We start from the raw sequence: 72,089 nt of genomic DNA on the forward strand, positions 1-72,089 counted from the left end.
AAAATTCAACGATTAAAAAAAAAACCATGAGAGAAAAAGAGATAAGAGGAAATGATGTGATAAATTATATAAGTCGATGATGTGATAAAAAGAAAGAAAGAAATAGAGAGAAAATGAGGTTTTAAATGAGCTTACACACTTGAAACATTAATATGACTACTTAGGGCACGGTATTTTTTTTTTTTTACCTTAAGAAATTTTTTCCACGTTTTTAAAAATTTAAACTTACGTACATGACATGGCAATTCATTCCAGTTGTCTCTGCATTTAAGAGAAGGAAGTAAGAACGAGGGAGGCATGTAATATATATGGAGTCTTCTATCTATATATACAATCCATAAAGTAGATTCACATATCGACTCTTCACTAAGAACAGATCAATTCATATTGGTTCTTCTTAGAGCAAAACAACTACTAAGAAAGAGAGAAAATATATTATCATATATTGATGATGGGAAGGCCACCATGTTGTGAGAAACTAGGGATTAAAAAAGGACCTTGGACTCCTGAAGAAGATATCATCTTAGTTTCTTACATCCAACAACATGGACCTGGTAATTGGAGATCTGTTCCCACCAATACCGGTATAATTGCTCTATTTTATTTGGTCTAATTATTAGTCTTCATTTCTGTGCTTATTTTCAAGATCTATATATATATATATATATATATATATATATATATATATATATATATATATATATATCCACTTACAATAATACATGTAAACCTAATTCATTTGATTTAATTTGTTTTTATACTATATAGGTTTGATGAGATGTAGTAAGAGCTGCAGACTTAGATGGACAAACTATCTTCGACCAGGTATCAAAAGAGGTAACTTCACAGACCATGAAGAGAAAATGATTGTTCACCTCCAAGCTCTTTTGGGCAACAGGTTATACCTAATTCATTCCTCTCACACCTTCCTACATCTTACTTTCCATTAACTAATTAATTTGGATATAATCATATATATATGTAGTCTATTATCTAACTATAATTAACATTTTCAAATCAAAATATATACTATAATGTATCATGATGAAATAATAACCTACAAAACAATAAAGATCAGGTGTGCTGCAAATAATAGTACGAAACTATATATTTATATGTGATGATTGCATCAGATGGGCTGCTATAGCTTCATATCTTCCACAAAGGACAGACAATGACATAAAAAATTATTGGAATACACATTTAAAGAGGAAGATGAACAAAGATCAAAGTAGTAACGATGAAGGTGTTGATCAAGAATCTCGTTCGCAGCTGCCGTATAAAGGTCAATGGGAAAGAAGGCTACAAACAGATATTCATATGGCCAAACAAGCCTTATCTGAGGCTTTGTCCCTTCAACATAACCCTACAACCCTTGGTACTTTGCCTGATCAGATGAAACCCTCATCAAGTTTTTCTCATTCTCATGAACATCCACCAAACCTGAATATTCCATCTCCATATGCATCAAGCTATGAAAACATTTCTAGATTGATGGAAACTTGGATGAAATCACCTAACTCATCAGCTGAAACAAATTCCTCATCGATATTCAGCAACATGCAGGGATCAAGTTGTAGTGAAGGAGCACAAAGCACAACACAAGATCATCATGGCCTTAACTCAACCAAATCTGATTATGCATCTCGATTTAGGTCAACTCATGAAGGAAACAACAGCTTCAACTTGAACACAAAAGAGGGCCTCTTCTTCCACCAAGAGGAAAGGATTAATATTAAAGCAAATATGGAAACGGATGTTCCTCTTACTTTGCTTGAAAAATGGCTTTTTGAAGATGGGGGAGCAAGTCATGAGTGCCATGAAGAGCTTATAAACATGTCATTAGAGGGAACTACTTCAGATTTCTTTTAGAAATTCTAGCTCAACTCGATCAACCTCTAGTTCTGAATTTCAGGTTCGTTGTTGAGTCTGTTTTAATGTGTGAAGACCTCTAATTTAAAGACTAGAGAACTCTAGCAAATGGAATCGATCATAACATCCTCTTAATTACACTTACAAGCAAGAAAGATGTGTACATTATGAGTACTTTTATCTTATTAATTAGTCATGCTATGTAGTACCAATTAATAATTAATAGTTCAATGTATGTGTGTTTTGGATATTAATTACTTTACCGCTTTGTGTTTAATTACTATTACAGTTCATCTAGAATTACCAATAATTACACTTATATATCAATGCAAACCAGTACATAACTAAAATCTATCCAAATTGTCGGGTTCAAATGAAAGTGGTTAGTCCCACATCATCGATTATTAATAGACTCAATATTAAATATATATGAGAAGTGACTCATTATATTCAATCAATATCTTAAGATTTTAGATGGAGGATTTAAAGGAAGATGTCGATGGATGAAACTATAAAGTTTATCTAATTCTACAATATCAATTATCTAATTCTACAATATCAATAAAATCTCAATAAAATCATACCAAAACTTGACATTAACTTTATTAGACTTTGAACATTAAGTTTTTCTTTTTAAATTTTAGGCAAACTACGACATGAAGTCATATAACGTCATTAATTCTATTTAATTGTATCACATTAGTTCGTTAAGTTTTCTTTTGTCCCACATAAATCATTTATATACATGTGTGCCAATTTCCTCATCTTCTACATGTACTTCTTGCCCATTTTAAAATTAGGTTAAATGATTTGGGAAAAATATTATGTGATGGGTAAAAGGAGGAAAATGTGTTGCCCAAAAGGTATCCATCGCACATTGTATGTAAGTCTTAGAGGATTTCTCCCAATTTCTATTCTCTCTCACGCAATATTTGCCTCAAATCGTTTAACCTAATTTTGAAATCAATAAGAGGTACATGGCTAGGAGATGAGAAATGAGTATGCATGTAAAAATTAATAGATAAATTTTTTAAAAATACATAAAACTTTTTTGGCGCAATAATATATAAAGCTTGAAAAAAGTTGGCCTTGTTTTAAGGAAGACCTCCAATGGAAGGAAGCTTCATGAAAATGAAATTAGTTTTTTTTTTTGTCTCACATAAGTTCTTCATGTCCCGTTGAAAGTACATATCGTTGCCTTTTTCACACATTTCGTTACAAAAGTATACCGATATTCATTTGTTACTGACATGTCCAGAACAAGGTTGATCATTTATCATACATGTACCATTTCTTCATCTTTTATGTGTACATACCGATTTCAAAATTAGGTTAAAATGAGAAAATATTGCAAGAGAAGGTAGATAAATAAATTGTGTTTGCCCTAGAGTTATTCGTCGGCCAATGTACGAAAGAAGGACTTCCCTCCAATTCCTCTTCTCTCCCTCACGCAATATTTACCTTAAATTATTTAATCTAATTTTGTAATTGACAAGAGGTAGACACAAGAGATGAGAAATGAGTGTTTTTGCGTAAAAATAGATGTTTTTTTTACAAGAAAAATAGATTAATCTATCTAAAAAATAGATAAAAACTTAAAAAGTAAATAAACTAAACTTTTTTTGCCAAAAAAATAAATAAAACTTGGAAAATATGTATGTGTTTTAAGGAAGATTTCCTATGGAAGCTTAATGAAATTAGTTTTCTCTCTAAATAAAATTATGTACTCCTTCACCACACTCTTGAAATTAGTGTTTAAATGGACTCAGAAAGTTAAAACAAATTAATCATTCCTCTCTCGCTTCTATCGTACCTACTCCTTCACCACACTCTTGAATCTTGATTATGACAAAAATGTATAATAGCATCCATGTATAACACCTTACATGGAAACATATCAACCTTCCAAACGCTACCAAATAAACTCCAACCAACAATCCACGCTTTAGATATCACGACAATCGATGAGTAGTTTGTTATTGTGATCATCATAATCTGGTTGAAATATAATAATTTGGTAGTCTGACTTTTTTGGTGTACATATTGTTGAAGTTGGTTTTGAAGTTGTTCGTAGTTCGTTGTTAGTCCCACATCGCTCAGGTTCCCGGGCTGTCGATTGTATAAATATGCTTGAGTTCACTCTTCCTTTGAGTTAGCTTTTGGGATGAGATCCAAGCTTATTTAACATGGTATCAATTTAACATGGTATCAGAGCCAGGTTAAGGATTGCGATGTTATCAGAGCCAGGTTAAGGATTGCGATGTGGGAATTTGACCCAGGCGCGATGTGGGAATTTGACCCAGGCCCACGCTAGGCGTGAGAGTGGGTGTTGAAGTTGGTTTTGAAGTTGTTCGTAGTTCGTTGTTAGTCCCACATCGCTCATGCTTGAGTTCACTCCTCCTTTGAGCTAGCTTTTGTTGTTAGTCCCACATCGCTCATGCTTGAGTTCACTCTTCCTGGGAATTTGACCCAGGCCCACGCTAGGCGTGAGAGTGGGTGTTGAAGTTGGTTTTGAAGTTGTTCGTAGTTCGTTGTTAGTCCCACATCGCTCATGCTTGAGTTCACTCTTCCTTTGAGCTAGCTTTTGTTGTTAGTCCCACATCGCTCATGCTTGAGTTCACTCTTCCTGGGAATTTGACCCAGGCCCACGCTAGGCGTGAGAGTGGGTGTTGAAGTTGGTTTTGAAGTTGTTCGTAGTTCGTTGTTAGTCCCACATCGCTCATGCTTGAGTTCACTCTTCCTTTGAGCTAGCTTTTGTTGTTAGTCCCACATCGCTCATGCTTGAGTTCACTCTTCCTTTGAGCTAGCTTTTGGGATGAAATCCAAGCTTATTTAACACATATGATCACTATGGTTTTGCTTCGTTTGGGAGAATAAGAATTAATCTTATTAATCTCATGCTTGAGTTCACTCTTCCTTTGAGCTAGCTTTTGTTGTTAGTCCCACATCGCTCATGCTTGAGTTCACTCTTCCTTTGAGCTAGCTTTTGGGATGAAATCCAAGCTTATTTAACACATATGATCACTATGGTTTTGCTTCGTTTGGGAGAATATGAATTAATCTTATTAATCTTGACAGAATTAATCTTGACCTTGTGATATCTTACAGGACGACACCCTATTTTTTTTGTGCACGAAAGACTATTGTTTCTCTGCAGTTTGCTACAATGTGCATGCTAACACACAAAGCCATGCACCAACAAATTTATCATACTTATTATGATTATAAACTCATTAATTACTTTCACCAACCAAAAAAACGCAATTACTTTTTTACAAAAGAAAAGGAATAAAATCATAACTTTTGTTAGAACTTAACTTTGTAACTTTCATTGATAAAGTTTGAATTCTACATCGTACAATTGTGGGTCATTAATGTTACTGTTGTTTATATAAAATTGATTTCTCCTTAAAAAAATTAATAACTTTTAATTTTTCGGTAGGTAAAAGATATATCACCAAAGAAAAAAAAAGTAAAATGCTTTGTAGACATCCATATTAATGTATACACCTTGAGTAAGAGACAGAACGAGATAAAAAAAAGGAAAAAGCTTGTTGGTGCGACATGTTAGTGCACGAAACCCAACGAATTAATATCAGCCCTTAGATATGCTTGTGATTGTATGCTGTGTTGACTTTCATTTATTTGAAAAATATAACAACACTGGCTGCCTGTATCGTGTGCCAGTCGCTTTACAAATTTTCGCACTATATAGCAATTCTGTAAAAAAAATGATGTGATGGAAGTGATCTATTCGTAATGTGATAGAAAGAGATTGATATATAAAATAATGTGTTGAATGAATGTAGGAGTTTTCAATTATAATAGCTGAATAAAAAGTATTACAAAAGGACCTCTTAAGGGTATTCCAATATGAAAATAAAAAATTAAAGTCAAATTAAGGAAGAAATATCAAGATAGCCACATATATAAATTAAGGAATTCTAATGTGTGTGTAAGAACCACGTAGGCTCAAAGAATAATAAATAATATCTCTGAATTATGTTTTGATGATAACAAGATTAATAATAAATGAAAAAATTATCTACTAATTGTGTCTACGAGCATGTTGGTTTGTACAAAACAAATGAAATAATAAAGTCAATCATCTAATCTTAATGCAATGGTCGATCGTCCAATACAAAGAAACCAAACAAAACTCTCCGAGAAAATGACAAGTGATCATCAAGCACAAAACAAGTTGATCAAACTCATAGCAAACAAATGAATCCTTCAGTCAACACGTTGTCAATATAGCATCGTATGTGCCAAGAAGTCCAAGCCATCATTTGCATGGTTGGCTGCATTAACAGACAAAGCACAACCATCTCACCAAACTATCATATGGATGATTAATATAGTAAAATATCAAAAGAAACATCTAGATCCAAGATCACACAGTCAGCTTTGAATTGGTTTAGTAGTTATCTGATCTTCAAATACAAAGGAGTGAATCTATAAAAATCCCTTCATATCAAGAGACCACTTCAATAACAAAGAGATACGATACTTGTACTATGTTTTACGTATCCTTACAACGTGTATATCTCTTGTTGTATTATCCAACAGTAATATTCTTCTCATCTCGTGCACTGTAAATGAGAATCTACTCTACCTAGTTGGATGTTACTGTTCGACACTTCATCGTCCTTTATTATGAAGATCTTTTGAAGAAGAACAATGTAGCCACATTTAAAAAGAAATAGTATATGTTCTTATTTGAATAAAAATCAATTAGTAAAAGCCAAGAACATGATTTAGGAATTCATAGAAATATCCTCTCAAGTGAGTGTTATCTAGATCATATTGTAAATCAATCAAGTAGACTGAAGTACGCTTGCATTAATATAGGATTTCATTATATTAATACTCTCATAGAGAGTTATCATCATAGCCATGACTTTGTATGACTCAGATACAAACTCACTTTTGTAAAGTCATGAATGACTATAAACACTTGGGATAATCTGTAGAGACTCAACACCAGTACTTAAGAATTTGAGAGATAGGGCAAACTGGTCTAAGTAAGAATTATTGTTGGATAACTCAACAAATCTATTTTTGATTTACCTCTATTTTTTATTTACAAACATCGTATCATCTAACCTAACAAGTCTTTCTAGTCTTTGATAAACCTCTCCACACAAAGTCTTTCTAGATTTTAAATCTCTCCCAACAAAACTTTCTGAGGTATCACCATGCATGTACGATAAAAAAATTCCATAATATTGAGCAGTACTTTTTCTATCACATAAAATACATAAGTCCTCCTTCATTTCAAATACCCTACTTGAATTGGATGGTTTGCATATTGTAGTAAGAGATGTAAAAAAAAAAGGGCTTTGAGATGACCCTTGTTGTACTCCTATTATTATGGAAAAATATTTTGTGTCATCATCCTATGTTCTTACACTAGTCGAGATCCCCTGATTCATATCATTGATATATCTAATATAGATTATCCTAACTTTGTGCTTCTCTAGGGATTTCCAAAAGAAAATCTCCCTATCACTTGTCTTATCCAAATCAATGAAAACTAAGTGCAAGTTTTTTCTCCATATGATATCGCTCCATGACACATCGTAGTAAATAGGCTGCATCCATTGTCAACCTCCCAAGCATAAAACCAAATCGATTATTGATAATATGAGTCACTTTTATTAGTCTTCGCTCATTCATTATTTCTCATTACTTCATGATATGACTCATAAGTTTAATCACCCTATAATTTGCACAATTTTATATATCTCATTTGTTCTTATAAATCGGAATTAAAGTGATTCTTTCGACTCAACCGAAATTTTCTTTGATCTTCTAATCTTGTTAAAAAACTTTGTGAGCCATCCAATACCTCTATTTTCAAGACTTTTTCATATCTCAATAAGTATGTTGTCCTTCCGAAATGCCGTACCATTGTACACCTTTTTCAGTGCTTCTTTTACTTCTTGAATATGACAATAGAAGGTATAATTTTGCCCCTCCTCTCTAATATCTAGTATGTTACAATCCGGAAGAATCCTTCACTGTATAAGTTGTGAAAATAAATTTTCTATTTAATATATATCCTTAGCTTTACCTACACCAAAACATTAATTTTATATATATATATGATCATTTAATTTGAATATGTAATTTATAAGTGTGATGTCGTTTACAGACATTGCTTGTCCAAAAAAAAAATCTTCCATGCACTACAATCTAATTTTCAAGAGTGAATCTCTTAAAATTACTTCATTTGTCACTAAATGTAAGCAGTCATTTGATTAAAAAAATTGTCCTTAAATATAATAAGCTCTAATGAGAGAGTGCTCAAAAGAGAGTGTTGCTAGCACTTCTCTACCTCTAATCGTCCCTAAATGTAAGATACATTTAATGCTTCTTTTTTAAATAAACCTCTAATTAATACCGGTAAATATTTGGGTTGGCCTATTGGTATTGGTTTGGGATATGAGAGTGTACTCCTGCTCAATCAAGGTCTCAGGTTCGATTCTCTCTGGTGCGGATCAAATCAGATTTTGGATTTTTTTAATAGTCATTCAAAAACCAAACCAAATCGCATGTGATTTTTATTTTAGATTGAATGACATATTACATCAAAACCTATCTAAACCGCACCGCGAACACCAAAGATATTTTAGGTACCTCAATAGATAAAGAGAAATGATATTTTGACAACCACTTTTTGATAACTTTTGGACAACTTTCTCTCTCATACTCACATGATGTTGTTATCCTCTCTCTTCCTTTTTCTCTCTCCATTGTTTTTGACCAATAAGAAGTGAGAAAAACAAGGTTGTCAACAAAGTTGTCATCAAATGGATGTCAAAATATCATTACTCATAGATAAAATGGACACATTAAAATTGAAATAAAGATTTACATTATAAAGACGCAGAGATTACATCTGAACTCAGCCTTTAATGCAAGATTTTAGAGAACACGTATGGCATGCAATTGAAAGTTCAAACATTAGCTAATTGAACAGAACCACTTGTCAAACTATGACTCTTTTTGCTGTCCAACCAGACATTAGATTAAGTAAATCATGTGGTGCAAGGACGTGCAATGTAAAGGTTGCCTTGTCCGGAGGGGTCAAGCACTTAATTGTTTATATCGGCTTCTTGTGTACACATTAACTATATAGGGTAGGGGATCTTAATGATTTGCTTTAAAGTCGTCGTTGCCTTACGACCACAACATTTGGCAACCAATGTGTGTATGCTATATCTCTCAAAAATGGTTAAAGATGGATCATAATCTTCTTTTTTTTCATAAAAAAAAATTTATATTAAACAAAAGAGAATAAAGTAATATTTTGTTAAAATTTACTGAAAATAGTATGATCCATCTTTGAACTGGATCGATATTAGACGACCACTATTGTATATATGCATGCATAAGCTAAAATATTAGTGGCCTATGTTACGTGCTGACTTAATTCGAAATGAAAGACAATAACTATTGTCATTATCTCATTATTATCAAATAAACAAAAAAGACAAAAATTATAGGGATTATTTTGGACCCATGCTAGTACCATACATTTTGGTTCACAAAAGAAATAGAAATATCGACCCCTTGTTTCATCAGTGACTTGTAGCTTTTAAGCATGCATATGAATGAATGTTTTATCACTAGATATTTTAAATTTTCACATTATGAATGTGATCTAGCTAGCTGTACGATTCAGTATGATCCCTCAATTGAAGAGGACAATTATTCGAGTGGCTTCCCATTCATCACAATTTACCTCTAAGAAAACTTCTTACGGATCTTTTTAACTAATCAGATTCTAAAATTCTCAATGATAATGATGGATATTTTTAGATATAATACATGAAACACAGTGGAAAGAATCTGCATGCAAAACTAATTGAACACTATAAATTATTGGTGTAGTTACTTTGTAAGTCTTTATACTATTTCTTAAATAGGTCCTTAAGCTAAATAAATCTGTAATCAGATCCTTAAACTATTAGGTCATTAGGTCATTCTATTATCTTTCTATTAGTCAATTGTTATTCGAACTATAATGAAATAAAAAATTTATTGAAATAGGGCATTCCATTATAGTTAATTTTTAGAGGGAATTTTTGAAGTGACTAATTAGAGTCAACTCCCCTCAACAATTACTACACCGTTCACCTCACTATTTCACTTTGAGAAATGCTAACCATTCCCGAGGCATTAGTTAAGTACATTGGAAATTGAAAACTCTAACATTTTTAAAGAATATTTACTTAATTTATACTCCCTCCGTTCCTCAATAGATGATCTAGTTGACATTATACATTATTGACTTGACATACTTTTACCATATTTTTCTACTAATTCACAAAGAAAAATAATACTCCCTCCGGTCCTTATTATAAGAAACAGTTGACTTTTTTGGTTCATAGAATAATTAATGTATCTTGTTATAAATATAGACTAGATACATCACTTACACAATGAACCTAAAAAGTCAACTTTTTCTTATAATAAGGACCGGAGGGAGTATCATGTAAGATGTTGTTGGATTCGTCTCGATGAATATTTTTAAAATATTAAATTTTCATAATTTTTTTTTTGTAGGGAATTGAAAATATCAAAGATAAAACATATGCATTGGTACGTGTGTCGGAGTCAACTAGGTCATCTATTGAGGGGCGGAAGAAGTAATGCTTAAAGAGTGTCTTGGAGACACTCGTTAACAAGACTTTCACTTTTTGGCCGAAATTCTCCTCATAATTTCACTTATTAGCTGCTCACTATTTTACCTGCATTAACAGTTTTATCTCTCACAAAATACAAAAAGGGGCTATCATACTTATTATCAAAGATATCACGAGTGCATTTTTAAAGAAATTATTTTTTTAAGCCAATGGGATAGGGAACAGGATCATCTGGAAGGAACCAACATTAAGATTAGATAATTGATTGAGAATACTTTTTTAACAGCATGCATGATGACAATTACTATCAAATTACAAACACTTCTACTGCATAAAATGACTTATTACAGAGCTCAAGCTTTCTTACTACATAAAAACAATTCATAAACAAAAAATTAGAGTTGGGACTTAGTCGTGAAACTCACATATTCAGAATAACTAAGTAGTTCATCGACAACCTTAGAAGTCATGCAACCTTCAAACAACCATATTTAGGGGCGGAAAAGTTTGGCAAAAAAAAAAAATATATATTGAGTTGTAACATGGAACCACAATATATTGTTTTAATATCATAAAGTGAGAATAATGACACAATTATTTGAAGTGAAATAGTACATGATCTTTAATTTCATCGAAAAATATTTTGACATTATTATTTTAGCCACACCAAAAATTTGGTCATGAATCCACACTTGTTGACCAAATGCATTTAGAATGAATCTAAGGGATAATTAGGCCTCTAACAAAAATATTTGGGTACAATTTAGTCTCCTCTTTTTTAAAATTTCTAAATCACAAATAATTAATTTCTTCCTAGTCGGTTGATACTTGTATTTTGGATTTTTTGACAAATTTTATTAGTTGTATTTTGTTGGTACCATTGTGTTGGATTTTCATGTTATATTTGTTTGACCATTGTGTTTTGGATTTGTAGGTACTATTAGGTTTTGGACATAATGGTGCCCTTGTTTTTGGTGATGTTCTGAAATTTTTATTTGATTATATTAATAAACGAGGATGATTGTGTTTGTTTGATTCTGTTTGATAGCAAACCTTACAATTGCATATTACCTTTGAAAATAAGATAATTTATTTTAGTCCCTCATAAAACACAAAAATCCTTATTTTGATCCTCACAAGTATGAACAAACTCGTCGAATCTAGGTTGGGCGTAACTATTAGAAATTGTTATGTGGGGGCTGCTTGAACTTATAAATACTCTCTTAGGTCATATATCATCCAACATAGGGCTTAAAATACTCTCTCCTGCATAGGATTTGATATCTCGAGTTTGACCTGATAAATTAGAGGAAGAATAAAGGGGAAATTAAGAAAGATGTAGTAGACAAATTTTAAGATTTACGGATTTAGAAAGAAAAAAATTGAATGTCTCCATTACACTTACAAACAAAAGTATGAATAAATTATGTAATTTTGAGCTTTCAACTAATAATGAAGATTAAAGAAGAAAGGAAGAAGGTGTAATTTTTTGATTAAGTGGTTTTTGAAAACTATTAGGGACCAAAACCCCCAAATGCTTTTATTGCACGACCTAAACGTCTCTTACGTTAGTTTTAAATACGCATGATCAACAACATGACAAGTTGAGAGCCACGTTAATCTTATCACGATTCAACAACGTCCAAAAGAAAGAACTAGTGTTAAAGTATTGACAAACATTGACAGCATTGCTATATAGTGCGACAAATTGCCTCTTGAAAATTGATGAATGCATATGTGTTTAGTGCGACAAATTGCCTCTTGAAAATTGACGAATGCATATGTGTTTAATGTGCATTGGTGTGCAGTCCGCTAGTGGAATACAGGAGGTTGTGGTGCTATTTTTTTGTTGTTACAACAAACCAATTCAATCGTGAATTTGTTGCTGTATATTTTTTTGGGAAGTTTAGCATTATTCATATGCATTGGTTTCTTTTTGTAAAAGAATAATGATTATGTTTTTATTTTCTCGAGAATTATACTTAATTTTGTGTTTTTTTTAGATGCCAAAATAGAACTTCACTCTTGTTGTTAATTCAAACAAGCAAAACTTAGTTAAAATCTTTAAATCGATCACACTTGAGGAGCAGATGTAAAAACTCAGAAACCACAACTTTCTACGTATCCAAAAAATTATAAATATTATATATTCGGATAAAATTACTAAATATTTTTGTAAAACTCTAAGAAAAGTGCAACAGATGACTTGACTCTTAGGGGGGTCGAAAAAGAAAGTGTAAGGATGAAAAACAGAACTCCGTTTATATGATGTGATTTGATTGGATGATTGTGTAAAAGAGTTTTACAATATCGGTATATATAAATTAAATCCTATTTTTTAACATGATCTATTTTATTGTTAAAATTTCATATGGATCCCACCAAATCATGTGGGTACCATATATATTTGTTGTGGCTAGTATGTATTTCAATAAATAAAATAGAATGTACTGAAAAATGTGTGATAGAGAGTGTGTTATTCACATTAGATAATTGTTCTTTAGGCACCTATCAATTGCTCATAAACACCAACTAAACGGTAGTTAATTGTCGCATAGTAGTTAACTATCGTTCATTAATTTTTTAAATCGACAAACCAATTTAAAAGTTATTAAAATGGTCTAAAAAGTGATGTTTTTTTTTTTATAATTTGAAGCATATGTGAGCAACTACTAAGGATCTAAAGAGCAATCTTTTTAACATTATTCATGGCAAAAAAAAATTAAACAAACCCTTAAACTAAACAATTTCTTATTTAATTAAAGGAAAAATCTAACATATAAACATAAAAGGTTAATGGTGTTTGATTTTGAAAACTTATTTGTTACTTGAGTGTTGTTGATTTAAACTTGAAGGAATTTTGGATTTGGTTGAATTGAGAGAGATTTTGAAGATTTTAGATGCAAAAGAGGAAATGAGTTGTTGTCTGATCTTAAGTCACGCAGGTTGTATTTGAGCGTGACTTAAATCATGTTGTGTTTAACACCTGCGTGACTTAAGTCATGCTAAATGCATTTTCATAAGTGCAGTTGCGAGCGAGCAAAACGTGACGGGAAAAGAGCAATTTTCTTTATTAATAAGCTAATTGGGCCTTCTGACATTATGAAAAACAAATTGGGCCTTCAACATATTCCAAACGAACATATGGTGGAGTTCGTCATTTTTCATATTATAATTTAAAAAATTGACAAAAATTATAATTAAATTAATTAAAAACGTGTAAATTGGTAAAAAAAAAATTCTTATTTTATGTTTTTAAAATATCTCATATTGGAATATATTTTAATTTTTTAAAATTAGATCTCAATTGCACTTTTTTTTTTAAATATTTATTCAATTAGTAGTATTAGATGTTAAATTGAATATTATTTTTTAGTTCTTATGTTTGAATAATAATTACCGATTTTATGTGCTCCAATTTTTAATATTTTATAAACTCTAAGATAATTAATTATATTTTCTTTTTAATGTGATATTGACCTAGTATAAATATCAATTCAAACCATATTTAGGGTTCGTTTGTTTAAGAATGTATTTTTTAAAATGTTATATTTTCTATATAATAAAAAAATCACTTTTACCATTTTAAGTATTTGTTTAGGATCTTGTAAAAAAAAGAGTACTTTTTTTTAGAAATTTTAGGAAAATTATGTTATCAAAAAAATCTATTTTGACTCTAAAATAAAAAGCTATTAGGATTAACTTTTTTCAAAATCTATTTTTTTTTTCAAAAACAAGGAGGTATCACATGATCTAGTTAAAAAAAAATTAAAAAGATTTATTTTTTTGGATAGTAAACAAACACAAATAACGTAAGAATTTTTTTTATAAAATCTCTAGATTTTTCTTACACAAAATCTATTTTTTTTAAAACGCACCCTAAATAATATTATATTAGATCATTTTTATATAAAATATAAAAGGAAAATGACAGTTATTTTAATCTCTTAATCAAATCATTTTGTCAAAAAAAAAATCTCTTAATCAAATCATTTTGCCTCAAAATTGATTCAACGTGGATCAGAAGGATGTGTTTGGTTGTAAGCATATGAGATAGAATATGATAGTTGTATGTCATCTTCTCCTAGTCTAGTTTTTTATGAAACATCAAAATATGATACGTTAATCCTAAAATTTAATTTATTTTTGCTCTTGAGGTAAATTTTGTCTCTTGAATGAGATAAGTTGTAAATCAGTTGAATATGATAAAAAAAATTGAAGAAGACAAACTAGTCCAGTGATATTGACACTAAGAGTGAGACAATCGAAAATGAGATCTTGAGAGAAGCACTTATGATAAAATTTTGTATTGATTTATCCCTATGAAATATAATATAAAATATAAAAATTGATATCTAATAAAATGTAGATTTAAATAAAAAAATAATTTGATATATTTTTTGAATAAGCTAAAATAAAATTTATATCGATCGATCTTCTTTATTTACCCCGCACAAAGAATGCTAGGGAAAAGTAAAGAAAAAAGTAATGTTACATCAGAAAGAGGCACGGACATGGTACACCAAAATGAAAATAAAGATAACCATTACAAGAAATTAGAAGGATTTCTCCACCACATGTGATAATCAAAAACAAGATCGTTGTATTTCGCTTTTAACAAGCCAAAAGATTTCACTTTTTCACATGAATAATCTTAATATATGTTATAAATTCTATTATTTTGTTATGAAGTGTGCACTAAAAACATTATGTAATAAAATAATTTTTTTTGAAAAATTTTGTAATAAAATAATGTTATCATGTTATCTTGTGTGCATCAAATAAATAATAAGATAATTGTTTATTTAGGCTTCTATCCTATCATAATCTTTATCTAGTTTTATATTTTATCTTGTAAACGAGCTTCTATAGTATCATCATGCCTCTATCAAAATTTTATAATATGCTAATTATAGTAGATAGATAGTATATAATTTAGGGCATGCATGATATGATTATAAAGAGTAATGAAATACAGTATATTTATCTTTATTGTCTACAATCGACGTCGGTCGTCCTGTTGAAGGATTCTCTTTTAACATATTGCCATATACCGGAAGGTTCGGAATCATTGAAAGGATTCGAGAGTGCCAGATACATAAGATAAAGAAATTTTGGCTTGTGCACCAAGACATGAGGAATGCAAGTGCAAATGGTTTATAACAGCATGTAGTGACCCCCCCTACTCTACACGTTTCGTCATTCAATACAACAAAAACAGCCACAAACACTTCAATCATCACTTGCAACTTAGCCTAAAGGACATATTGCTATACAGCTAGGCATCACGCCATATCATGTTGTACACTATTAACCTTTTTTCTTTCTACGTTGGCAAACTTGTGTCATTGTCTTACAAACCCCTACGTGTCTTCTTTTATTAGGGTGCAATTGATTTAAGGGTCCCGTCTAGATTGTCTTATTTTTGAGTTTATGCAAAAACAACTTACATTAGGAAAGTGTAATTTACTCTTTATTTTTTAATTAGTTATTTCTAATAGTATTAGCAAAGAGGTAGCAACAACGAGAAGGTAGATAAATATATTTATAGCGATTTAAAACTCAACTTAAGTTTGTCACAAACTAGATTTTCAATTCGAACTCAACATGATTTAAACTTACAAACAACTTGATTCATTTTAATAGCTTGAAGCAAATTTCCTTGGATCAACTTTAATTTCTCTATAATTAAAACTAGGTCCAACTTTAATTTCTCTTAGAATCAAGTTGATTAAAAAAAACGCATTGTATTGCGTCCCTTTTTTTATTTTTCCACGCTTAAGAAATATAGCACAATTTTAGTAGTTTTTTTTTTTAAAGAAGAGAAACTATATCATTTTATCAATAAGGATGTATTCAATACAATTTGATATTTCAACTAAGATCTGAAAACTAACCGATAATATGTGGTCGCATTTACTAAACTATAAGTTGTCTCGTTTATTTGTCTTTGCAGAAACTCAACACTAAAGTTACAATCATGCGATGTTGGACGGTGGGAGTTACAACGTGTGTAATTTACTTGCTTGTATTCTTTCCTTATTTTTGTTTTACGTTTATTCTTTCTTTCTCTCTTTAATTTTATCTTGCTCTTGGCTTTCTAAGTGTAATCTGAATCTTCAATAAAAAAGAATTTTAGTCTCAATCTTTTTAATGTATTAAATGAGAGGACTTTTAATGTGAAAGATGAGATCTTATTTATATCAAATTGATTCATTAACTAAATAAATCGAACTATTATAACTTAAGTTCAATTCATTTATTTAACAAGTTTAATTTTAAACTCAAATTCGACTTATTTGATTCATGAACTATATTCAACTAATCAATCATCAAATCGAGTCTCAAACTATTTTTTAACTTATTTTGTTCATTATCAGCCCTACATCTCATGAACTCATCATGTCCCATAAGCTATCGGTCAATTATGATTCTTACCCGAAAATGAAATGAAAACAAAAGAGTGCCCAAGGACACTACCGATAGAGCAAGGGATCGGTATGGTTTGACACTTGGGTCACCTGTCCCATTAGTTCTTCAGGACACACGAATTTTTTTTTTTTTACTTGTGTAACTCATTTTGCATACTCCCTCACTAGTGAGATTTCACATTTTATACTATATATTATTTTATTGGGTTTATTGAGTGTGACTTATTTTATTATGTTACGGTGTATATGTTATTTTAAGTTTTATGTAAGTAGTCTTTATTCTATAACATAATAGTTGTATTGCGTTGATATAGGATTGAAGTAGTCTACTAAACTAGATAGGAAAATGCTTGTCCGTACGTTTGACAATTTTGCCCTTGGAGGGGTATTTTGGTAAATTGGTAAATGGCCATCTCCCTCATATATATATATATGTTGTGGTACAATTTCTTTTTCTCTTCCTTCTTCTTCAGTCCGGTTCTCTTCTCCTCACACGGTAAACAAAAAAACGGGTTCTCTTCTTCCTCACACCGCCACCTTGCCGTCTCCTCCGTCGACCTCGCCGTTGAACACACCAATCTCCACCGTTTTCTTCTTTCTCAGTGTGCGACGTCTTCTTCGTTTTGCTTCTTCTTCCGTTTGTCTCTATCATCAATCAAAGGTTGGAGTTTTAACTTTGATCTGCTTGCATGTCCCATTTTTTGGTGCGATTTTGTTCTTCTAATTGATTGAGGCATTTTTTCTTTTTAATCGATTTAGATTTTTTGGTATGTCTTTGGTTGATTGCAGTTCTGAGATGATGACCTTGAATTTGAAAATACCATTTGGCATGGATCAGATATGGGTAAGTTTCAATTTGGGATGTTACTGGTTTTTTTTTGTTCCTATCTTTCCAAGTTTTTATTTTTCACTTCATTTTAGGAAATTATGATTGTATTTGCATAGATTTTTATGAGTTTGTAGTTATATTTGATCAGTCTGTGTGATTGCTTCTCTTCCTTTTGATTTTCTCTATTGCTGATTTGTTTGTGCTTTGTTTGATTTCTCAGCATCAGATGACACACAAAAGTCCTACAGATCATTAGGATCATCTCAGGGGTGGACGGTATAAATACTTGACTATTTTTTTTCTTTGATTTTGGAACTAATTAGTATATTATATGATTTACTATTTTAGGCATTGTTTTAGTTTTGTATTTGATTTTTGTAGGTGGATTTAACACAGCTCATGTTGCTGCTAGGTAAATCTTTGAACATATTTTCAATTTTTTTGTGTAATTAATTTTTTTATGGTTGAGTTGATTCCAAATTTTGAATATCAGAGCCTATGATCGAGCTGCGATTAAATTCAGGGGAGTTGGTGCTTACATAAATTTCAATTTGAATGATTATGATGATGATCTTAAACAGGTTAGAGAATTTTCAAGTATACTTGATGAATGTGAAACTAGATGGATTATATCATGTAATTTTTCGATATTTTGTTACTTAGACGAAGAATTTATCGAAAGATGAGTCTTTGCAAACACTTCGTCTACAAATCAATGTTTTCTCAAGAGGGAGTTCGAAGTACAGAGGAGTAACACTGCACAAATGTGGCAGTTGGGAAGCTCGAATGGGTCAATTCCTTGGTAAAAAGTCCTATTTTTAATTTAACTGAAGTTATTTAGGAGTAACTTACCAACAAAATTGTTCACGGTTTAGTTTATATTGGCTTTGTATAATTTTGATTGATATTGAAACATCATGTATCTGGCTAATGTAGTGTAACTTTTTAAATTGTGGCCGCGCCATGGTCCGTGATATAACAGAGAATTGCTGCATTACATGATGCAATCTACAGGATGATGGTTTGTTTTTGCCTCCTTTCTATTCATTTTCTTTCCTAGAGGATGATGGTTACCCTGTTCCAGCTCTGATACATTAACTTTTTCCTGATACAATAACTTTGTTCAATTTATTTAAATGGTTTGGTGGCTCTCTCTTTGCAGGCCAAAACATCAGGAAGTTGTTTAAGGATGGCTTCATTATCAGGAAGCCAACTAAGATTCACTCCCTATCCTGTGCTAGGAACATGAAGGAGGCCAAGAGGAAGGGACGTCATTCTAGATATGGTATTTAACTATTTTAAACCTTGATAGTTTTAATGAATTGAAGGATATAGATTATGGAAAATCTCTGTTAGTTTGTAAGGTGGTGCTTGTCTGCTTGTGAAGTTATCGTCATTTAGACATTATAGAATAGAATTCATTCTATTTTGTTTGCAAGATTAGTTAATTAGTTGTGCTGAGTATTCTAGGATATGAAAGTTATATACATTCTGAAACCTATTCACCAACAGTAGAATTTTATGGCATTTATTTGAACCAAAATTTTAGAGCAACTTATTATCAACCCTATTTGAAGTGTATGGAGTGCAAGTTCAAAAACAAATAAACCTATCTGATACTTTATTTGGATGAGAGCAAGTTAGAATCATATGATTTCTTAATTTTGTTTTTGAACTGCATGGAGTGTGCAACTTTTGAATATGAAATGTTGTTATTTCTTATTTACAGATGTGTCGTGGTCGAGGACAGCGTTATAGGTCTAGCAGCCGCTAAAGTAGCTGGGATGAAGTGTATAGTAACAAAGAGCGGGTATATTTCTATTTACTGAATGGAAAGCAACTTTATGTTTTTTTATAGGCAGACAATAGTAAGTTATGTTAGTTTCCCGGATCAAATCCGAGATCTCTGACTTTAAACTCCTTCAATGTCCCTTAGCTCACCAACCGAGCTGCCTTCGTAGTGTGGGACTTCTAAACATGTAGTGACTTTTCATTTGACTTCTTCTTAATCTCAAATGCATTATGCAGGTATACGGCAAATGGAGATTTCTTAAATGCAGACGTTGTATTTGACTTCATTGGTGATCCTCCTGAGGAGAGGTTTGATTTGGCATTTTGTGGTAGCCTTCTTTAGAAGCAATATGTCAGCTAGCAAACTGTGAAGTGATGAGGATTTTGCATGATTATTCAAGTCTCCTTCACTATTTCTATCAGTGCTAAATTCCTCATTTCTTTTCACTCTTACCCTATTAAGCCAATGATGAAAAGATCAATGTTTATATTGGTTGTGTATAGAAGCTTATTTCTTGATTGTTATAGAAATTTTGTTTGTGCGCTTTTAAAAAATGTTATCAGTCCTGTAATTTGCTCCACGAATGAGTTAGCTTCTCTGATATGAAATGTTGATGCTAATTAATGTTGTTGGATTATTTTGGGTTTGATTATTTTGTGATTTTCTGATTCTGATTCTGGGTTTGATTATTTTGTTTTTTTAGATGGACAATGAATTTGAGGATGGACAAGCAACTTCTGATATGATGGCAAGCAGTCAACAAAGGTTAATTTAACAGTTGCTTATTCTGGGTTTGATTATTCTTTGAATGTGATTTCAGTCCTTTATCTGGAAGGTGTTTACTATGAGAGAGAGAAATGGAAGGACAATAGAAAGTGGTTCAATTGATTCACATGGTGAGTTCTATTTCAAATTCATTGTAGTTTATCTAAATTAGAGGCATATAATTTTCTCACAATCTATACAGTTAGAATAATCTTTTTTATTGTAATAGGTGACAAGCATAGACAATGTTAATCTCCATTTATATGTTAAATAGTTGAATTTTATATAATTTCTAATCTGTCTCAAATTAATTTTCCATTTTATTATAATTCTTCCTGGATCTTCATTTATGGCAACAATCAGATCTTTAAAAGTTGTTTCTAAATGTTGACTTTTGTATTTTATCAGGTGTGACATCAAACACAGATGCCGCACAGCTTGCAGAAACATTTGTTGTTGCAAAATGCCCTACAAAGGTATATAATCGTTCGTTTTCGAACTTGTCATTTGTCCAATGATCGGAAATGGAATATCTTATTATCATAATCTTTGTAATTCTTTATTGCACTTGCAGTTCATATTGGCATGGCAGCAAAGTGCAAAATCAGGCTCTACTATTGGCATTGATTCTTCCCTTAAGAGGTAAGTTCTGAAACAACTCAGTCTTCTTAAATATCTCAATGGCTTGATTAATTTTGCAGAAGCCTACTTACTGATGGATCATTGTTTCATAATTTGGACCAGTAACTTTCATAAGCTATCATATATTAATTTCCAAATTGGTTAATTTGGTTATAAATCACTTTGCTAACTCATAGTTCATCTATTTTCCTCTTTTCGTTCCTGCTTTCAGCTATGAGAGGGAGCGAAGATTACGAGTTACTATTGTTTATGGAATGGCTAGGTTGTGCAGCTAACTACGAGGATTATTCAGGGGATAAGAATTATCAGAGGACCCCATTTTTGTCTGTAGAAGCAATCTCAATAGCGACTATTAATAAAGAGAAAAAAAAGTAAGTTAATTAGTTCACTCATATTCGAGTATAAACCAGTTGGTTGGATGTATCAAGAGAGAGCATTGTGCAATATGGGAAGAGAAAAAGGTTTTGATTTGGATTTTGCAACTCAACTTGATCTTTCCCTTTCATTTTCGTATAAATATAGAGCATTGGAAAAATTTGAGGAGAAGCAAATAAAGGAATGAATTATGTAGTTAGATAAGTTTCTAGGATTTAAGCTTTCACCTGATTGGTTAGAGTTGAAGGCTTGGTTGTATATTGCATTAGATGATTATGATAGTGCTATAAGAGATATTAGAGCTTTGTTAACCATGGAGGCTAACTACATAACTTTACATGGGAGGATTAAAGGTAAGTGCTTGGTTCAAATTCTTAATAGTAGAATTCAGAAGAAGAATCAAGTTGACTGTTGGATGCAGTTATAACAACAATGGTATTCAGTTGATGATGTTGGTTCTTTGGCTATTATACATCAGATGCATGAGCCTGGAAAGAGCCTGCTAGAGTTTCGTCTGTCGCTACTACTCTTGAGGTAAGCATCTTCGGAACTAACTCAAAAGTATCACTTTTTCCTAATTTTTCAAATTTGACCTATATATGTAGCATTGATACTTCAGATTGAATGCGTGTTTAGTGTCTGACGTCGACATGATTCTCACACGTGGTTTATTCATATACTTATTTTCTTAAACTATTACAACTGTCTATGTGTGAGTATAATGTCTAGCGTCTGTCTCAATTATTCTTATATTTTGACTAGATGCAAACTCACGCGCTGCACGTGTTAGTAAATACAATTGGTTAAAATTTGATTTATTTACTAAACATGCTCTTATGTTGAACAGATTAAACTGTCAGAAGGCTGCAAAGAGATACTTGCCTGATTCTACCGGCAAATACTGCAAGTCTATCACAAAATCAAAGAAGGGTTAGACACATCTACATTACTAAATCTATATTTCATCAAATACTTCTTTCATATTTAATATTATTGATCATGGTCTTTTTTATATTTTCAGGTAAATTAAATTCAGTTCTGACTAAGATGAACATGTTTGGAAAAAAAAGCTGATGGTTTTGCACATGGCGTTCGAGAGCATGGTATGTAATCTTGGAAGACTTATTTTCAATTTTTCACCTTTGCTTAGTTTCAAGGCATGAAACAAGCACTTTGTGATAGTGCACAAATTTCTGTAGTACTGTTCTAGACCTTATTCATGTAAATAATATCAAATATGAGTTTTTATATATTGCCTTCATATGGTATCAAGAACATCCCATTCTTAGTTTAACAAAATCTAACTGGAGTTTCTTATGAACTTTGATATATTTCAAGACATGGAAATGCATAACAGAAACTGTGGCGCGAATCCTTATAATGGATGCATAAATCTAATTGCAAAGTAATACAGCTCTTTGCCTAAGGCCTTATAAGTAGAATTATGCAGCAGCACTGCATACAGCAGACAAAATATTTCACACACATGATACTCTTATAATCAGAATTGAAAATCCTTATATAGCATGAGCATATAGATCAGTAGTTGTGATATGTAGCATCTGAAATGCATATTATTATTTTGGTCCATAGTTCGATCATGTATCATTTTATCCGCGTTAATTTTTTCATCTTGTTTTGTAGATGATGGTAGGCCTAATATCTGCAACAGTTGGTTGTGTTTGAAAAAACCACGCATGTGTATTGGTGGATGATCTTTGAGCAACGTCAAAACAATCAGAATATACACCTGTGTTTTTAATGTTGGTATCAGAGTTTCTGATATAGTTTTTGCATAAATGTTTGTTTACTGTTTCAGCAATAATGCCAACAGGATTGGCACAATCATTGTATTGTAAGTTGTAACTGAAATATATTGAACTAATGTTATGTTCAAAGGTATTTAGAAAAGGCTTTTGCCATTGATGTCCTCTATTGTTTAACTAACCTTATTTCACAATACTCACCAATGACTCCTTTCCATTGACTATACTTTGTTTTGAATGTCATATTTTTGTGGGATCAATGTGAGTACAGATTATTGCAATTCTCTTTTTATTTTTTTGTGATGTGAATTCCACATGTTTGATTCTTGTCTGGATAATTTATATTTTATTTGTCTTTAAGATTAATTGATAAATGGGTTTTTCTGTTAAAAAATTAATAATCGATAAATGGTTTTAAAAAATATTCAATGATCCTCTTCCCACATCCAATTTGTGACAGGGTGGAGTTTTAGTATTTGCCAACCAGGAAGTTTAAACTGTTGCTAAACTAAGAATGAGCACCAGCTCTTGACTGCATAAGTTTTCTTGGTGCAAGATAGATTGTGCACTACATTTTATATTGTTACTTCTCACCCTTGTGTTCCTTTGAGTCCATTTTCCTTCTACTTTTTTGCCTACATTCTAAAAATTTGGAAGCAATACAAACAATATCAATGATTTTAACCGTTAAAATCTTATCGTTTTGTTGATTCTAATATTTTTGAATTCATAGCAAACATTTATTTTAAAGTTTGAATTGAATTTAGAGATTTTGTTACAATAATTATTATCCATTCTTTTACAATTCAAAAGGTTATCAGCTATAGTTCATAGACAAGACTTTTACTGATGTAGTTTTTGGTTAGCAGTTTGTTCTTCTACAATTCTCACCAATGACTTTTGTTTTAAATGGCATGTCACTATAGGTTCAAGTGAGTACACATTATAGCAATTCTGTTTTTGTTATTAGCATTGATGTGAATTTCACATGTATAACCTTTGTATGAATAATTTTATTTTACTTTTCTTAAGAATAATTGATGCATGGATTTCAAATACATTCACAATTATCTCCTCACTGCCCCGATCGAATTTTATAGACAAAATTACACATTTAGTCCCTTAACTTTATTTTAGGTAACACTTTCGTCCTTTATTTTTTTTTTATCACGATTTAGTCCTTTATGTTATAAAATTACAATATCTTATCATTTTTTATGAGATTTTTTTCAAAGAAATTTTATTTTCTAGGCTTGGATGATGAGGATTTGCAATTGTCTATGAGTTTGATGAATTTTTTTTGGAGTTTTTGATTTTTTTTCCATAAAAAAGGATTATGAAATTTTGAACGGATTATGTATGGATGTTTAAAAGTTGAGGTTTTTGGTAATTAAAAAAAGTTTTTATTTGTACCAAAAAATAAATAAATTCAAAACTCCATGGGTACCCTGGATACCTGAATACCCACGAGTACCCGTATAATGGGTACCCATGAGGTTAGATTGACTCTGCATAGTGCAGGGGTGGTGGATCAAATCAAGTACACAGTTCACAATTATTCTACTAAATTAACTTTACGGTTATTGAGTTGTTGAAAACCACTACTTTTCCAATGCATGTTTAGCCTTCTCAATTGTTTTCTTCGCTGCAACTTGCTTTCTATCTCTCTCTACAATAAAGTCCTTGACGTTTTCATTTGTTACTCGTGATAAGCCGTTTTTAACATTTCATTTTCTAACCCGTGATGCAGGAGTACTCTAAATATTGTGTTATGGTTTATAATTATCTGTCATTTCGCAATCTATCCGTCCGATATAATATTTTGTCAAAAAAGTAGCTAACCCCCGTGCGAAGCACGGGTTTGTAACTAGTTATACCAAATAAATTTATAAAATATTGCTAAGACAACTATTAGTATGTTTGTAAATTATCTATTACTATTGATGGAGTAAGAATTTAACAGAGGTTTGGTTAATATCCTCAACTGTAATTTCTTTTCTTCAAGCGATTGACGCTAGTTTTGGATTTCTTAACTGCTCCATTAGAACATTAAGTATGGTTATTTTTGTCTTTTGAGCTACTAGACTAAGAAATACATAAAAAAAAGGTAGATAAACTCATTGATAAAGAGACAAAAATAACAAATTAAGCTTTTTGTTTGATTGGATGTGTCTTAATTACCATCTACGAACTAAGTATTATATGCAAAAACTATCCTTACTAGCCAAACGATGTGGCCTATGGTGTTCAGCCACTACTCATCTAATTTCGCAAGTAGTGTGTTGGTTTCCCTAATTGAGGGGATTGTGGCGCCCCAAGTTTGGCTTTTAGTCTCCTTTTCTTGGTTAGTGATGCTATTAACATATTGCACTTTAACTCAATCTGGGATCTTTCAAACCCATGTTCTTAGTCACTAGACTTGAGAAAGAATATGTTCTTCCTTGATTGGCTATTCTAGCCTTCATTTAACCTTCCCTCAGCTAGGGGGTTTCCTCGCCTAAACCTAATCACCTATTCACTGATTTAGGCTAACATGATTTTTTTTTTTTGAAGATGCCAAATTGGCCTACTGAATTTGAAAACAGAGAGAATCAAACCTGAGACTTTGAGAGGAACACACTTCAAAGTCTCAAGCCAACACCACCATACCAACCTAAGTAGATTAATATGATAAACTTTTTTTGATATAAACAATTACTATATGATGACCAGGGACCAACACGATCTTGTCATGTAAAGACCATTCTTATTAAACTTGTTCCTCGTCAAAAGTAGGAGAGAGAATTCAAAGCTAAAAATGAAAGCACATGTCAAAAGTAGGAAGGGAGGTACTAATCAAATTTGTTGCTCAATCTATCCTAACATACTGTAGAATTCATTCCTCTTGTCGACAACCTTAGGAGATGAAATTAAAAAATGTTGAATTCTTTTTGGTGGGGGTCGAATAGAAATGATGGAAAAACAAATAAATTTGCTAAAATGGGACAAGCTAACTATGAGTAAAGAACACAGTGGTATGAGTTTTTGACATCTGTACGGATTTAATTTGGGTATGCTAGGGAAGCAAGGTTGGAGGCTAGAAACCAACCAAGATACTATAGTAAAGCGAGTCTTCAAAGCTGTATATTTTTCAAGGGGGAGTTTTGTTAATGCAAGGGTAGGTCATAACACGGGTTTTGTTTGGCGTAGTATCCATGCTTCACATGTAGTGGTCATAGGAGGTTTTAGATGGAGAGTGGGGAATGGTTCGAAAGTTAAGGTGTCGTTGGATCCATGGCTGCGAGATGGGAATAGGGGTTTGATGAGTTAATAATTAGTTATTTTAATATAATATTTAAGTCTGTTTTATTTATATTTGAGTTTATTTTATTTAAGTTTATTTCCTTTTTAGAACTCTTTTACTACAATTGCAAGTTATTATATTTCAGGAACAAATATTCTAAAGATTGAGTCTTGGAGCAAAAGAAAGGAGAATTGCAGCTGATTCGTGCCAAAAATATAAAAGATCTTATACAAAAATATCTGGTGCAAGGATTGAGGACAAAAATATGAATATCTCATACAAAAATATCATGTGCAAAGAATTTGAAGATCTTGTACAAATATATACAAGAGGCACGCCCCACTTTAGTCCTTTTGCTGCTTTTGCTTTACCGACAAGTTACCTATTAGTTTATTTCTGACCTAAAAGCTCTTGGTTTCTTGTGGAACATTCTAGTGATGTATTGCTTAGGTTTTAAGTCGTTATAGACTATAAATAGAGTAGCTAGCTATCATAACATTTCATCTTTTGTTCTTGGAATAAAAGTTCACCTTTATTTTATTGTTAATTACTTTTATGTTCTTCTTCTTCTTCTTCTTCTTCTTCTTCTTCTTCTTCTTCTTCTTCTTCTTCTTCTTCTTCTTCTTCTTCTCTTCTATGTCTACAATGAACGTGAGTGAGTAGACTCTTCTTGTCTAGGGATTGTTGGATAAGTCTAATGATGTAATCCTAATCAAACCAAACCATAAACCCTAATTTTATATAAATCTACTTTCTAATCTAATTTCACTGTTTTTATAATGAATTAACAATTACTAAGCTAGGAAGCGAACGCGGAGGGTTTAGTAATTGTTAATTCATCATCATAAATATTAAGCGAAGGATCGAAAGATGAAGTTTTAATATTGGAACAAGTGAAATTAGACAAGGGTTGCGAAACATGAGAATAGTCTAGCAAACCTTGAGACATATAAAGTTTTGTTCTTCAAAGATTCTAATAGCAATCAACCATGAGAATAGGTGTGGTTGCTAGAGGAACACACTCACTGAGACCGAAAGGAGATGTGATAGGCTAAAGAGAAACTTGTCTTTAGAAAGTAGATCAAATATAAAGTTAGAAGTTTAATGTTTGTTTGTGAAGGATTCGTTGTTATGATGAACCAATAATCCCAAGGCTCTTTTATTTTTATTATTTTCTTTTAATTAAAAATCCAAACTTTATAACTTAAAACTCTTCTCTAATCCTTATTGAAAGTTAATTGAATTCATAACTCCCCGTCAGAACGTTATCTTTTATTACTACTTCGGTAAACCGTGCACTTGCGGATTTACTCATTAGGGTTATTTAACAAGCTTGATAGCTCTAGGAGTGGAGAACTTGATCGTGAGTGATTTAATTGACCATAGTGCACATGTGTGGTGGACATACATCATCGAAAGACTATTTAATGAAAGAGATGCGCAAACAATTATTGTTATGCCCATCATTGACGAGGTGGAAGAGGACAAACATGTATGGAATTTTACACCCCATGGTGAATATAGTGTTAGCTCCATTTATCGACACATCATGGAAAGTTTAGTTGATAACACAGACGTGCGTGTGGAGGGCAATTGGACAAAACTATGGCATCTCAAAGTACCCAAAAAATTTAAGGTTTTCCTATGGAGGGTGGCGCGTCGTTGACTGCCAACAAGATACCGTCTTAAAAAATGTGGCGTTTAGTGTAGTGATCATTGTGTGATATGTCGTATCAAAATGATTGACATGTTTTCTTTGGTTGTGAGAAGTTAGCAGCAGTGTGGGAAGCATCAGAGTTGTGGCCTCATCAAAGAGAATCTGAAAGTATCAGATGAGTTTGTATCTCTCTTTCAAGTACTCGAACAGCTACCTAATCAACAACTCCTTATATTTGTAATTACTTTGTGGCACATATGGATGAGAAGAAATGAGAAGCAAATAACAAAGGAAATTTGTTAGCAAGAACTCATTATCTTATGTTAGTTTCCACATTCATGATTATATGTTATTTTGTATTGAGATTGTTATCATTGATGAAATGAGCTAAGTGCTTTGATAAAAAGAATTTAATTGAAGAAGAAAATTTCCTTTGATTTCTATTTGGTAAGTGAATACGTCACCACTTGGTCATGCCACATGTTTTTGTCCTTTTGTCACTTTCTCAAATGTCTGCACATGTTATTGCCCCATTGTGGGCTTGTCATTTCTAGTTCTTTACTTTGATATATTATTGGTGGAGGCTCCTCATGCATGCTTAAGAATGTATTACTTGGCATAATTGAAGAATCCACACCCTTTCAATGTCAAACATGTCTACTATGGTGGGCCTTTTTATAGTTATCGTTCCTATGATTTTTTTTTTTGGCAAAAAAAATTTCCTATGATATTTGGGAGATTTTTGTTAATGATATATATATTAGATGAAACAGAGTACAAGTACAAAGGGATAACTAGCATCCAACCTATTTGCAGTTGTCTTAGTCGTGTTCTATTGATCATTGGATTTGTGTAATAGGAACTTTTATAAACCACGGTTTTGTATAAATAAATACATAAAAAACATGTTATCCAAAAAAATAAAAAATACATGAAAACATAAACATATAATTTAATTAATATGATGATGTCAAAGAGGATATGGTATTTAAAATTTTGGAATGTTATTGTCCATGATTTGATCAAAAAAATAGAAGATAAGAGTTGTTTGTATAAGAGAATAAGAGAATGGTCTTATAATTATTAGATTCTTACAGGAGTTGTTGTCACATAGTTACAAGAGCTACATCATTATATGTCTTTTAAGTATAAAATTGGCCCACTATTTAAATAAAACTAGTGGACTGACTAGGCTGAAATAGTTAATCTATGAATTTCGGCAAAAAGCAATTCACCCAACACACCTAATTTGTGCATATATAGCCACATCTAAATTTTATGTTCTTCTTTTGGGTCTTTTTGAGATAGGTGAGCTATCAATTCTCAAAGATAATTCCATAGTTGTATGGCTAGTATAAGGACAAGCATTCCTTCCTTGAGTTCCAATTTTTAGTATTGTCCGTTTGTGAAAAGGAGGGCACCACATTTAGCTGTATATTGTGGAAATGCTATATGAGCATGCACCAATAATAAAGTGTGGTCGATTCTTCATAATTAAGCTATATATGATCACATTTTCCTTCTCTTCATCATACCTAGTGCCTTACCCCTACTAGCTTTTAATATAAATCTACACATGTTAGGGTTAGGGTTAGTAACCAAACACTAACTACCTAGGTCTATATACAGTATTCATCAAGCCATATCTTGACCGTACGTCTTTTTCATATGAAATGAAGAAATAGAGGGAATTAAATCGAATTAATTTCATATCAAAGAGAAATTCATTAAAACATGAAAAAACGGCAAGTGGTGGTGGTGGTGAAACGCAACAGTACTTCATCTTCAAGAAATATTGTTGGATATGGAGAGTGTCAAAAGAATCATGCAGCATATAGTGGAGGCTATGCTGTTGATGGATGTATGGAATTCATGGCATGTTCAGGGGAAGAAGCACTTACATGTGCTGCTTGCGGTTGTCATAGGAACTTCCACAAAAGGAAAGTATTGCAAAGTACAGACTGAGGTAGTCAGTACCTTAATTCATCCTGATTATGTTCCTTCTTTCCATATATACATGTGTATTCAATTCAATTAACTGATTCATGTGTACTTTTCTTCTCATATTCTTCTTTCTTTTGGAGTGCTTGTAAGTGTTGATTGGCAATAGATCAAAGAAATTTATTAATTCTTGTAAAAAGAAAATTAAGCTTCTGAATTTATGTTCCTTGAATATTATAAATGTATCCAATATTTGTTCCCTTTCTCCATAGTTTTTACTTCCTTCCTATTCTTTGTAAATCTTGTCAATTTCTACGTTGTAGAGAATATATGGTGCAGAAAGATCATAGGCCAGCTATAGAACAGAGAGGATACAAAGCGACCTTAACGAGTTTTGTTTTTGGATATTTATTTTTGTTTTTTTGCTCTAAAATCATATATCATGTTTTGGCTAAGCCAATTAGACTCCTTTGTCATTTGCACTTAGCTTGTAGACTTTGCTTATAGAAAATGATTTTATGTCAAAAAACCGGGTTATGACTTTTGTGTGTTTTTTTAGAAGTATGTATAAATTGAAGAAGTTAAATACAAGCAATAATTTTGTATTAAAAAAAAGCAATAAAATGAGAAACTTCATATCACCCATAAAAAACATCCAGACATCATCAAATGACATCACGGACCCTTTCTATCCAAAAAAGACATCACGGGCCCTTGTCAAATTAGAAATAAATAAATCAAATTACAGAGTTACGGCATGTGTTTTTTTCTAACAAAAAGTTATAACATGTGTTAAACATTAACACTTGGCTTCGAATGGAGAGCGGCCAAAGTTAGATGGGTGGTATTTTCCAAGAGAATAGAGATTTGAGTAATGATATTTGTTGAATGTTTTGTGATAACTTTTTACGGAACCTTCTTTTTTCTTTTTCTAATGGTCAAAAACAATTGATTGAGAAAAACAGAGAGATAATATGAACATAATGTGAATTTAAAAGAGAAAGTTGTTTAAAAGTTGTCAAATGACTGTATAAATATTATTTTTCTAAAGATTTAGCACACTCTTGCTCTATGTCAGAAATTGAAGAGGCGGTTACGTAGTGTGGTGGTAACAAACATCCAAGATCACGAGAGGTTCAATTTTTCTTTTGTGAATTAGTTCTTTAGGCACATTTTGAAAAGAGAGGTTATGATCATGTTTGATCAATGTCACGGTAATGCTACTTTACCAAACAATTTTATCTCCTATTTTGTTTGGTTGATGTTGAAGGTGGCCTCCCCATTTTCATTGACGAATTTTCAGCCAATATTTCTTCTTGTTTGTTTATACAAATTAATATCGACAATGTTGACAACGAGATTAGCTTGGGTTATTAATACGGTGGTTGCTACCACTCAATTGACTTTTATCAATGGAAGAAATTTGGTTGATGGGGGCGATGGTGGTCTATGAGATTATCGAAATGGCGAAGAAAACGGGTTAGAAATATTTAGTCTTTAAAGTAGATTTTGAAAAGGTGTATAACTCGGTCGATTTGGGGTCTCTAGAGACATGCTTGGTAGCCTTGGTTATAGTAATAAATGAATTAAGTGGACTCGTGTTTGTGTTTTTGTGGGGAAGACGGTAGCTAATGGAAGCCAATCAACTGAAATTAATCTTCAAAAAGGTCTAAAATATGGCGATCTGCTAGTGTCATTTTTATTCTTGTTGGTTGTTGAAGGGTTAGTGGCTTGTTGTAAAATGTTGTGGTGTGAAAACTTTTTTACGGGTTCAGAGTTGGTCAAAGGGTTATTTCTCATCTTCAATATACAAATGATACATTATGTATATGTGAAGCTTCTTTGGATAATATATGAACATTGATGGCAATTTATTGAGGTTTTGAGTTGGTCTTTGGATTGAAGGCAATTTGTATAGTAGATATGAATGTGACTATGTGGTTTATGCAAAGAGTAATGATATTTTGACATCCATTTAATGACAACTTTATTGACAACCTTGTTTTTCTCACTTCTTATTGGTCAAAAACAATGGAGAGAGAAAAAGGAAGAGAGAGAATAACAACATCATGTGAGTATGAGAGAGAAAGTTGTCCAAAAATTGTTAAAAAGTGGTTGTCAAAATATCATTTCTCTTATGCAAATGGCGTGAATGTTCCTAAATTGTAGGGACGAGTTAGTTCCTTTCAAGTACTTTGGTCTCCCAATAAGGGTGAATCCATGGGGTATTTATGCAAGGGAACTAGGATTAGAACAACTTCGTCTGAGATTAGACTTATGGACAATTGACACTTTAATATTGGGGGTTAGATAGGGTTTCTCAATTTAGTATTGAAATCCATTCCTATTTTTATTGTTCCATTATGACGATGTCAGTTCATGCCTGGAAGAAGGTGGTGCAGATTCTATACACTTCAAGTGTGAAGAAGGGTTGTCTTGTTCAAGAGTCATTCTTCAAGAGTCATTGTAACTTTACTTAACCCAACATATAACTAAAAAAAAAAAAAACTTCCACTATTCAAATGTAGAAGCTTTTCTTTTTCCATTTCATATCAAAGAACAAAAAATACAAGAAAAAGCAATTGTGATTCAAGTTCCATTTCATATCAGAGAACACCAAATGGCAAGAAAAAATTGTTGATTTTTGTTTTCCTTTCTTTTTCTTTTTTTGGTACAAATTTTTGTTTTCCTTTCTACATTGGACCTAACTGAAATATTGTGGTATATGTATATTCTTCAGTTAGGCCCGTATAATTAGTTGAAGACCGTTTCTTTTCTTATCCTCCAACGTTCTCACGCACTCTATTTAGATTATAAATAAAATCTAAAAGAATTGTGTGTTTAGAGGATGTTTTAAGGTGTTTTGAAAAGTTTTAATGTGCATTTAATGTTTATTAAATTATATAATCTGAAATCTATAGAGCTCGTAAGAAATCAATATGATGATTTGTGAAAAAAACAAAAAAGTAAATCAATAGGATAAGAAAATAAACCGTCATAGTTTATCTAAAAAAAGAACCGTCTTTGTTGAATATTTTTTTCTTTCTAATAAGTTTGTCTCTTTTATTTCAAGGAGCTAATAAGTCTTAGTGTATGTTCGGTTCTACTTTTAGAGAGGTCAGAATTGATTCTGGAAGTGTAAAATTGATTATGAATCGTTTGGTTGCTATCGATTAGAATTGATTCTGATTCTAGAATTGATTCTACTTGAAGCTATGATTTGCTGCTTTTGATTTTAGAATTAATTTTCATACACATATTTATGGTTAAACTCACTTTTACATGAATGTATTCAAACGCAAACCATTTTTGGTCATAATCACTTTTAACCAAAATCAATTGTACATAAGCAATTCTTTCAAAATCATTTTTTCCCACTGCACAAATTAATGGAAATTAATGATTTTTTTTTTTGACAAATGGAAATTAATGAATAAACATGCCCAATTAATTAATTATACGAAAATAAAATAAGGTTCCCTTTAGAGGGTTTATTCAGAACAAGAACCCTCCCTCAGTCTCGCTCACATTCGAACAAAAATGACGGAAACCGCTGCACCGGAACCAGAAATCGTCGCTGTAGACATGGTTATTGAAAACGCTGAACTCGCGGAGGTTAACGCGGTCGATTCAGAAGCGAACGACGAGTCCAATCAGAAGCGTGCAAGAGATGACGACGAAAAAGGTGTTTCCAAGAAGCAAAAGGTGGAAGCAGAACTGAAAGAGGATGAAGAAGAAGAGATGAAACCATCAGGTCCTGTGAAATTGGGTTACAAAACTTTCGGCTCTTCTTTGGAGTTGTTCGATTATTTCAACAGTTTTCTTCATGCTTGGGGTCCTAATCTTAATGTTAACAAGGTTAGCAATTCATCTATGTAATTAATTATCACTTTTGCATTATCCCTTGATTTGACATTTTGATGTGAATGATATTATTAATTGTGTTTATTGAGTATATGTATACATTATATACACACATTTCTGCATTTGAAAAAAAGAATATCTTATTACGGTACCCTTATTTTGTATTGATGTTGGTTATGGGTGATTTGAGACTCCGTGCTCTGTTTTGTTCGGAAAATTTAAGCTTTATTTTATACATTTGAGTCATTTAGTTTCTAGAGATTCAGAGTTCAACTCTTGGCTTTCATCAACTTTAGTAGTGTTGATGTAAAGGGGTTGCATATTTGTGAATTGGATGGGATTTTCTATAATGTTACTGATCTTTCAAGGCTGTGTTTTGAAGAGGAAGGGGGTTAGGAGGACAGGCGGCGAGCAGAGGGAGAGATTTTTTATTAGCCTTTTAGACTTTGATTGGGAGTTTGGAGGGAAAGCGAGATGAGGGCATTAAGGGTAAAGGATAGGAGTAAAGAGTCTCATTGCACGAGAGACTCCCCGATAAAAGTGAGGGATTCTCCTATGTTTCCTTTTCTCCCCTTTCCTCCAAAGCCCTCTCATCCCTTTCCCTCCTAACTCCCAAGGCTTTGTTTGTGAGTTTGGAGGGTAAGGGGGGACTTTGAAAAGGAAGGGGCAAATGGAAGAAATAGAGGAGATTGGGAGGGGAGAGCTTTAGAGATTCCTTTTTCTTCATTGTACAAAACTCTCCTCATTTGAAGCAACTAAAAAATTGTATTGAAGGAGGGTTTTGACGGGTTTTGGAGGGTTTATATGAATTCTTCAATTTTAATCTATGTTGTTAATCTATATTTTCTTGAATGATTTAAAATATTATGTGAATTTGTTTTTTGTGATTGCCTTGATTGGGTAAATTACAAAGCCTAAAATGAGAGGAAGCACATGGGTAAATTACAAACAAACAAACAAAAAAAAAAAAAAAAAAAACTCTTCAAAATCCTTATTTTGTTTTTAGCGTTTCCATGAATTGAGGGTTTTGGACTTGCAACAGCTGTAAGAGTAGAACTTTCAGCTGCTAGATTAATCCAACATCTGACCTTGGACTGGATTGAGCTGCAGGGCTGCAGAGAATTTGAATATTCCACAGGGACTGTGATATGGTTTTATATACAATTACGCGATGATTTAATATTTCACTTATATATCTACATGTCAGGATTGAACGGGTTGCTTGAAACTTAGTTGCTCCCTAATTTGTAAATTGAGATTTCAATCAGTTCTATCTTGTTATGAAGTCTCTGTAATGTTATGTTACTAATGTATTGTCATGAAGAATTCACTAGTGACAACCTAATATTTTTTTGTTACTAACTGGGATGACTTTTGGTTGTTTTATGTGGCAGTATGAACATGCAATGTTACTAGAATTGCTTATGAAAGGTCATCCAGAGCCTGATAAAAAGATTGGTGGAAAAATCTGTGCTTTCCAAGTTCGCAAGCATCCTACATGGAAAAGCAAGTGTTTCTTTCTCATTAGGGAGGATGAATCAGCTGATGATTTTAGCTTCCGTAAATGTGTGGATCATATTCTTCCCTTGCCAGAAGCAATGCAAGTGAAACATGATGCAAACAGAGCATTGGGTGGTTCTGGTAAAAGAAAGCATCGAGGTGCTGGTGGAAGAGGAGGTACACATGGACGTGGGGGAAAGGGAAAGTCCAGACATTGAGTGCAGTGAGTGATTACTGCTGATCTTGGTTGTGTTTTTCAAGATTATAATGTTTTTCTGTATACTTGGCCGAGCTTGTTTCATGTTTCCTGCTACTAGTAGATGTAGTATTATGTATAATTCATATTTGACTTTTTTATTTCATGTGGTTTTATTTAAGCCCTGATCCTTTGCTAAAATTATGTCTTCAATACATGTTCATTGAATTACATAGCACTAATCTAGTAGTATCAGAGATCTACTACTCATGCCTAGACTTTTCTGTATTTTGTTATTTTCTTAAAAGACATGAGTATTTGTAAATTTTTATGTTAATGAAAGTTTTATAATTCTTTTTGTAAAAAAGAGGATTACTGTTCTATTTTGTATTATCACAACGGTCAGCACTCATTCGTTGCAAAACTGGAATAGTACATTTGTAATTCTGCAGGATTTAATTCAAATGATGAAATCTACTCCAATATTGCTTGTTTGGATTTATTTTTTCCTACAATCAAGAAAAACAATCACGATACTTTTTGTTTTCTCTTTTAGTCGATGTTTGGATGGAGGTTGTTGGGGGGAAGGAAAAACTTATTTATATACTCTCTTTTAGCAAGTGTTTTGGTTCTTATTTGATGAGAAGCACAACAGTCACACAAGTGTTTTACTACACGGCAAGGCTTGGGGTGCAAATACAAATACAAATACAAATTAAGCAAAGGGAAAACATAATCCAAATACAGTACAACTTAAGAGCAGGTAGTAGTAGACCAGCCCTTATTAAAAAGTAAATCAGCACAATTATTGACTTCATGGTAGAGATGAACAAGAGAAGTTCTTCAATTCCTTTGGAGGATAAGAAAAATATAATATCATCTAAAAGAGGTTGAAGGAAACAAATGTAGTTCTTATGGAAGACACAATGTTCAATGTTGACAACCATTTCAGAATACATTGCAAAGCGAAGAGCTCAAAGCTTCTCTCAAACAGCATTACATGAATCAACCTTAGTGTAGAAACCTGTGATGAGATTTCCATTAGAATCTCTAGCCAGTCCACCTCATGTCGAGCAACTTGTGTTGCCATAATGTTAAAAATAAAGTGTAATCTGTAAAATATGCTTACAAAGTCTTGATTCGGCATGTTGAAGAAGAAAAATGGCTATTATAATATGATTTGGAACAAGAAGGTCCCTTAAAGGTTCTTTATTTGCTTAGAGATTGTAACATGATCAGTTGCATACAAAAGATAATTAGTTAAAAACAAGTGTTTTAGTTTTGAAAGGTAATTTGTGTTTTGGTAGAGTGGTGAGGAAGAAACTGAACAACAATTATTCTTTGATTGTTCAATTTTTTGCTAATCTGTGGAGTTTCTTTTTGTGTTGGCAGGGTAATTGGAGTATTTTTTTTCTTTTGTTGCTATTGATCATATCATCAATTTGAGGTTTGTGTATATTTAGACAGACAGCAAGGACAGGATAAATCTGGTTTGTATTTGTTTGCTCAATTTGGAAAATGAAGAACATATTAGTCTTCCATAAGCAATTACGATAAAAACTAAAATCTCATTAATTTATGAAAATATTTACACTCCTTGTGCTTATAAATCACATGGTAATGAATTATTGTTTGGTTTCTTCAAGAAAATATAAAACTAAAATCTCATTAGTTTATGAAAGTATTTTTGTATAGTTACTAATAATTTCTCTCTCACAATTAAAAAAAACAAAAAAATCCCCGTGAGCTTAGCTCAGTTGGTAGGGATATTGCATAATTTATGCAGGGGCAGGGGTTCGAACCCCTGACACCCCCACTTCTCCACATTTATAATGTGTGAGCTCCAGCCACTAGACTACCTGACCAAAAAAAATAAAAAAAATCTCTTTCTCGTTTAAAGTAACTTATAATTTGTGTGAAATTATTAAACTAATTTTTTCTAAAACTCACGAAAGTATTCTTTTACACAAAGGGAGTAATTTTTTACGAAAGTATTGATATATGTATTTCATTCTTTTACATAAAATCAAGAAAATTAATTAAATACTACTCCATATAATCGAGTATAAAGGGTAGTGCTCTCTTGGTCCTAAATTGTAGGTCGTTTGGACTATTTCACACAAACTAAAAAGAGACAAAATCCCTAATGCATTTTGAATTAAGTGTCACCATTAAATTTCCTTTAATTAAGTGCCACTGTTAAGTACTATGCTTTTTCTAAAACTTCTTTGTGTATCCATCCATCCGTGTATGTTAAAAATGGAGAGGATCCTATTTGTGGGTATTACCCGGACCCGTGCCCAAACCCATAAATGCGGGGTTTTACCCTACCCATTGTGGGTATTTTTTTGCGGGTACCCATAGGGCCTGAGTCCAATTGCCATCCCTAATCCTAGCTCGAAAATTAGAGACTGTTCAACTGTATATGTTTGTAGTGTCAATGATGTCATCGTGATCATGTTATCCACGTTATACAACATTTTTCATTAAGAAATGTACTTAATTAACTATATATTGGAAAAGGAAATTAAGTGTGATTTTAAAAAAATAACTATGCTATTTGCAGAGAAGGAAAAACTCACGAACATATCACGAATGAAATACAATCATTAGATCATTTGCCATTTGACTAAAAACATGGCTTGATGAGAGTAAAAGGGACTCGCTGCCAATGCATGTTGCCTGATATGATATGCTTTCTTGAATATTATGTCGCGATATATATCTTTATCCTTAAAAATATTATCCTTAGCATTGGAAAAAGAACTTATTTTTAAGAGTGCAAGTAAAAAATATGATTTGAAAAAATAATGGTTAGAGTGCTAAAGACATTCTCTTTTCATCCGTAGCTATTTTATTTGAGGAAATTCATGTGGGTCTCATCATTTTATGTGGGACACATTACCAAAGTGTGAACTAATATAGATTTCACATGATAGGAGTGAATGTTTTTTTTTTGGTTACCAATAGGAGTGAATGTTTAAAAGAAAGTATCTATTTTTGTTTTTTTGTTAAGTAGCTTAGCGACTAGAAATTCATATTTTTAATGTGAATATGTGGGATGTCAAATATTCAAACTCTGACATCTGCATATACTTCATTCGTTCCAAAATATAAGCAAAAAAAATAACTTTCTTTGTTCCAAAATGTAAGCAAAAAGGACAAGCTTTTATCCTATTTAATCTTGTTTTTTAAAAAAAAAACATATTTTTTAAGAAAACTTTTATTTATTCTCATGAAATTAAATACAAATTACAGTCATTTTTCTCTCTCGTCCTTTTTCTCCATAACTAATAGCTAATGAAAATTGTTGTATATCTTCCTATAAAACTTATTATAAAGAAAACACAAAAAAAAAAAATTATACTTCAAATTTTATGTTTTAATTTTCTTAACAAGTGTGATTTTATTTTATTTTTTTTTACAATTTGGGACGGATGGAGTATTATGCAATGCACCTATCAACCAAGTTAAACTCAAAAAAACAAAAGAGAGTATCTATAACACTTCTCAAAATAATTTATTGGAAATTATGCATTCAACATCTTAAAAATTTTAAAAGTTAACTTTTCAATATAAGATTTATTTTTTAATTTTATTTTAAACTCTTAACTTATGTACTTAAAAGTTAACATGACCCAAAAAATGAGTAAATAGTCAATTACCCCCTGAAATTGTAAGTTTCGTCAATTACCCCACTGAAATTAACAAAACTTCAATTACCCCCCTGAAATTGCACAACGTTAATCAATTTACCCCCTCCGTCAAATTTTTCTGTTAGTGAACATGACGTTTTGCAAATACCCCCCTGAAGTTTTGCACTTATGTGCAAAATGCCCCCTGAACTTGAAAATTTATATAAACTTGCTAAGTATGTTAGCTGTTCATAAAATGTGATCTAAGATATGTTCCCAATCCATAGTTTATGGCAATCAAACTTCTTTAAACCTTGTCTGATCAAATATTTTAAAGTTTAGTGGTTAAAGCCACCATGGACTGTAAACATATTTTGAAAGAATCATTAGGATATACATCACACACTCATGTTAAAATATGTAATCCATTGTTATGCCAATATTAATATCAAATGCTAATATGTATAAGTAATATCGTCGATTCGTTTGGTAAAAAAATAAAAATTGTTTACCACGTGTGGTCAAATTGAGTGAACCTATTATAGTTTTCTCATAACATTAATGAGTGAGACAAATTTAAATTAGATAAAATCAATTAAAATGTATTGTTCATGCTCAAACCTTCAATTTTGGCATCAATTGATATGTGCAGGGGAACGCCATATGTGAGTTTTTTGTATGATGGTTATTGGAACAACAATGACCCATAACTATAAGAAAAAAATATATAAATTTTTTGCAATCACTTTTAAGGATAAGAAAAAAAATATAAATTTTCAAGTTTAGGGGGCATTTTGCACATAAGTGCAAAACTTCAGGGGGGGTATTTGCAGAACGTCATGTTGACTAACAGAAAAATTTAATGGAGGGGGTAAATTGATCAACGTTGTACAATTTTAAGGGGATAATTGAAGTTTTGTTAATTTCAAGGGGATAATTGACGAAACTTACAATTTCAGGGGGATAATTGACTATTTACTCCCAAAAAATATTATGGAGTGAGAGCCACCGTCCATCACTATTTTCATTTTATAACATATAAATCATTAATGCTTTTTATGAGTCTGTTACATTTGGATGGACGGATATCATTTTATTGTTTTTCTTTTTTGGTACTAGTAGAAGGATATCATTCTTTGGCCTTTGTTTTTTTAAAAGTTAAACCCAAAAATTAATCATGCAAGGGACATAAAAGAAGGATTAAATAGGCTTGTCTATATGCGTCCATTAGTTTGGATCATACCAAAAATAATACGGGCCAATAGTAATCAACGTACTCCCTCCGGTCACTATTATAAGTAGATTTTGAATTTTTAGGTTCATTCAATAAATGATGTATGTGGTCTACAATATAGACCACATACATCATTTATTAAATGAATCTAAAAAGTAGAAATTTGCTTATAATAGTGACCGGAGGGAGTAGTAAGTAATTGCTACAAGTAGATTCTAGGAATTTTTATTTGTTTTAGGCCAAGAGATTCTAGGAAATTGGTGACCGAAAGCACAGTCTCATGATCGTGCTCAAGTGTATTTGGCTTAATTTGATCACGACATTAGAGCATCCACAATGGAGACCCTCAATTTGAAGGTCTTAAACGGGTCCCATTTGTACACATAACATTTTTATTATTTATTAATAACAATACCTAATAGGTACTAATTCACTCCAATAGAGATATTCTTGCAAAAAGTCTAAATGGGTCCTACAACTAACTCTTCCTCATTTACATTCCACCACTAACATATTACTCCCTCCGGTCCTATTTACAAGAGAAAGTTGACTTTTTAGATACATTGAATAATGTATGTATCTAGTCAAGAACCTAAACCAAATACATAAATTATTTAATGTATCTAAAAAGTAAATTGTCTCTTGTAAATAGGACCGGTGGGAGTATTTTAATAAAAAAAGTGTGTTGGGACCACTAAAAGATGAGGGTCTTAACTTAGACCCTGGGTCTTAGAAGACACTCAAAAAAATTTCCCACAATGAGAGTACCTATTAGGTACTACTCCCTCCGTTTCAAAATGAGTGTCGTTTTAGCCAAAAAAAATTGTTTCAAAATGAATGTCGCTTTACATTTCCAATACAACTTTAATTTTTTTCTTCCAACTTTACCCTCTCCAACTTTTCTCTCACACAATTTTCAATGCAGCTTTAAGTTTTTCTTTTTCTTATAAAGTAAGGGCAATTTAGTAAAAGCTGTGAAGCCCATATACGAGATACGATACGGATACGATACTGCACCGATACGCCGATATGGAAAAATTTCAAAAATCAAGATACGATACGGCTGTGATACGTTAATAAAAAAAATTATATAGTTAAATGTACAATATAATTATAACCATTTTTTTAATATGTAAATATATTAACAAACACTAGCACATTAACATAAATATAAATAATACTCCCTCCGGTCCTATTTACAAGAAACAATTTACTTTTTAGATACATTAAATAGTTTATGTATTTGGTTTAGGTTCTTGACTAGATACATACATTATTCAATGTATCTAAAAAGTCAACTTTCTCTTGTAAATAGGACCGGAGGGAGTATTGACGATTAAGAGAGTGGTCATTAGTCAATTACATACGCAATATATACAAAAAAGAGCACCATCAGTGCTATACATCAATGCTACACTATATCCAAAATGAACATTGTTAGTGCTATACTATATCGATCCAAAAAAGAAGCACTATATCCAAAAAAGAACACATCAGTGCTAAGAGTTAACACTAACATGTAACTAACTTTTACATCTCCTCTCCTCCATTCCCATCATCAAGATACAAATCAGCTTCCAAATCCGGTTCATCCAAAGACAACTCTGCTAACTTAATTCCAACATCATCAAGCGGTTCATGCGCATCTCTACTAATGTCCCACATTCTTGATTGTCCTTTCTTATATCCATCTTCTTTCCTTGACAAGAAAATGGCTGAGCTGTTCAACGGTGGCCAAAGTGGACGACGACCACTTTGGAAGAAAAAGTTGAAACCCTAATTTTTTAGAAAGGGGAAGATGCAATTGTTTGTGTGGTGTGGTGTGGTGTGGGTCGTACTGGCACCAAAGAAAGATAAATGAAATATGTATATATTATAGTAATATAATATTTTTATTCTTATTTTTAAAAAAAAAACAGAAATCAAAATAATATAAAAAACACAAGTATCTGTGCGTATCGGGATGTATCGGGAAGTATCGGATAATTATTTTTTAAAAAATTAAAATTTAATATTTGGATACTCTCCGGATACGTATCGGGAAGTATCGGGCAGGTATCGGTGCAGGATACGCAGGGGATACGGTACGTCATCCATTTTGAAGTATCGGGGCTTCACAGAGTAAAAGTGTTATGTCTAATGATTATTTCATTCCATTCCTTAATCTGTGTGCAATGGCCTAAAGTGACACTCATTTTGAAACGGAGGGAGTATGTCTTAAATGGTGAAGACCTCACCATTGTGGATGCTCTTATCGCGCAGAAGAAAACAGTAAACGTGCATATGCATACATGATCAAGAAACCTTATTTTGATTTTTGAAGATTTTATAAATGAGGATCGATCCATAGTCCATCCTAGAGAGAAGAGTATATCATGTCATGGAAATTTTCTCATGCTTATAGTATCAATCATTCACAGCCAAATTCGAAGCTGACTCTACCAGTCGATGATTGCTTTTCCCAAACTTAGTACTCTCTCCGAAATGATAATAGTATAACCAAAATTGATAGTTGAAAAGTTGATGTAATGTGTTAAATTTTTAACCACATACATTGTCTTTTTAATTAGATTTCATTTCCGAAGGAGTAACTATGATAGGTTAAAGACTCTTGTTTCCATTTTGTCTAATCTTGTCGATTTTTCGTATCATTGTGATCACTCTCCTCCGTTGAATGTTGGTTGTGTTTGACAGAAAAGTTCATAAGAGATCATTCATATATAATTTATGAACTTAGATGATCAAAATATAGTTGTTCAATGGATTAAATCGGTGTATTTTCTTAAATGTTTTTTGTATGATATTTAATTAAATTAACCATTTTATCAACAACAAAAAAATTACACTAACCATGATTTCTCAAATTCGCTTCTCAACAAAAATATTTCTCAAATCCGTAATTTTCTCAAAGTTTAAAAAAACAAAAAATCATTTAAGAACCATACCAAAATCTCTTAATAAAGAAATGAAATCTCTATATCATCCAGACCAAAGAAATATATTAGAAATAGTTTTTTTTTTATCTAAAGAAATATCTATCATGCATAGTAACAATGCCATTTAATTTTCTTGTTGCGATAAAAAATAATCGCTTCACAAAACACACTTCATGAAAACTTTTTAGTAACGCTATTTAATAAAAATTAAATTAATTTGTCTATGTGAGTTTAACTCAACTGGCAGGGATAATGCAGTGTAATATGCAAGGGTTGAGCTTCGAACGCGAACACCCTACTCATTCATCTTTTAATGGTGAATTTCTAGTCATCGGACTATATGACGAAAAATAAATAAATAAATTTAATTGTATTTTAAGAATGATATCATTAAAACAAAATGAAATTAAGTTTTGTTATGTTTATTCTTACTTGTCTTACTCTCTGTAAGCTTGTAAAATTTTCTCATAGATAGAGACGACTGCACTACTGTACCAAAAAATAAAAAAAGAGAGAGAGAGACGACTGCACTGCACATTCGCATGCATAACCACACCAAAACAAAATAACAACAAGAAATGAAAGCTCATGCATGGATAATCGTTCCTTGCCTTCAATTTAATTTGTTCAATCAAAAAGTAAAATTCATGGTCCATGAATCATGGATAATGATTAATTGGTCTAAACCTATGAAGCCCCGATACGGATACGGGTACGATACGATACAGGTACGCGAATACGTCAAAAATTTCAAATATAGGATACGATACGGCATGGATACGTTTACAATTTTTTTTAATATATATATATTAGACATAAACGCACAAAAAATAAATAGCGTGAAATCTTAAAACTAATTACACCAAGTCAAAATACAATGGACCATTCACCAACTAAGATATCCTTTAAACCAAAACATACCATATAAACAACCTGCACTATGATGATACCAAGGTAGTATGAAGATAGTCACCTTTTTCAAGTAATGGCCAATATAATGATCCCAATTTACAAAAATTAATACTTGTGATCAAAATACAAATAAAAATTTTAAATAAAAATTAAATTAAATCATTCGGATACTTCTGGGATACGTATCCGGGAGTATCCTTAACGTATCCTTAAGGTATCCAATATATTTTTAAATAAAAATTAAATTAAATCATTCGGATACTTCTGGGATACGTATCCGGGAGTATCCGCGGAGTATCGGTATCCGATACGTATCCGACACGGGTACGGCACCATTTTGGAGTATCCGGGCTTCATAGGTCTAAACTCTATAGCAAGCATAGCCATGCTACAAACGGCACTTAGACATAGACATAATCATGCATCTTGCTTCTAATGTCATAAAATCGGATCAAATGAAAAAGATCAAAAGGTTCCTGATCCACGCCAAACAATTGAGTACAGTAAAAACTTCGTAACATTTTTTTTTTCCTGATCAGTTTTACTTTATGATGATGATGATTGCAGGACAACATTAAAAAAAAAGAGTGAAAAATTCATCAGAAAAAAAAAAACGGCGAGTTAATTTTCTCGTAATTAACATTATCATCTTGTAACTCACACACGCCATTAAAACCCATTCACGCATACAAGCCGGCGCGAACATATTCCAAGTAATTGCCTCATTAGTACAATAATGATCATCATTAATACACTCTCATCATCATCGTCATCTTTTTCACTCTACACTTCATATATATTGCTGCCATTTTTTTCATCTTCCACAACTTAAAAGAATCAGTTTCTTAACTTAAGAAACTTAATTTCCTCTCAAATATTCTTTGTATTTTCATCTATATGTTGACAATGGAGAGTATGCCACTTACTTGTTGGAGCTTTTACAATGACATAGATGAAAAGCCATTTTCATATAACCGCCAATTTCCTAACATGTAAGTCATGAAACTAGTGTTTAATTACATCTCTTTTTTACATTATGTTGCCATGCAAAAATTTATTACTTCGGTTTTTGAGTACTCATTAGAAATTTATTTAATTTTTGCAGTGGAATCATTAGTGAGTATTCACCCATACACAATGATGGTTTGGAACTGGATTTTGATTCTCTTATGAAGTGTAATTCCCCTCATCATCACCCTCTATACATTGAACCAATGCCAAGGCTGGAAGGTTATCATCAAACCATATACATGCCACATTCCCAATTATTTATAAGTTTATATATTCTATTATTCTCATTTTAAATTTTGGTTGCGGTAATGATTGCAAACTTTTATATTGTAATAAATACAAAGCAATTATATGTTCTTCTGATTAAAATTGTGGCTGCAGACGACTATGAAATTTGGTATGGTATGGAGAAAGGATTTGGTGACTTGAGCGAAATGATCGATGATTATGCAGCGTTTGATTCTGAAAAAAGTGGAAATGAAATTAACAAAGAGGTTGTGGAGGTAAAGCTAGAAGGAGTGGAGAGGATTAGTGATGGTAATACAAAGAATTTGTCAAGGAAGACCATATCTCGGTATTTTTATATGCCAATAACACAAGCTGCAAGAGAACTGAATGTGGGCCTCACACATTTGAAAAAACGGTGTAGGGAGTTGGGTATTCGTAGGTGGCCCCATAGAAAACTCATGAGCCTGCAAACCTTGATCAATAATATTCAGGTACTTGAAAAAGAAACTTTTTAGTATATAAATGTCATTATGTTGTTGTTACCAAAAATAATAATAATAACATTATGTTGATTGTTTATGGTGAGTATATTATGTTGGATTTGGTTGCAGGAGCTAGGGAAAGAGGATGGTCTACTTAGTGTTGAAAAGTTGATGGATATCGAGAAATTGGAAGAGGAAATGAAGCTGGTGGAGGAGATGCCAGATATACAATTGCAAGATCATACCAAAAGGCTTAGACAACATTGTTTTAAGGCCAATTACAAGAAAAGAAAGCTTATGGATCAGCTGATCATGTTTTAAGGCATATGGATTATGGATAGTTTTTTGTTTTTGTTTATGGGGTGGGCATGTTATTGTGGACAATCTTTGTCCTGTTTTTTTATCAATGTACATGTCCAGATTTGAACCGCTTGCTATAATTCTCCATTGAAATGTTTTTTCATCAAATCTCCGATGAAAATGTTTAAATTAAGGCTGTTCAATCTTTTGGTAATGTTCAAATTACTTGATTGTTTGTTTTATATAGGTGTCGTGGTTTGAACAATTTAAGTAATCTAATGTTGCTGAAATTGCACATGTTACGGTGATTGTAAATCTATTAAAATCAAAAGAGAAATTGTGTTTTGTTGAAGTTTTAGAGTAATTTTTTTTAAAAAGAGAGCTAATCCAAACATAGTTGGTAGGTGGGTGCTTCTTCTTCTAGAATATGAAACGTGTTGATGATTTGTTGAATTTACATATACTGCATGTTTCTAAATTAATTGTGTTTAGATAAACGAAATACTAGTATATCTTGGCTAATTTATAAGCAAGAAAGACCTAAATTTGATGATCTCTAAATTAAACTCAATTCATTAATTATCTCTTCAATTCTCTTAGTTTTTATGATAAGTGCATAGTTCCCTTGGAAGAAAAAAAAATAAGTCCATAGTCTCAATGCAAAATTGATGTCGTGATTATTGTAGTTGTAGTGGAGTATATTTTAGTAATTATTGAATTTTTATGAAACCAATATTATTAAACTAACTTTTTAATTTGTGTATAATTTAGAAAATTTTGCATATAAATATGGACGGAGATAATATGCATGTACACCTTGAATATTTGTATATGATTATCGACAACCACATTAAAAAAAAAAAAATTGTTTCAAATAGTGTCAATCTCAATTTCCAATATAGTTTTAATTGATTTTTTTTAATCATACACTCTAATTAATACAATGTGCCTCACTTTCAAATAATTATTTTTTATTTTGTATTTATCATATTTTCTTGTATGAAATGATCTAATACAACAGTTATTGTCGAATCGGAGGTTCTGATTACTCTTTATGTATAAATGTATTCTTATGCAATATAATCTAGGTAAAATCAGGACCGGTCCTATGATTTTTAGTGTCCATCAAAAATCAATAAAATTGTTCTCTTTTAATTATTCAATTGTCTTTATTTTTGCATTTTTTGTTGCAAAAGATTCATTCATAATCAAAGTTCTCTAAAAATATATTTTCAATAAAATATATCAAAGCAAGTTGAAAAGAAATATATATTTATATAATGCTAACTACTTAGTAAAATAATAATTTTGGTGCCTCTAAAAGACATGGATCCTTGGGTTCCCGCTCTTCCTCAGGGCCGCCCCTGGGTAAAATTACGTCTACGGTTCTTTAAGTTTGTCTATTTTTTTAAATTAATTCTTAGTTTTAATTTTTCTGAATTTGTCATTTATGTTACATTATGTTTCCACCGTTAGTCTCTTTAACAAAGTTCCGTGAAAAAAAAAAAATAGGTTACATTTTATCATAAGGTTGAAATAGATATGTCAAATTCGTTCGTTTTCTTTCTCCATTCATTTCTTATTCTTTAAATTTAAATTCTCAAATGAAAAAAAAATCTTAAAATCATAGCACCTACGTGAAAAAACACTAAAAATAATATGGTCGATGTAAATAAAATTTAAAAAGTGGAAAGATATAAAGATGTGATTTCAGATCAAAAATTAATCTAAAACCATTGTATCCAATGGGTGAAGAAGTAAAAGAACTTGCAAAATTGTTGTCAATTTGTATCAAAATATAAATTTATTTTTTTAACCAATCAATAAATAAGGGTTAAATTAGTTTTTGTCTCTATAAATATTTTAACTTTTCATTTAGTCCCATAAAAGATTTATTTAGTCCACCCAACGTTTTACATCACCATTTTTTGTTGTTTTTAAATCAATTTATGTGTATCATTCGAAATTTTGAATTGTTTTTAACACAATTATATTTAGAACATTATAAGAATCTCTACAAATTTTAAATTTTTTTAACAAAATATGTATTAAATATGAATTTTTAAGTGTAAATAACATAAAAGTTCATATTTAATTTATGTTTGGTTAAAAACTCATTTTTGTTTTTGACAGGTTTTTATAATTCAGGTTCTAAAATTTTATGGTATCTTTATCTCTCTAAATAAAAGAAATGGGGAGATCCAAAATGGAGAAGATATTAACTATAATAGTCTAAACATTCATGCAAAAACTCATTAAAAAATCTACAAAGGTATACATTATCTGACTTTTTTTTTGAGGAAGTATACATTATCTGACTTAAAAACAGACACAAGAAATGTAGACGGAAAATCTTTTGAACTAAAGCTCAAAGAAAAATAGTAGGAAAACTAAAAGGAAAAATTAAAATATAGAAACCAAAAATATTTCTAACCCAACAAACATTCAGAAAATCATCTCACTTATTTTATTCGTTTTCTTTACATGTTCCTTTCCTGATTCCTGAATGCCGAAAATCTGGAACCCGACGAACCAAACACATAATAGTTTCGTCTTTCATTACTACACGAAATGGCACCAGTTTGGTCCTCATGCGCAAACCGTTTTCTTCTCACCACAATCAATCTCAAATCACCCTCTTATTTCACTTCCACCATTGCCATTGCTGCTATTGCCATTCATCTCCGTCTCTACAATACAATTCCTCAACCATATCAACATCACCCACAAAAACTCGTTTCATTTTTCAACCTAAACCACAAAGAATCCATAATTTCTACTATAAAATCTATTAACCATAACACTCATTTACTCCAAATCCATGCTCACATTCTCACAACTACCCTCATTCATGACTCTGCTGTTTCTCATCACTTCTTATGCCGCGTTGCACTCTCTGGCCCATTGCAAAACCCCAGTTATTCTCTTCGTTTCTTTGAGCAAATCAACCACCCCTTTGTTTCCCACTACAACACCATGATCAGAGCTTATTCCTTCACCGACTCACCTCAAAAAGCTCTTTTTTTATACCGAGACATGCGAAGAAGAGGCATTGCTGCAAACCCTTTAACGTCTTCCTTTGTTGTTAAGTCATGTATAAGGTTTTTGTATCTTCTTGAAGGTGTTCAGGTTCATTGCAACGTCTTCAAAGACGGGCATCAATCAGATACCATTTTGCTCACTGCTCTCATGGACTTGTATTCACAATGTCAGAAATGTGATGATGCATGTAAGGTGTTTGATGAGATGCCTCAGAAGGATACTGTTGCTTGGAATGTGATGATTTCTTGTTATATTAGAAATAATCGAACCCGGGATGCTTTGAGCTTGTTTGATGTTATGCAGAATGAAAGGTATGAAGGTGAGCCTGATGATGTTACTTGTTTGCTTCTTCTTCAAGCTTGTGCTCGTTTGAATTCGTTGGAGTTTGGTGAACGGATTCATAGTTATATTATGGAACATGGTTATGGAGGTGCTCTCAATTTGTCTAATTCTCTCATAACTATGTATTCGCGGTGTGGCTGTTTAGGTAAGGCTTATGAGGTGTTTATGGGAATAAAAAACAAAAGTGTGGTTTCATGGAGTGCAATGATATCTGGTTTGGCAGTGAATGGATATGGTAGAGAAGCTATAGAAGCATTTGAAGAGATGCGGAGAAATGGCATTCAGCCTGATGATCATACATTCACTGGTGTCCTTTCAGCTTGCAGTCATTCTGGATTGTTAGATGAGGGAGTGTCATTTTTTGACCAAATGATCTCAGAGTTTCGGGTAACTCCAGCCGTCCACCATTATGGCTGCATTGTTGATCTCTTGGGCCGTGCTGGCTTAGTTGATAAGGCCTATCAGCTTATTATGTCCATGGAGGTAAAGCCAGATTCCACGTTGTGGAGGACCTTACTTGGGGCGTGTAGAATTCATGGTCATGTTACACTCGGTGAAAGAGTAATTGAACAGTTGATTGAATTGAAAGCTCAAGAAGCTGGAGATTATGTTTTGCTTCTGAATCTTTATTCGTCAGCTGGACATTGGGAAAAGGTAGCAGAAGTGAGAAAACTAATGAGAGAAAAGTCAATTCAAACCACACCTGGTTGTTGCACAATTGAACTGAAAGGAGTTGTGCATGAGTTTGTTGTGGATGATATTTCACATTCAAGAAAAGTTGAAATTTATCGAACACTCGATGAGATTAATAAGCAGCTGAAGATAGCTGGTTATGTTGTTGAACTTTCATCTGAACTACATAAGATGGATGACAAAGGAAAAGGATATGCACTCTCTTATCATAGTGAAAAACTGGCTATTGCTTTTGGGGTTCTTGTTACTCCACCAGGCACGACATTGAGAGTGGCCTCTAATCTCCGGATATGTGTTGATTGCCACAATTTTCTGAAAATGTTTTCTGCAGTTTACAACCGTGATGTAATTCTCAGAGACCATAAACGGTTTCACCACTTCCGGGGAGGACATTGCTCCTGTACTGACTATTGGTAAAAAAATAAAGGGTTGTTGACATTGTAACGAAGAGCCACGAAAATTGGAAACTAGCTACCCTTACTACTGCTGGTTTATTGTTGAACAAAATTATATCATGGATGAATAATGATGGCTTAATTGAAATGCAACCATACAAATAACTACTTCTAAGGAGGTTTCAAACTGCATTTCAAGTGGGCCATAGCTTACTTTTGCTGAATCTGGTAGATAGATCAAGCAATTTTGCTCGTGCTATACATTAGATTGGACATCTGCCAAGCACCAAGGGCCTAAATGAAAGACATGGAAAGGGGTCTTAATGGTGCATCTGAGAAATTTGATGGTGGCATTTTTTGAGAAATTTTATTTACACTGAAGGAGGTCTATTTTTGGCTGATGGTACAACAATATTGAGTGTGTCATTTGACAAAAGACAAGGAAGGTTTGTCATGTGGTAACCAAGAGGATTTTGTTGCTCATCTGCTTATTTGGTTGTCATCATTTCGAGTGATGTTTAATTTTTGTGGTGTTCATATTGATTTCACTTTACAATGCCAAATGACATGTTGTACACCTTTTTATTTTGAGAAGCGATGTGATGTACACTTATTCATAGAAGAGCAACATAACATCAATAAAAATATCTACACGCAATTTTGACAACAAATTTCGTCAATAATTTAGTTCCATAATAAGATTTGGTTGATAATTAATGAATATAACAATGTCTTGCAATTCCATAATCATCAATTTTGGTTGTAATTACCCGGCCTACTCGTAACACTACCAACAGTGCTTAATATACAAGTAAAATATGTTTGTTTTGTTTTTGAAAGAAGTAAATCATGTTGTTCTTTTGAAAAATAGATCAACAACTAGCATGGACACCCGTGCCAAGCACGGGCTAGAATGTCGTTAGGGAATATTGTGATGTATCAGGTGTTACTTAAAATTTTAGATGGAGTTTTGGTTGTATCATTATCACTTGTGTGGTTTCTCCTTATCCAAATTGTCGATCTACATCAACGTAGGCTCCCACAGAAAGCCCAACGGTGGTATCACATTCGGGTTCGACGTTGTGGGGGATCGAGAGTTGTTCTTGGTGGTGGACTACAAACACAAAGATCCTAACACTTAATGGAGAGATGTTAATGTCTCAAGTGTGAGTTAAAATTCCGTATTGTATGCAAGAGTAGATGTGAGAAACATATAAGTGAAATGACTTATATACATAATGTCTCAAGACTTTGAAAGAAGATAGGATGTGAATCTCACTTCTGTGATTGATCTTAGCTTAATGTGATAATACAATCCATTGTAGGATCCTAGTCTAATGTGATGATTTGTTTCGTTATTTTTTGAGTGTCATTTGTTTAATTTTTCATCTTAAATTTTAGTTTTTGAATGTGATTAGCTTTCATGCACAAAAAAAAAAATAACCTTTGTCATTTCAAATTCCTTCACTTATGGTATTTCATGGGATCTTGCAATGGAAAAATGTATATGTATGATGAGTTGACAAAATACATATTCGTTAGACATTTTAAATAGATGTACATATTTTCAATAAATCTAATATTTTGGTAGCATAATTGCCCATTAATATTCAACTTCTTCAACAAATCCATAAAATCACCAGCAATTCATTATGTTTCTTATGCTCTCACGAATAAAACGCACGCTCCTTATTTTATTTTTCTCTTTTCATTTCTATCAAGTTCAAATTCATTTTTAATCTTCTTTTCTTTTATAATTTACTTTATCTATTCTCATGAAAGAAAGAAACAAACACCCCTCTATGAAACTGCCGCCAACCCACTTTTTTTTACCATGTCGTGTCTCTGACCTTATGTGATATCTCACCAGATCACATACATAATAGTCTCACACTTAAGGGAGAGATGTTTATGTTTCATATGTGAGTTAAACTTGTGTGCAATAATATACATTGAGTAACATATAAGCAAGAAGAACAATATACCTAATGTCTTAAGATTTTACGCAAAGATGTGATGTCAATCTCACTTGTGGAGTTTCTCATAGTCAAATGTGATGGTCCAACCCATTGTAGACTCCCTCAGAACTCTAAACATTATAGTGAGTTAAACTTGTGTGCAATAATATACATTGAGTAACGTATAAGCGAGAAGAACAATATACCTAATGTCATAAGATTTTACGCGAAGATGTGCTGTCAATATCACTTGTGGAGTTTCTCATAGTCAAATGTGATGGTCCAACCCATTGTAGACTCCCTCAGAACTCTAAACATTAATTTTATTTTATTTTTTTAGTTTTTAAATTTCATTTGTTTAACTTTTTATATCAAGTATAAGTTTTTGGATGTCATTTGCTTTCATACAATTTTTTTATCCAATCAATATTATATCAAATACCTCCATATTTGGTCTTTGGGTGAACGAACATGCGAATGGAAAAATACAAATGTGTTATGCTGAATTGAAAAAGTACATGATTATTAAACATTTTATAAAGATGTGGCGTTTTTTTAACCGAGTCTATTTTTTGGTGAAATATTTACTCTTAAATTTCCAACACTTTTTAACTGACCCATAAAATTGTCAGTAACTCGCTATATTTCCGATACTTCCATGGACAAAACACACACTATTTTTTTCCCTTATCATTTCTTTCATGTTCAAATTTCTTTTCATATTCTAATTTAATTTTATTGTTGCTAAATTTATTTCTCTCGTTTCATGAAAGATGGGAACACAAACTTCCCTCCGCCAAAACACCATTAATCCTTTTTTTTTAACCATGTTGTGCCTTCACCTAACCTTATTTGACTATCAACAAATTACAGACGCATTGAGTCTCACACTTTAGAGATATATGTTCCTCATTATTGGATGTCAAGGTAGACGTTGAGAAACATATAAGTAAGATGACCAATACACCTAATGCCTTAAGGTTTTGGATAATGATGTGATGTCAATCACAATTGTGTGGTTTCACTTAGCCTAATGTGATAGTCCAACCTACTGTAGACATCCTTAGAACTCTCAACATTATGATAAACGGTTTCGTTAGTTTTGGGATGCCAATTATTTAATTTTTATATCAAATTTATGTTTTTGGGTGTTGTTCACTTTCATGCAATATTTTTTAATCAATCTCTAAGATATTAAATTCCTTATCCTTTGATCTTTGGTGGAATTTAACCATAGATAAACACTTAAGTGTTATGCTGAGTTAACAAAATATGTGCTTAGTAAATTCTTTATATGTTGTTGCGTTTTTTTTTACCCGAATCTAACTTTTTGGTAAATTAGTTTTTTTAACGCAATCTAACTTTTTGGTAAATTAATTACACAAAAATCTTCAACTCCTTCAACAATTTCATAAAATCACTTGCAACTTACTTCGTTCTTTATAACCTCATGGACAAAATACACAATTCTTTTTTTTTTTTAACCGGTATCAGTTCTCTCAATCTCAAATTTATTTTTCATCTTCTAATTTCTTTGATCTCTTCTCATGAAATAAAGGAACAAAAACACACTTTTAGTAAATTACCATTAATCTACCTTTTTGATCATGTTGTACATCGGTTTGACCTTATTTGGCTATGTCACGTAATTACGGACACAGAGAATGTCACACTTGAGGGAGATATGTTATCGTGTAAAATAAGAGTTAAAGTTCTACAATGAAAGGAATAGTAGATATTGAATAAGATATAAGTGAGATGACTCACAAACGTGTGCCTAAATAATTTGGGAGAAATTGTGGTGTCGATATCATTTGTCTAGTTTCTTTTAGCCTAATGCAAAGATACAACCCAATGTAGGTTACACTTGCAGTCCCGAAATTATGATGATTTGTTTTGTTAGCTTTTGAATGTCATTTGTTTAATTTTTTTATGTTAAATATTATATTTTGGAAGTCGTTCGTTTTCATGCAATTTTTATTTGTCAAGGCAATAACTTTTTTTTATTTAACCTCTATTATTTTAAGTTCCTTCACTTTTAGTCTTTAGCGGGATATGACAAAGGAAAAACGTTTATGTGTTATGCTGAGTTGAAAAATACATGTTTATTGTACATTTTAAATTGATGTGACATTTTTAATGAGTCTAATATTTTTGGTAGAATAATTACTCAATAATATCCAACTCCTTCAACAAACTCATAAAACTACCCACAACTCACTCGTTTTCCTTGTCATTTCTTTCTAGTTCGAATAATTTTTCTAATTTAATTTCTCTCTTCTCATAAAATAAATGAGAAAAAAAAAACACATCTCTATGAAACCACCACCAAGCCACCTTTTTTACCATGTTGTGCCTCTGGCCTTATTTGACTATTTCATCATATCATAGACATAGAGAGTCACACGTTTAAGGGAGAAATGCTAATTTGTCATGTGTGAGTAAAAATTCTATATTGCCAGCAAGATTTGATATTTATGAACATATAAATGAGATGAGTAATATACATATTGTCTTAAGGTTTTGGATGAAGATGTGGGGTTTCTCATTTTGAAACACAATACCTTGGTATATGTTCCTCATCAATATTATTGGACATCCAACTTTAAATCTTAATTTGTGGTTTGAAATATGCAACTGTTAATATCATTCAAGAACTCAATTGAATACCATTTGCTTTGTAGCTTTTTATTTTGGTCAGATTGACAAACCAAATCAAAGCTAATATTTTCCTTCTCGTTTTCTGGAAACAACGATAGAATAATATTGTTAAAGTGCTCAAATGGGTCCAAAGTTTGAGCAAGTATCCCTCGCTCTTGATTTTTTTGGAGATCTATATATTTTCCAAATTATTTGGATAAACAAAGTCAATAAGGGAACACAATGAATAAGTTTGATCTAACCCACTTGTTTTGGCCTGAGACTACTTTTAAGGTCTCGTGTTTGATTCTCTCTGCTGCCTTCATATCAATTTTAAGGTCTCGTTTTTTCTTTTCAAATCCATGTATCAATGCTTCATTGATTTTCAATGGAATATTGAAGGATGAACCGGTTGTACGAACACCTGGAATTAACATGTAAGCTATGACCCTAGGAAAAAATGGTCAAATTGATAATAGATTAGAGCCTCGTAAGTATGTGGATAGCAGTTCAATTTCTGCCTCATGTGTATGGAAAATATTCGGCTGAGATGAGAGAACTCGTCTTATGTATCCCACAGGTTTTCCAACTAAGATTAGTCACTGCTAAGCGGTGATGTAAGCTTTATACCAATTTCATGATAACTCGAAAAAATATCAAATATAAAATTAGTTACCAAACTTAATTGATACATTTAATTAGTATATCTAATAAACATTAAAAATCAATATTTATTATTATTAATAATAATATAATAATAATAACATTAATATTTAAAAATTTATAATTTCAGCAAGCATTTATTTTGTATTATTTTCGACCAAAAATTTTCATCAATAAGTTAATCGATTGTTAGAGCATCCACAATGGACTTCTCCTTTTGGTTGCTTAAATGAGTCTCTATGTACATGTCACTTGCTCTTATAATTAATACTTAATAAGATTTAATCTTTCAAACTTTAGGAGTATATATGTTACCAGAATAACTCAAGGACTTTCTCTTAGTTCGTTCCTTTTATTTTTCTTTTGGTTTTCTTTACTTTTTATTTTCTTGTTATTTACTTTTTTCTTTGTTTGGTGTTTGCCCCTCAGCTTTTTGTTTAGCTTTATTGAGAAGGTTTTGGTCCATCCCCCAACTCCTTTTGTTCTTGTTTCCTTATATTTATGCATTTATAAAGTGATGCAGCTGGTTCATAATTGAACCCCATTTAACTAAAAACATAAAAAATCTCTCAAACTCAACACTTCAAAAAATATTAAATGGGTCTTAGTAATAAATAATTGTTGTGCATTTTATATTAAATGTGTAGTTTTTTAATAAATAATAGTTGTTTTCAATAAGAAGTTATTATTTTCAGTTGCTTTAACATGTGTAATATTGCATCTAAAAACCCATAGGTCTAGCCACTGTATATGTTCTACACCTAATTTTCTAGTTCTATCTAGTGGAGGTTCGGTTTAAAATTAACATAAAAAAAAATACACATTTGTTGGCTAGTGCCCCTTCTAAAATAGATATATTTTGATTAATGTGTATATACACTCTTTACAACTTTGTTTGTATGAGAAGTAGTACAATACTTATATTATTGAGTAAACGTGTTTTATTCAAAATATTGATTGTTATAATGATTTTTTTAAATTACCATTTACATGCTCTTCAAAGTCAAATGAGGTTTGGGTTTTATCATTTTTTTAAAAGTGAAAACAAACCAAACTGAATCGATGATGTACAGTTTGGTTCGACCAAAACTGCATTTAAATAAAAGAGGAATTCCCTCAAAAAAAATAAAAGAGGAATTTTTTTTCTTCAAATGTTTGTATTTATTTAATACTGAAAATAAAATATATGAAATTCCGTGAGAACACATAATTCAGAAATAAAGTTGCAATAAAAATTTAGATTTTTTTTTAGCAAAATTCAAAAATAATCATAGTACTAAAATTCAGAAAAACTTTTGCAACGTAAGAATCTAGAATATGTCAAAAGAGAAACTTAAGAATCCAGAAGAGAAGCTGCAACAAAGAAAAATGAAACCCTAATTCAAAATTCTTATAATGTAACACTAATCCAAACAACACAAAGAAGAAAAATAAACAAAAGCCTTAAAAAGACTAAAATACACACTTATTACATATGATTCGTGGTATAAAATGAGTAAATGACAAATTACCAAAAAAACTAAAGTTTGGCCCTGACAGTTAATATAAGATGCGCGACCTTGAACTGAATATATAGATAGGAAACTACTTTGTTCTCAATATTATAAAGGTCTCTGCAAAATAATGAACACATTGTAAACAAAACCGATAAAAGAAATTTCAATAATGTTGAGTTTCCTCCCAATTAGAAGAAACATAACCAAACTGGAAGGAATTAAAGTCGATTAAACTGAGATATACTTTAGTTATAAATCCGATAAGTTCTTTGTAAATTTGAGGAACCTTGAGTAGCAATATGGTCATCCGCAAACAAATATATGGGAAAATAAATATGTTACATTAATAGCAAAAGAAATTTAATGAATAAGATCATATCATTATATGATGAAAATAATGTCTCAAATGAAGCATTTTCAAAAATGATATATAGTAGACAATTATTTGGAACAAAATATAAATCATGAGAGAATTGGAACAAAATATAAATCATGAGAGAAGATTCAAGATCCCTTTCGTTTATGCCTTTCTTCAGCTTCAAAATCAATTTCTCAACAAATTATTTGATAACTAACATTCTCCCTCTTATTTTCTCATGTACAGCTAAAAATCCAACTATTAGCAATACAATCCTAAACCATGGTCACAAACCATGATGAAGGGGAACAGTCTGATGCAATCAACAATAAAATTTGATGAAATAGTAGGAACTAAAAGTGTTCTTGATCTTCTTACCGTTCTCAAAACCATTTTTGAAAAATAGTAATAGTGATGAGAATTGGATGGGAGATAAAGATCTGAGCTATTTTATTTCCTTTTTGTGACAAAAAGAATCATTACCTTTCACTATTTTATTTTGGTTTTAATTTGATTTTAATAGGTGAGAAACAATTCAACGATAGTCTTGAATTAGACCAATTGTCAACATTCTTTTTTAGGACTGTTATAAGTGTTGAATAATTTGAATTTAATTTCATTAATTGGCAGTTGATAGTTTCTTGTTTGATTTTTTTATGGGCAGTTTCTTGTTTGATTTGATATCAGGCAATTAAATTTCTAGATATCATTTTGATCATAATAATAAATCGAATGATTTCTTAAAAGAGAGGCAATATATGGAAGTATGTGTTGAGACTGAAATACCAGGTGCTAAGCATATACTCCCTCCGTTTCAAAATACATGTCCAAGTCAACCACTTCACACATGCCAATGCACAATTTTGACTGTTAATATCTTTAATTATCTAAAGTAAAAAATTATAAAAATTTAATATTTTGAAAATATTTGTCGAGACAAATCAAACAACATCTTACATGCTAATATTTGTATTTATAGATTAGTTAAAAAATATGATCAAAGTAAGTCAAGTGAATAGTGCACATTACAAAAAATGGACATGTATTTTGAAACGGAGGGAGTACCATGTAATGGAAATTTGAATTTTTCTAGCATTAATTAGCCTGACATTAATTAGAATGAGACTATAACATGCCACATGTACTTCTGAATGAAAATGGTTTCACTTGTTTATATTGTAGATGTAGATGTAGATTGTAGATGTCGATAAGGATACAGATAGAGATATTGATAGTTTAGCCGAGATTGTTGTCTTTTTTTTTAATATAATTTTAAAATAAATAAAAAAATATGGGTATGAAATAAAGGCAAATAAATATTATCGATGTTTGATGGTAGAAATAAATAAATATGGGGAGATAAAAATGGAATGCTTGATTAGGTGATAAAGAGTATTTGATGCATGTGAACTAATTTATCAAATGAAATGAATGGATGAGATTTGTTGTTAAAATAATTTATGTGAAATAATATATATCAACGCCATGTTTAGTGAAAATGAGTGATTGACAATAGAAACGAAAAAACTTAATAAATTAAATCAGTTCTTTTGAATAGGAGCAAATGAAAATAATAAAGAAAATAGTGAGGTTTAGATATAATTCATTGAAAAAAAAATAACTAAAATAAATTTTCTACATTTTCGCAGGGGTCGGTCTTGTTCTACAACATACATGAATAGTTTGCACCACAAAAATGTAAGATAAAAATATAATATCTTGAGAACTATCAACTAATATGTTACCCAAAAATACTTGAGAATTCTCTGTTTTTTTTTTAAGGAAGAATTCTCTTTTATATGCACAACTTCAACGTTGGAAGAACAAAACATTGACATGCCTTTCACATATCTCTCATTATTAATAGTGGCAAAAAAAATAGTTTTGGAATGAAGAAATCTGATTCAAAACGTCTTTCAATTACGTCGCTTCAAATTAATAGAAAAATAATGAAATTCATTAAAACGTGAAGCAAACTTTTTCAAAAGGTGTAAATATATATGGGGATGAAAACCCTAAAATTAACAGAGCCGACAGCTAAACCTATAATAATGAAATCAATAAAATTGAATTGGTCAGGAGGTAGAAATATTTGCATTTCAAATAAATGATATTATAAACAATTTGTACGAAAGGAAGATGCATATACAAATGATGAAAGACAAATTGACTATATATAGGAAAAAAAACTCAAGACTGGCTAACTTAATATGATGATGTGTTGATTACAATTTGATTGGATGATAATTAAGAATTATGTACCAACATGTAATTGGTACATATCTTGTCATAATCCGTTAGAACTCGAGGGTATCATAGGATGAATATGTGAATTTGAACAAAATACATGGATATATACAACATGTAGTGGAGTAATATCATAAATTGAATCAATTTTTGAAATTAGAGTGATGAAAAAAATATGTTAAGAAGAAAAGTGTTTCAATAAAATAAAAGAGAGATTTTGAGAATAATTTTAAAATTTTAGTATGAATTCTAAATGATGTGAAGATGTTTGAGACGGACAAACAATATTTATAGGAAAAAAGAAGCAAGTAAGTCACATCAATTATGCCATTAATTTAGTAATGAAATTAGTAACACATTAAATAGCAAAAATAATTTGAATAAAATATTCCATTTATTTTTTTGTCATTATAAGCCTTTTAGTCAACTTGCATAATCATGTTAATTACATAAGTCTTGCACAAATCACATAATATGTACCAATTACACAAAACATTAAATGCACCTTTAAATATAAGGATGCCATGTGTACTATCAAAATAAAATAGTGCAACCAAGTTGCTTGGGCTCCAGTGGCAAGGAGCTCCTTCCAAGGACGTACCCGGGGAATACCGGGTTCGATTCCCAGGAGGAACAACGCTTGGCCAGTGCGCATGCCTCTACGCATGAGCCGGATTAGTCGTCCACCTTTGGTGGGTCGGAAACCGGTGCGAAAGCCAAAAAAAAAAATAGTGCAAATATATATAATAGAGATAACTACCAATATTTTATCATTAAATAAAATTAATATGTGTTAAACATCAAAATATTCTGTCACCAATTTTGATTATTATTTTTTTGTAACTTGCGAAATTTCTACCAACAGTGTAAGAAATCCTGATTTTTGTATCACTTTTACTCCTCCTTCTCCCTGTTTCCCTCTTTTTTTTTTTATATCACATTATTATCCATCCTCTTTTTTTCTGTTGTCTTTCTCTCTTGCTTACACCACTCACACCCCGAGAAAAGTGTAAGAGAACTAATATTCTAGTGCAAAATGATCCAAATTTGTTGAAGTAAAAATATAGTACCATCACGGCAGAGTCAACATATAAAAAGCCAGATGACTAACAAGTAACAACTGAATCCTTCTATTAAAGGGTCATTTTAACTAGGCGTTGATGATAGTTTCACACTTTCACCGTATCTTCAATAGTTGATTAAAATGTTCAGAATGCAACTTTTACATTTATTCAATTCTAGTAGTACATGATAGTAAAAATTTATTGAGATTTCTGATCAAAAAAACTAAAGCCCAATATAGAGAACAGAAATGGAAGCCCCCTCCTGTTCTGCTAACCAATCTGGAAGTAGAATTGATACCATGGAAAATTCAAATCCTAAGTTCTGGAAGCAGTAAATGATGCTACAGTAAATCTGCAACCTAAGTTCTCTAAGTAATGTTCATGCTCAAATAAATCCATAACCCAAGAAATCACCCGTTGACATTCTCTCATAAAGACGCTAGAGATTATAGAATAAATGCTTTCACAAAATAAACTAAGCAGTAACAGTTTGCTTTTGAGCAAAAGCAACCCCCTTCTCGATGCTGGCCTTAAGTTCTGGCTTAAGTGCTTCCAAAGCCTTCTGCTCATACTCACTCAATCCTTGGAGATCAGTTGGAATTAAAGCCTCGACTCCTTTCCTACCAATCTTCACCCTTGAAGCAAAAAACGGAAGGTCGGTCAGATCTGACTGTACGAATGAGCACTCATACACATCAGCGTCTCCGTCAAGTGCACGAAGAGACGATTCAACAAATCTTGCTGCTGCATAAGCCATTGACAAAGTAGCAGACCCTGCACCAGCCTTCGCCTCAACAACCTCAGTTCCAGCATTTTGAATCCTGACAGTTAGCTCCTCAATTTCTTCATCAGTGAAACTCACTGAGGGTTTTGTCTTTGACAAGAGAGGAAGAATTGTAATCCCGGCATGACCTCCAACAACTGGAACATCCACATCAATCAACCTCAGGTTCTTCTTCTGAGCAACAAATGTGTTTGCCCTCACAACATCAAGTGTAGAAACACCAAAGAGCTTCTTAGGATCATAGACACCCTTCTGTTTTAGAATTTCAGCGGCAATAGGAACTGTAGAGTTCACTGGATTACTGATAATATGAATAAAAGCATTGGGGCAATTATCTGCAACGGCAGTGACCAAGTCCCTGACTATACCAGCATTGATGTTGAAAAGGTCGTCACGAGTCATGCCGGGCTTCCTAGGAACACCAGCAGGGATAACAACAACATCCACACCTTTCAAACAATTTGCTAACTCAGAAGCACCTGTGAAATCCAAAACTTTCGAAGGGGTGTTGCAATGACTGATATCAGCAGCAACTCCCTTAACATTCGCAATATCATAGAGATGCAGGTCGGAAACCAAAGGCGACATCTTGATGAGAAGTGCCAGTGGCTGACCAATCCCTCCTGCAGCACCAAGAACCGCTACTTTGTAGGATGCCTGAGGCTGCAAGTTGCGGGTGAGGTTTCGGTTTTCCTTTTGAGCTTTGGGTGCAAAAGTTGCACGGAGAGCGGCACAAGTTTCTTTGCCAGAGAAAGATGATTCAGAGTCACATCTGAGAGATGGCATGGCTTTGAGGCCAGAGAAGGTGTTGAAATTAACCTGGGAATTGAATTTCAAACCAAAAGGACTAGATTGAGGAAGTGACCTCCCTGTTTGGGTGGTTCCAATAGTAAAAGTAGCTGATGCTGCTGCCGCCATCTTAACTTCTGAAAACACAACACACCAAGTCCCATTTCATCAACACACGCACAAAGCCAAATAAAAATCCAGAAAATAAATTAAAATTATGTTAGGTTGGCTTGATTAAAACTGGTTACGGCCCTACTAGCTTAGCTTATTTGAGCTAATCCACTAACATAAGCACTTATGAGATAATTTGGAAGAGCTTATGAAAACAGATTTAAAACTTTCTATAAGTTTTTTTCAGCTTATTGCCATAAGCTCTCTAGGATAGTTAATAAAAACAGCCTGTCTCCATTTAATTCATTTTTTTCAAACTTTTACTGGTGTCAACATGTCTGTGTCTCTGTGATACATGTCTTCTACCGGAAGCGTAAGTGCTACAGAGCTTATAGCTTATTGAAAACAATTTCACTTTTTGCTATAGAAACAAATAACTTGTATATAAACGTTTTAAGGATATAACACACAGTCGATTCAATAGTTTATCTAAACAGAGCTTAAATGCATTGGAAACTACACCTGCGCATTCAAAGGTGTAACAATTATCATACGTGTATTTTTTTTTCAGTGTGAGTATAATAATTTGAGTGATAAATGCAAAGTTTATAATGGAATCAAGAAAGATAATTAAAAACGGGATGTGGAATAAGTAAGATTAAGAGAAGAATACATTGAAAGAACAGATCTGAAAGAAAAAACAAAAGGAAAAAGAGAAATTCATAGTGAAAGTTGAAAATAAATTGAAGTGAGATGAGATCTGGAAAGAAACGAACCTGGGAAAGGAATGGTAATGGGAATTGGAAGGAGAAGTTGAGAGAGAGAGAGAGAGGGAGAGATTTAAGAAGGAAAATTGGGTTTGAAATCTCCGCCAACGGGTTGAGGACGAATGGTAATGGTATTCGGTGATGATGCTACCGAAAGCGAGCACATAAATATAACCCAACAAACTACGTCACCGCAAGCTAAACAAAACAGAATCTACTCCTGAATTCGTACCCTCACTCTCTTATTACATCTCCACCGTTCTTTTAGTTCCCACACGTTTCTCATTTTACCTTTTTTGGTATAAAATATCTCAACTGATTTAAAGTTAGTCATATGATGTGCAAAGTTACACTAGTACCACTCAAATAGAAATCATATTTCAATTTCTTTCATTATCTTTTGGTTATAAATAACCTATAGTTGAACTCACATATTTTAGTTCTAGTTCTAGGGAGTTTAACTCGGTTTGAAGAGATGTTATATTAAAAGTAAATTGTCATTTTGGTTTCTGATTTTGCACGGGTTTTTGATTTTGCACCTCGTTGACACAAAGGTCTCTGACTCAACATTAAATGCATAGTAATCTATGAATGTGTGCTTTCGTTATCACTTTCTGACTTTGGTTATAAAATAACCTATAATTGAACTCACATATTTGAATTCTCTTAAGCCTAACTCGATTTCGAGAGACATTGTATTATACATATAAGAGTCAACAGATTCATATCTCTCTTTATCTACTTATTCATATTAAAGGAGAAATTCTCATTTAATCACATTAAATGTAAAATTTTAACAACTTAACTACTTACAACAAAAAAAAACGAATACAAATTTTTGAGAAGTTGAGAATTGCAAGTTGGAATTAGTGCATGTTGCATATCAAATATTTCTGCAATTTTTTTGTCAAGTAACATGTTGGCTAAAAACTTTCTCTTTAAAACGAATAAGTAAATATTTTGAAATTCGACTATCGCAATGTTTCTATCAGTTGAGATATTTTGAGGACGACAAATGTTATGCAGATTATTAATTAATAACATTTCTTCTAAAATTTATATCCCCCTTTTTCTCTTATAATTTCAATGTTTTAATTCTCAACAAAATTATTACATTATTATCAATTAAAAGTTTAAAAATATTAATTCGGTAAACACAATGGTACTCATGAACTTTGGTTGGATGTATACCTCACATCCAATTACTAAACACAATATCATATTTTATATTAATTTATATTAAAATAAATTCAATTGCTACAAATTTTGCCTACGTAAGAATTTACTTATTAACATTTTCTTATATCAGATCAGATACAATTATATATGATGATGAATTTTGTTGAAAAGATTACTTGATAGTTGTCCTCTTTATACAGCCCTGAATAATATACTAATTAACTCTGGCCCTTGAATAGAACCAAGAGAAAAGGCCGCCATTCTCGATTATATTTTTAATGAAGAAGCAGACTTTGAGCGCAGATGTAATTGTCATTACATCATTGGCATACATGTCATTAGCCTTAATCTCAATTCTTTTTCATTTTTAATTGATAATTATTCTCAATTGCTTTTCCTCCAGTCAATTTCTTTCAATCCCTTTCTCAAAAGAGGACGTGGGAAATCATAAACTTGAAAAGGATTATCTATTATTATTGTCCAAATGATAAAAGGATTATCCATATTCAACGTTTTTCTTAATAAACAAAAGTTTAGACGACTTGAATCTCAAGAATACATATTATCACATAGAGCTTTACAAAAGTACTTACATATTATCCACCGATAAAATTCTTACATTGACAGCAAGATTCGAACTCAAACCTTTGTAAGATCATTAAGAATCCTTATCAACTAGACCAATTATCATTGGTATATTTAATGTTCTTACTCTCTCACAAGATATATATAACTAACATAAGGGAATTACAGCCTAAATCAAATCTCATAAATTCCAGCTGATAAATACTACATGCAAAGTAGTTTGAGCTCTTAAACTTTTACATGTGCTTTCAAATTTCAATCAATCCCTGCTATGCTCCAATCACCAGTCTATATTGGGATTGCATGAAAATTTAACCCGTTTGCTTATACAGATAATTAACACTTATAAGAGATCATGTTTACTACGAAAGCAAAAATGAATGATAAATTAATATGTATACAGGTCAGGCAGACACTGATGAATGACTATTGTGGTCATACATTAAGTTTGTCCATCTCCCTCCTTAGAGCATTAGCCCTAACCAAGCTCCCAATGGTGTTGATAGCCAACTTGATATCCTCCAATGGACTCCCAGGCACAACAGTCTTGTACAGATAACTATCAAATGTCATCTTCTGCACATATTCATCAGCACACATTTCAACAAAAGCTTCCCTAGCAGGATTGGACCTGTAAAACACCTTCTGAAGAATATCCAAAACCTTGTAAGTAGGCCAGTAAGTCTTGTCCCATTTCTCCAAATACTTCCTCAAATCCCCTTCTTCAACCATCCTCTTCCCATTTGCCGAACCCTGCACAATTGCCTCTGCACACATCCTCCCACTCTTGGCTGCGAAATAGATTCCTTCTCCGGAACATTTGGTCACGTAGCCAGCAGCATCACCCACAAGCGCCACCCTCCCTGACAATCTTCGTGGCCTTGGATGTTCTGGTATAGGGTGAGCCTCCACACGGATAATCTTGCCCCCTAAGATCTTGTCCTCGGCTCTTTTCCTTGTTGCTAGTTGGAATTTCTTGATGTCTCCCTTGTGTGTCACAGTTCCGGTGCCGACAGCAACATGGTCACATTTTGGGAACACCCAACCATAGAAGTCAGGAGAAACGTCGTCACCCACATACATCTCCGCAAGATCCTCGTAATAAGTCATTTTGTCATCCGGGATTTTTATCCTCTCCTGAGAAATTTAACCATACCATCAAAATGAAACATGCTAATGTCGAGTGTTTCCTTTCAAAAATAGAAACCACATATAAACCATAAAACACCACAATGAACTACATCTAAGTCAGAGTGAATCACCAAATTAGTCTTGAAATAGTAGGATTAGACAACTTGGCCTTAAATGAGTAAATGAGACCAATGACAAAATTGGCATGCACAAAAGGACTAATACATCAAGTATTGTTCAATTTAAGGGATCTATCAGTGTTTCATTAATTTAAATTGACTGACCCTGCACAAGACAAGACTATAAATTGATAATTTATTCTCTAATTATATGAAACCTTCCTAAATACGGATTTCAAACTCAAATGACATTGAAAAGCAAAGTAAAACCAAAATAATAACACTAATGTGAACCATGTTATAGAGTATTTACCCTTAATTTTAAGACCAAATTGTTACATCTTACAATTTTAAAATTAAATTGGTAATTTAGTTAAACTTTGATAGTCCTAGAACCCGATTAAAGACTCGGTTGACATTGAACACCAAAAATTGCTAATTCACAGAAATAAGAAACAAAGCAAGCAAAGACTAGCTAGAAGAACAAACCTGAAATGCAATAGCATATTCATAATCACCAGCATCAATAGACTTAGCAACTCTAGAATTAGCTCCATCAGCACCAATAACAGCATCAACTTCCAAAGTAGTTTTTTCACCAACCCCACCAGTTTTCCCATCATAAGAAGAATAATGAAGAACATAAGGCGCATTCTTTTGTTTAGGAATATCCATTTTCAAAAACAACCCATTGATAATATTCGCTCCATTTTCCTTAGCCCTATTTCTAAGATAATCATCAAGCACCTCACGCCTCACCATACCAATATACTCATGAGACTTAAGTGTCCTACCAATGTCGACGGCGACATTCGACGGAGAAATCATCTTCATCTTGGTAACACGGCGGTCAATGATGTCTAGTGGAAGGTCGAACTCACCAACCATGCAGAGAGGAATGGCTCCTCCACATGGTTTGCAGTTGTCCATTTTACGTTCGATGAGGAAGGTTTCTATTCCACCTTTTGCTAGTGTTTCTGCTGCTGCACCACCTGCTGGACCACCGCCGATGACAGCGACACGGAGGTTACGGCCATCGATTTTTGGGCTGGTTGCTGCAGCAACGACGGTGAATTTGCGGCGGTGGGAGATGGGTTTGGGGCGGTAGGAGAATTGGGTGGTTTCTGGTGAGGAAATGCGGAGGCCGAGGAAGGATTTGAGGGCAATGGAGCTCATGGTGATTGAGGGAAAGTGAGGGAGTGAGGAATGAGGGGTTTGAAATTTTGTGGTGATGTGTTTTATTGGAATGGTGGATATGGTTTGTGATTTGTGGGAGTTTATGGCCGTTGGATGGATGCGATGGAGAGTTGAGATTTCATGTGGATAGATTTTGGGATCATGGATTGTGGTCCTTTGCTTGTCTGTTTGTACTTTGAGTTGAAGACTTGAAGTTGTGGTGATGTTTGTTTTTTGAGTGGCTTATGTTTTGCCACGTTATTGTTGCTATAAGTGGTGTTTCTTTAACTTATTTTTTCATGCATTCAATGTAAATTTGACGAATGATGACATCGGTTACATTAATTCACCGCTTCAACGAACTAATGAGTAGTTCACCAAGTAAAAGTACAAGCATGAATGCATACTATGCTATGATTCATGTTTTAACTTCATCAAACACTTAAAAAGACAGTTTGGGACACTGATTCACTGCAGTCGATTGTTGTTCAGAGTCACTGCAGTCAAATGAATACCTACCGTTGGATTTACCAAATGCTATATTTTTTGCCACATATCCTCTTTTGTTTATTTGGCTACATTGACCGAAGTTTCTTCTCTTTAACCGGCACTGTTCATCTTCTTCTACCACTTCTGCAATCGTCAAGACCAGAAGCGTCTAAAACCGCGTTGGAACTATGATTTTATATTCATCAACCCCACATCTCGTTTCACGTGTTCCCCTTTTGCAAGCTTTTGGTCAAAATCTTCATTTGAATCTTCACAATTTCAAATCTTATTTCATTGTTAAGGATTTCAAGACTGCATGAACCATCTAATAAAACCTTTTTGTTTGTGTTATTGAATTCACGGTTCATTTGTTTGAATTTGGTTATAAACATTTTACTTTCATTTGAATTGGAATTCACGAATCACAATTTATCTCATTAAAAAACATTTACTTTCAATTGAAACACAATTCTAAAATCCAGAGTAATTCAGAATGTGAGACCTGCTCAACCTATTCCTCGGATCAACCAAACCAATGGCATTTTTCCCTACTGAGCTTGGCAGTGAGAACGGTGTAGAAAACTACACAACAGTGGTGGGGTTTGCCGCGGTGGGAGGTCATATTTTCTGAGTGAGAAAACATCCCTTTCAGCTGAACTGACGAAAACCACACGGCGGTGCTAAGTGATTTACATTGTAGCTTGGAATGGTCGGGGAGAGAAAGAGATGTTAATGTGTAAAAGAGAGAACTAAAAAATAGGCAATATGTAACGGTTAGATATATCGAAAGGTTGTGAAACCTCTGACTGTGTGAATGCGGTAATTATGTGACTGTCGGGAATCCAAATCCGACAGTTGGAAGTCCACCTTAGTTCAAAGGAGTAGTTGTAATACATCAATGGTTCTGATCTTGTTTATATTTACTGGTGATTCTGATCTTGTTAAGTTAATTGTGTGTTTATGTTATTATGCAGGGGATCTAAATCCTCCTATATATCCATAATTGTACATTTTGTTAAGACGTGCTCTTAGATTGTTTTCCTTAGCATTGGGTTTCAGCATAATTAAACGTGGGATGTTTTGATATAAGAATAAAGAATGTGAATCATTATGAGTTTGTAACAAGGTTTATCATTCTTGCAAGCCGATCATACTTTTTTTTTTCTTGCAAGCCGATCATACTTGTGAGCCTATTTTTGGGAAAATATTTTCCCTTCAATGTTGCAGGTTGTGAAGAATTGGTCCAATGAAGTTTTGTCATTTGAAAAATATAGTTAATTTTTTTTTTTTTAGTTTCATAAATTTTGAAGGTAAATATTTTGATAAGGATATGATATAGATTTGAAGTTTATTTTGATTGTTATTTGGTTTTAAATCAAATCTTTTGGATAATATAGATTTCAAAGATTCATATCATATCATTTCTATCTGAGAAATAAGGCAAATATAAATTACTTAATTTTAGGGTAAGGCAAATATAAATTTGTTATAGATATTTGATTATTATATATACATGTTGAAGATATGTTGTCTTTCACTAATGAATCTCATGTTATTGTGATATAATTTGGTAGTACAAAAATAAAGATTGCACTCTTTTAATATTTTAGAAACATTTATTCTAAAATTATGTTTTATTTTGCTCAAAGAATCATTTGGTATATATGCAAATCAAATTGTAGCATGAATATTTTTGGCATATATAGATTCAATTTTTATTTGATTCAAAATTGAATATTTAGATTATAACATGATTACGATGTCAGAGTTTATTGTTTTTTTTTAGGGAAATGTCAGAGTTTATTGTTATTAAGTTTTCTACAATAATATATATTTTGTCTTAATCACGCATTTTGGATATATTTTATGTTATGTTTGTTGTTGTTTTTATACGATAATATGAATTTGCATTGTCATACACACATTTGTGTGATTTTTGACTTGCATCGTCTTTTCAATTCTTGTGAGTTTGTTTGCACACTTACGGGTTGATGGACAACCTTATGGTTACTCAGTGGTATAATGGATTAATTCAGCATACATTATATACGTGAATAGTGCCTTATAAATTTAAGACCATTCATATTTAATTTACTGTGAAATGTCTAGTAATTGTGGTTGAGTTGGTTGAAAGAACATGTTGTCAAAGTAACATGTTGCATAGTTTGACTCAAATGAACTTACAAAAGACGTATTATAAAATTATGCGTGTGAATTGCAGTCGGCCCCAAGGAAGGCGTAGCTTGGTCAGATAATGTGAGGTGCTTATAAAGTAATTTTCCTCGTGGATAATACGATGTCTGAAGGTGACAATTATTTCATATGAATTATCACCTCATTTACTATATAAAAATATCTAGTAATTGCAGTTGAGTTGGTTGAAACAACATGTTGTCAAAGTAACTTTTGTTGTGTATGCAGTATGCAATTATTTATGCGAGTTGTCGTTGACCCCAAGGAAGGCACAACTTGGTCGAACAGATGCATATATGTGATGATAAATATATGGTGATTACAAAGTAATTTTTCATATGGACAATAGGATGCCCAAATGTGATTGATGTTTGATTGGAATTATACCAATGTTTGACCATTGCGTTGAGAGTATCACTTGCAATTAGTTTTTACAATCCAAAGATTGAGAATTAATGATGCGCTTGAAATTTTGTTTAGCTCTTTTAATTTATAAATGAAGATGCAAATGTCTCTATAATATTTTATATATTGTTTTATTGACATGTATGATAATGTTACATGAGTGTAAACTTATTCATATATTTAACAGTTTACATTTACACATATAATAGTAAACATATGACAATTATGAGAATTTATTGTTTGTTAAAGTAAATTGTCATTATTTGATCATTGCTGTAAAATACCACTAACAATTGATATTATTGTTTGGATATTGATGGTGCACTGGGTATTTTGGTGAGTGTTTTTGTTACTTTTGTTCTCTTTAAGCTAATATAGATTATGTATCTACTAAAAGTTCTAACTTTTGTTCTCTTTTGAGTTAAATTGTTTAACTCTTAAAAGTTATAACTTTTATGATTTAAAGAAGAATATTGACATTGTTATTGGATCTAGACCTTAGATAAGGATGATGAAACTCACACCGTCTCATTAACTCGATATCTAACGTAAGAATCAACTTTAACAAGTTAGTATACAACAAATCTGACAGATTGTATAATCATAAAGCTAAAATTTCATAAATATTAAATGTGTTATTGGATAATTTTAATTTGGACCAGTGAAAGTTGGTCTCCAACTTGGACCAGTTGAAAGTTGGCCTTAGATTTAATAATAATAAATGTGGATGGATGTGATTGAGGGTCTAGTACCTGTTTTATAAGTTCAATGATATCCAAGCCTATTGTAAATATGACATCACAGTAGCAAGTTTGTCTTTTTGTGAACATGAATTTCTAGACCGAGTCAAATCATAGATATGTAAGTTGGGCAGGGTCATAACCTTGTACTTTTGGGCAAATGATTTACTGATGAGTGTGACCTTCCCACTAGGGAGGCTTTATCAAAAAAAAATAGTCTTATCTTATCAACAAATGACATATCTCTGCAATCTAAATACTTACATCCACGATATCTTCTGCTGCACACATATCCTTTGCCCCTTCACATCTCCACATCTCTTTACTTTTATACTTTAACATTTTCACAGCGGATTGCAAATCAAAAATTAAATTGTTTAGATCATAGATAAACCTGCCCATGAATAAATGATTAATA

At 32.1% G+C, this 72,089-nt stretch overlaps 7 protein-coding genes and 1 long non-coding RNA gene across 13 annotated transcripts; 6 read left to right on the top strand and 2 right to left on the bottom strand.

The window, feature by feature from the left end:
- Positions 1-297: 297 nt before the first annotated feature.
- LOC146901893 (myb-related protein 306-like) lies at positions 298-2,149 on the top strand. The gene is made up of 3 exons (XM_085734739.1): positions 298-584; positions 769-898; positions 1,134-2,149. Exons 1-3 carry the CDS (start codon positions 449-451, stop codon positions 1,870-1,872), a joined length of 1,005 nt encoding a protein of 334 aa, XP_085590865.1. The 5' UTR covers positions 298-448; the 3' UTR covers positions 1,873-2,149.
- Positions 2,150-17,341: 15,192 nt separating this feature from the next.
- Positions 17,342-23,290, top strand: LOC146901894 (uncharacterized). 6 transcript variants are annotated; one of them, XR_015022144.1, is made up of 18 exons: positions 17,347-17,618; positions 17,747-17,801; positions 18,007-18,062; positions 18,168-18,198; positions 18,280-18,367; positions 18,450-18,588; positions 18,723-18,807; positions 18,949-19,071; positions 19,516-19,596; positions 19,815-19,886; positions 20,282-20,474; positions 20,752-20,819; positions 20,918-20,985; positions 21,197-21,713; positions 21,839-21,894; positions 22,208-22,290; positions 22,382-22,463; positions 23,005-23,290. It is a non-coding gene; the product is annotated as an uncharacterized LOC146901894 (long non-coding RNA). The 6 variants fall into 6 exon arrangements; XR_015022148.1 differs by having other exon boundaries at positions 17,342-17,618; positions 21,197-21,894; XR_015022145.1 differs by having other exon boundaries at positions 18,450-18,595; positions 18,769-18,807; positions 21,197-21,894.
- Positions 17,798-19,920, top strand: LOC146901895 (floral homeotic protein APETALA 2-like). The gene is made up of 6 exons (XM_085737089.1): positions 17,798-17,801; positions 18,168-18,198; positions 18,280-18,367; positions 18,450-18,595; positions 19,516-19,596; positions 19,815-19,920. The coding sequence occupies exons 1-6, from the start codon at positions 17,798-17,800 to the stop codon at positions 19,918-19,920; spliced, it is 456 nt and encodes a 151-aa protein (XP_085593215.1).
- Positions 23,291-33,491: 10,201 nt separating the features above from the next.
- Positions 33,492-35,800, top strand: LOC146901896 (protein EMBRYO DEFECTIVE 514-like). Its single transcript, XM_085733998.1, has 2 exons — positions 33,492-33,865; positions 35,266-35,800. Exons 1-2 carry the CDS (start codon positions 33,548-33,550, stop codon positions 35,587-35,589), a joined length of 642 nt encoding a protein of 213 aa, XP_085590124.1. The 5' UTR covers positions 33,492-33,547; the 3' UTR covers positions 35,590-35,800.
- A 9,046-nt stretch (positions 35,801-44,846) lies between these two features.
- On the top strand, positions 44,847-46,547 carry LOC146901897 (uncharacterized). The gene is made up of 4 exons (XM_085734583.1): positions 44,847-45,276; positions 45,390-45,514; positions 45,677-46,014; positions 46,135-46,547. The coding sequence occupies exons 1-4, from the start codon at positions 45,182-45,184 to the stop codon at positions 46,324-46,326; spliced, it is 750 nt and encodes a 249-aa protein (XP_085590709.1). The 5' UTR covers positions 44,847-45,181; the 3' UTR covers positions 46,327-46,547.
- A 2,103-nt stretch (positions 46,548-48,650) lies between these two features.
- On the top strand, positions 48,651-51,448 carry LOC146901898 (Pentatricopeptide repeat (PPR) superfamily protein). The gene has a single exon (XM_085735218.1). The coding sequence runs from the start codon at positions 48,877-48,879 to the stop codon at positions 50,797-50,799; it is 1,923 nt and encodes a 640-aa protein (XP_085591344.1). The 5' UTR covers positions 48,651-48,876; the 3' UTR covers positions 50,800-51,448.
- A 9,798-nt stretch (positions 51,449-61,246) lies between these two features.
- Positions 61,247-63,794, bottom strand: MDH (malate dehydrogenase). The gene is made up of 2 exons (XM_085733999.1): positions 63,664-63,794; positions 61,247-62,913 (listed from the first exon to the last, which is right to left on the bottom strand). Exon 2 carries the CDS (start codon positions 62,903-62,905, stop codon positions 61,679-61,681), a length of 1,227 nt encoding a protein of 408 aa, XP_085590125.1. The 5' UTR covers positions 62,906-62,913; positions 63,664-63,794; the 3' UTR covers positions 61,247-61,678.
- A 1,786-nt stretch (positions 63,795-65,580) lies between these two features.
- Positions 65,581-67,876, bottom strand: LOC146901900 (Pyridine nucleotide-disulfide oxidoreductase family protein). Its single transcript, XM_085734001.1, has 2 exons — positions 67,158-67,876; positions 65,581-66,555 (listed from the first exon to the last, which is right to left on the bottom strand). The coding sequence occupies exons 1-2, from the start codon at positions 67,842-67,844 to the stop codon at positions 65,854-65,856; spliced, it is 1,389 nt and encodes a 462-aa protein (XP_085590127.1). The 5' UTR covers positions 67,845-67,876; the 3' UTR covers positions 65,581-65,853.
- Positions 67,877-72,089: the final 4,213 nt, after the last annotated feature.

The sequence above is a fragment of the Medicago sativa genome, chromosome 8 (genome assembly GCF_051527215.1).
Source record: "Medicago sativa cultivar Bolivia chromosome 8, Bolivia_mono, whole genome shotgun sequence".
NCBI classification, from domain to species: Eukaryota; Viridiplantae; Streptophyta; class Magnoliopsida; order Fabales; family Fabaceae; genus Medicago; species Medicago sativa.

Excerpts from the sequence above, each read along its gene's own strand:
- LOC146901896 (XM_085733998.1), top strand. The coding sequence starts at position 33,548 with ATGACGGAAACCGCTGCACCGGAACCAGAAATCGTCGCTGTAGACATG. Across the intron at positions 33,866-35,265 it reads CTAATCTTAATGTTAACAAG|TATGAACATGCAATGTTACT; the intron begins GTTAGCAATTCA and ends TTTATGTGGCAG.
- LOC146901897 (XM_085734583.1), top strand. The coding sequence starts at position 45,182 with ATGTTGACAATGGAGAGTATGCCACTTACTTGTTGGAGCTTTTACAAT. Across the intron at positions 45,277-45,389 it reads AACCGCCAATTTCCTAACAT|TGGAATCATTAGTGAGTATT; the intron begins GTAAGTCATGAA and ends TAATTTTTGCAG. Across the intron at positions 46,015-46,134 it reads CCTTGATCAATAATATTCAG|GAGCTAGGGAAAGAGGATGG; the intron begins GTACTTGAAAAA and ends ATTTGGTTGCAG.
- LOC146901895 (XM_085737089.1), top strand. Across the intron at positions 18,596-19,515 it reads GGTCAATTCCTTGGTAAAAA|ATGTGTCGTGGTCGAGGACA; the intron begins GTCCTATTTTTA and ends TCTTATTTACAG. Across the intron at positions 19,597-19,814 it reads TGTATAGTAACAAAGAGCGG|GTATACGGCAAATGGAGATT; the intron begins GTATATTTCTAT and ends TGCATTATGCAG.
- MDH (XM_085733999.1), bottom strand. The coding sequence starts at position 62,905 with ATGGCGGCAGCAGCATCAGCTACTTTTACTATTGGAACCACCCAAACA.
- LOC146901898 (XM_085735218.1), top strand. The coding sequence starts at position 48,877 with ATGGCACCAGTTTGGTCCTCATGCGCAAACCGTTTTCTTCTCACCACA.
- LOC146901893 (XM_085734739.1), top strand. The coding sequence starts at position 449 with ATGATGGGAAGGCCACCATGTTGTGAGAAACTAGGGATTAAAAAAGGA. Across the intron at positions 585-768 it reads ATCTGTTCCCACCAATACCG|GTTTGATGAGATGTAGTAAG; the intron begins GTATAATTGCTC and ends TATACTATATAG. Across the intron at positions 899-1,133 it reads CAAGCTCTTTTGGGCAACAG|ATGGGCTGCTATAGCTTCAT; the intron begins GTTATACCTAAT and ends TGATTGCATCAG.
- LOC146901900 (XM_085734001.1), bottom strand. The coding sequence starts at position 67,844 with ATGAGCTCCATTGCCCTCAAATCCTTCCTCGGCCTCCGCATTTCCTCA. Across the intron at positions 66,556-67,157 it reads AATATGCTATTGCATTTCAG|GAGAGGATAAAAATCCCGGA; the intron begins GTTTGTTCTTCT and ends TAAATTTCTCAG.